Below are 61,395 nucleotides of genomic sequence, written 5' to 3'. Positions count from 1 at the left end.
GACAAGAGGTAATTTATTATAGAGCCAACTGTGAGTCACGAAAGCCAGAGAACATAGATTTAAGCCACCCCAAACGTCATGTTCCAAGATGGTGACAGTCTGATGAAGTTTTTATAGTGACAAAGAAAGTCATAAGTCTGAGTCTTAGTTAGGGTTTTACTGCTGTGAACAGACACCATGACCAAGGCAAGTCTTATAAGGACAGCATTTAATTGGGGCTGGTTTATAGGTTCAGAGGTTCAATCCATTATCATCAAGGCAGGAACATGGCAGCATCCAGACAGGCATGGCACAGGAGGAACTGAGCGTTTTACATCCTCATCTGAAGGCTGCTAGCAGAATACTCGCTTCCCGGCAGCTAGGATGAGAAATTTATAACCCACATCCACAGTGACACACCTACTCCAACGGGGCCACACCTTCTAATCCTGCCACTCCCTGGGCAGAACATATACAAACCATCACAGTCGGAGTGCTTTTTAAATGCAATGCACAGTCCCCAAAGCCTGATATCCTGATTTGCATGGCTTCAGTTTCCTGAAGTTGAACTTGGCCCAATTCTACTGCAGAGAAAAATCCCAGAAACAAATAGTACGTTTTAAATAACTTTCTTTACAGTATGTTGTTATGCACACAGAAGGTACTGTGCCATCTTGAAATGAGGGAGATCCTTTATTCTGGAGATATTTTGAGTGACCACAGTTTAAGTTACCCCAAATTCCATGTTCTAACATGGAAGCAGTTTCAGGAAGTTTTTATAGTTTCACAGAACTGGGAAAGTCATAAATCAAGGCAAGTTTAAAATACACTGGTGCACCTGGAAGGCAGATGCAAGAGTATCTCTTGAATTGGAGGCTAGCCAGGTTCCCAGAATGAGTTCCAGGACAGCCACAGCTACACAGATAAACCTTGTCCTGCAAAACCAAAAGTAAACGAATCAGTTAGTTAAATCTAATACATTGGTGGCTACATCAGAGAGTTAGTCACAGTGAGGGAGGGCAGGCTTTGCTAGAGGCCCAAGATGCTAGCTGATGATATTCTTAGCTTTCAGATTGGCAGAAGCTAGTAGTCTCTTAATAGATTCCAAAAGGTTTTGGTCTATTAGTCACAGGATGTTATTACCAACACAGTGGTGAAAAAGGAATGGAAGTTCTCGAGGGCCAGAACTAGCCCAACATAAGGTAACTAACCAGTAGACCTGCAGCATTCCAACCTCTCCAGGACTCCAGCTCTAACCGGTTAATCCGCCCTACAAGTACAGCTTCTCTTCAGGAGTTTTCATTCACACTGATATAAATTTTTCTATTTTTTTATTTGTTATTGTTTTTAATCTCTCACAGGACATTAAATAAGGGGAGGACTGCAGGGAGGCTGCAGCCTCTGCTGCAGGCCTCGGATGCGATCTGAGGCTATTTGTAGCCTTTTACTTGGTGGAAATTAGAATCTGATAAATTAATACATTTCAAAAAGTTTCAGCTGTCAGTGACAGCATGTTGGGTCAGGCAGAGGAGGGGCTAAAGATAGCTCAATAATTATAATTAGATTCTGGGCCTGCAGCATTCCAATCTCTTCACAATTGAAGTTCCCATCAATTAATCAGTTTCCAGAAGGCCCAATGGTCTCCAATGGTGTATTCCCTCCAACAAGGCCACACGTAGCTTTATCTAGAACATAGAAAGTGCATTATAATGGTATCTTAAATATCTAACAGTTATAAACAGAGGTAAAAGACAGTCTTGTTTACCTTTGTAGTGAGTATGTTAATTATTTAACAAGTATTTTACCTAGGCTGTTTTAAAATCAGATTTTTTTTTGTTTTTATTTGTGTGTTTTTGCCTGCACATAAAGACCAGAGGAGAGAATTAAATTTCCTGAGACTAGAATTGGAGATGGTTGTGATCTGCCCTGTGTGTTGGGAGCTGACTTTTAGCAGAAAGCGGCTATCAACTTTGCAGCCATCTCAAGCCATATACCCTGACAAGAGACTTGTTTTTCAACAGCCTACAACAGCTGAGCACACCCTGATAAACATCTTGTTTATCCCACATAGCTTGTTTTGCTGTTTAGTGACCTCAGCTGCATGGTGCATGTGGTAAAGTGTCTTCAGCTGTGTTCCCCTGCTTGTGCTTATAAATACCCAGGATTTCCTTGCAATGGGAAACAATAAGAAGAGAGACAGTAAACAAGACTTGGTCACATACTCTGGTTTGTCTCCATTCTTCGAATCTCTTCCCCAGAGAGATCCACCTGCCTTTGCCTCCCAAATACTGGAATTAAAACCAAGTACCACTACACCCAGCTCTTTATAAGTCTTGAGACACAGTTTTTAAATCTTTTTTTTTTTTTTTTTGGAGAGGCAATAGTGATAAAAAAAATCCTTAAAATTCTTATATATATATATATACACACATACATACAGCATATAAATACACATATACATATAACACATATATACATACACACACTCATACATACAGCACATATCTAAAAGCATAGAGATAAGTCATCCTCTTAATCTTTGGAAGAGTTTAGCATCTCAAAGGAAGACAGCCATCTGGTCAGAGAATGCACCTGGAGCAGGAGCAATCTTCTCTTAAGTTTAATTTGTATTCCGAAACAGTAGAGATCATGTTGTTGGAGCAGAATTGAGACAAGGATTAAGGAGATAGTTTGACTAGAAATATGTAATTATGTATATCTTGTCCTTTTAAAAGTTTTCTTTATTTAAAATTTAAAGCTCATGTTAATCCCCCCACAAAGAAAGCTCCAGGCCGTTTGTTTTACCAAAATGGTCCCATTATTAAACGTCTTCTCCTGCTTTGCCAGCATTTTATGCCTTTAGTCAGAATGTTGGATGTGTGGCCGAGTTACTAAACCCACTGGGACAGTTGGATTGGGATTTTTCCCATTAAATTTTTACTTTTACTATGAGCCAAAAGGAAGCTGGGCCAAGTTAACAACTTTCATTTGTACAAGACCTTACAAGTCAATTTGGTACCTAGCAAATAATACATAAGCATGTGTGGACAGTGGTACACACGTGCACAATGCACGTAGATCCTGAGAAGCCAAGATGTTAAATGTTTTCAGTTTGTTGAGATGCTGCCTCCTGCCATCCTCACCGTGAAAAGAGAACTTAACGTAACACTCTTTAGCAAGCACGTAGTCCACTATTTTGCATGTAGTCTCGCCTTAATAGAAACCTTACATTTAAGAGTTTTATATTAGCCAGGCAGTGGTGGTGCACACCTTTAATCCCAGCACTTGGGAGGCAGAGGCAGGCGGATTTCTGAGTTCGAGGCCAGCCTGGTCTACAGAGTGAGTTCCACAACAGCCAAGGCTATACAGAGAAACTCTGTCTTGAAAAACAATAACAACAAAAAAAGAGTTTTATATTAAGAATATTTTGAGAGCCTAAAGAGGTAGTTCAGTGGTTAAGAAGAATGTTGTCTACTTTTTCCTTTAGGGCCTAGAGGTCCTTGGATCTGAAATGCTTCTGTCAAGTGTAAAGTTTAAAGAAAATATGAATTAGCATCTATATGTATACATACACACATACATGTATATATGTTTATGTGTGTGTATGTGTGTGTGTGTGTGCATGTGAATGTGTGTATGTCACCAGTTGCTGTTATTTTTAACCTCTCACAAATATGGAACAGGGTTTAAATTAATCTTTTTAGATCTTAAAATCTCCACCAGAACAGGAAGCTGGCTGGCAGGGCTGCAGCTTTGCAGAAGGCAGAGGACACAGGCAGGAAAGCAAAGAAGCAGTTAAGGGACAGTTAAGAGACAATGGTTGCAGTTACTCCCCATGTGCCTCTCTGGATCTAGAATGTCCTGCTTTGGGAAAGCAGCCCTCAATGGGAGCCTCTCAGGGACTCTCTCCCACATCTGTTTCGATCTGTCAAACTCTTGGCTAGAGCTGTTCCGTGGGGATGGAACGAAGAGTTGCTCTGTTGCTTAAGCTATAATCAGTCAGTAATAAGTGACCACAGGGTTGGCTATAGTCCCATCCTAGCCTTCAGCTCTCTGCAGCTGGCCAAAATCCTTGAGAGTAGCAGGAACAGTTCCTGGCTTCAAGATAACCTTCTGAAAGCATTGGTTTTTCTGACCACAGCCCAACCCACCCACCTTGCCACTACTCCACCAACAGCATTTCTTCCGATCCTGCCCAGAGTTCTCCAGGCCCCTCTGTAATTCATCCTCTATCTCAGGCTGAATCTCAAAACATAGCCTCTTCCTGGGGTCCCTGCAGAAGCCCCAGACTGATGGTCACAGGATCACTCCTCACACAAGTTAGAATAGCCATGCATTGTAAGCCCCTGTTGGGGGCAAGGACAAAGCCTCACTTGGTTTTTCACACCAGTGCCCAGCACAGTCCCTGGCTCACAGAAGGTGTTCAGAAGGGTCAATGGGAGGAAGAGGAAGCAGGGAGAGAGGTTGGAAAGAGATGAAAATGGAAGAAATGTCCAGCACAAACCTGGCCTTGGAGGTCTTTGAGACCTGCTGACTCCCGGAGAGCGCCCAGAGCACTCACACCGTAAGTCTCAGGAGCCCTGAAGGCCCCTCACACACCTCACTCCCTTCCACATCTGGTCACTAGCCTTCCTATTACAACAGTTTTAGCCTGGTCCTCTGCAGCTTCCTGCTCAGTGTTAGTGTTCTCTGGGCCCAGTCACTCTCTGTCATGAGAACAATTGCCTCTATTTGTGTCTCAAGAGTCATGCATCTATTTGTGTGCCCATCCATCCTTTTGTAATTAAAAAAGAAAGAAAGAAAGAAAGAAAGAAAGAAAGAAAGAAAGAAAGAAAGAAAGAAAGAAAAGCCAGGCAGTGGTGGCGCATGCCTTTAATCCCAGCACTTGGGAGGTAGAGGCAGGCGGATTTCTGAGTTTGAAGCCAGCCTGGTCTACAGAGTGAGTTCCAGGACAGCCAGGGCTACACAGAGAAACCCTGTCTTGAAAAAACAAAAACAAACAAACAAAAAAACCGTGTTCTCATTTATGCATAATGTGTGTGTGCCTGCGTGAGTTTATGTGAACCACATACATGAACAAACACACCCGTGGAGGCCAGGCAAAGGTGTTGCATTCCCTGGAACTGGAGTGACAGGCAGTTGTGAGCCTCCTGTGGGAGTAAAAACTGGAACCTGATCCTCTGCAAAACAGTGAGCGCTTGTAGCCACTGAGCCACCTCCCCAGTCCCACCCACACCCTGTCTTTTTGTGGTTTGACCCTGCCCACCTGAGTATAAGTTCCTAACTAAAGGAGGGTTTTGCTGCTATGCTCTAGTCTACCCACACCTAGAACCACGCTGCCAGGCGACATGTACAACTTAGCAGAAGGGTGGATTCCTCCTTCCAGACCCCACTCGTCTCTCATTGAGAAGGTCCCCTTCTCTTTTGTTCTCAGCCATCAACTGAACAAGCTGCTGTGCCACATGTTCTTGTCATGAATGCCACCAAAGATGCATAGCAATGGGGCTAATCCGTCATGGACTTTAAAAACTCCAAAACCATGGACCAAGCTTTACTGTCTACAAGCCCATATATGTCAGGTGTTTCTCGAAGTAACAGAAAACCGGCTGACCACATGATGTTTGCAGATAAGGCCTTGGGGAAGGTGTCAGAGGGGGCCCTGGTGGGACCAGTGTCCTTGTGCAAAGGTACCCCTTCTGGGCGTTAAGCTCTCCACACTGGGGTTGTGTTTCTTGTCCACACAGGGCAGATGAGCCTCAGAAGGTTTGATCCAGGCCAGTCGTCAGACAGGATCCTGTACAGTGTACCCTAGCCAACCACCATGTGGGGCTTCTCAGCCAGTAATAACTGGAGCTACACTGTCAGGTGGAATTATTACTCTTGTCAAGAAGCAAGGCCAGTGAGCTGAGCAGACACAAGCAGTGTCTGCTCATTGTTCTCAACTGATTGAGAACAATGGTTCTTGACCTCTTCGGGGACCCAATGACCTTTACACAGGTATGGCATAGCAGAATCCTACATATCAGATGTTTACATTATGATTCATAACTAGCAAAATTATAGTTATGAAGTAGTAACAAAATAGTTGTATGGTTGGGGGGTCACAACAGGAAGAACTGTATTAAAGAGTCACAGCATCAGGAAGGTTGACAGCCACTGCTGTTGAACAATGTCCGCCCTGCTGTGATCCATTCCCTCATGCAGACCCAGTCCGTATGCCATACATGTTTAGTAATGTAGGGGACACTTATCTCTTGGTAGCTAAAAATCTTGTGCTCCTGCCTACGTGGAGCCTCTGGAATACATCTTCCTGAAACCTGGGTGGGCCTAGTGAAGAGAAAACAAACTGGGTATTATTTCTAACTACAGCTAAGAACCTCAAGATCACCCTAGTCCTAGAAACACACCTATTCCCTCCAAGGGAGAAGCTGTCTGTCAGTCTACCTAGACCTTGAATAGATGACCTTGCAGTGATGCTACATCCCCTGGGTTTCCCAGGAGATGCATATAGGAGGCCAGATGACAGCTGCCTCTCTCGCCTTTACAAGCAAAGAGAGCTCTTTCCTCCTCCATCCCTAATATAGACAGTGTAGGTGTGGATTTTCTCAGCCTAGTTCTCCTGTGACCTCGGGGAGGAGAACCGGAAAGCCAGTGATGGTTCTTTGCCTTCTTTTTTGCTCTCCATTTCCTTTTAAGTATATGGGTGTTTTGTCTGTATGTCTGTCTGTGCACACAAGTGCCCATAAAAGCCAGAAGAGGGCATCAGATCCCTAGACCAGAGCTGCCATGTACAAGGTAGGAATCAAACCCAGGTCCTCTGGAAGAGCAACCAGTGCTTGTCTGTACTGTGAACATATAATGGATCACTTTGAGTGTGAAAATCTAGCAGCCACAACACCCAAGCTGCTTTCCTATGTTGTAAGAAACCATAAACATTACCCCCACCCCACCCCACCCCACCACCACCCTGGAGCAGACTAGAGGCTCAGAAGGAAATTGGCACCTCTGCTCAGCTTCTCTAGTCTGGATGCATTCTGAGGCTAACCCGTTAGCTATGCCTGTTGGGCTTTGCCTTTGAAAGGGTGACACAGATGAACCTTATTAATCAGGGACCTTATTAATCAGGCTGCAACCAGCCTGGGGCCAGGTCTTCCAATACATTGCAACAAATATCCAAGTGGTGGTACCTGAGGGTCCTCCTAGCCCCAGCCACATTGCACAGGGAGCCTTCAGTTTCCTGGCTGCCTCAAGACAGCTACGAGTCTGGAAACTTCTCTATACCCTTCTAGTAGACTTCTATCCTGAGGTGGGTGGGAGGTAGGAGCGGGAGCTGACAAAGCAAGCAGAATTTAACATGCTATTGAATGCTCTTGATTAAATGCCAAACCAACTCCTCTAAACAGCTTCCCCTTCTCCCCACCTATTTCCTCTCTCTACTCCACAAAGTGAAGATAAACAATCCTGGTAACCTTGGGGATGTCCTTGCCTCTAGCCAGCAACACTTAAGTCATGAGTCTCCCTTGTCATCTGGCAGTAGATGTTGTTCTCAGATCAAACCGTTTATGTCCTTGAGATATCAGGAGCTCAGCTGACCGAGAGGAACTGAAGGCCACAGGAGATTGAACAAAATGCTAAAGAGTCCATTCTTCAAAACCAGTCAGGGTGTCAAGTCCCCTCTCTACCTCACCCTGTCTACTCCTCCTGGGGTGCTCGGCTTGGGAGGGGTAGTGTCACAGATTTCCTGATCCTCTACCTGGTACAGTGATCCTCAACATTCCGACTGCTTGCAATCCTTTAGTTCAGTTCCTCATGCTGTGGTGACCGGCCCCCACCCCAAACCATAAAATTATTTTTGTTGCTACTCCATAACTGTAAGTTTGCTACTGTTATGAATCGTGATATAAAAATCTATGTTCTCCAGTGGTCTGAGGCGACCCCTGTGAATGGGCCGTTTGACCTCCAGGTTGAGAACCACTTGCCTAGTGGGCTTTTACCACCTACAAGTCCATCATCCTCGAACTCCAGAACCAAGATGTCTGTCACTCCTCTGAGCCATTTGTGTGCTGATGATGTGGGCAACATATCTGGTCCTGCAATGCTGAATGAGTGAGCAAAGGTGCAGTGAAGACTTCTCACATAACAGAGGAAGAGACAAAGAGAAGCAACTGGCCTGCTCCAGGCTGTACAGTGGGAATGAGTGTAGTTTATTGCCACTAACAACAGGGCTGAAATGTGGTTGCCAGTATAGTGATACTGGGACATAGAGACTTCAAGAGGAATTCATGTCTTTGCCATTGGAAGAATGAGTGAGTTTCCAGAAACACATGAGCCAGTTCTTTGTCTTTTCCTCTTCAGCCCACGACTCTCGTGTGCTCTCCTCCATGTGACCCCACCACACTATTATTACATGAGGCCCTCACCAGGGACAACCATCAGATCTCGGAATCTCCTGCCTCCGGAACTACGAGTTAAGTAAACCTCTCTCGTTGTAAATTACCCAATCCAGGCATTCTATTACAGACACAGAAAACGAACTGAGTCAGGAGTTGAGTTGGGGTTTGAATGCAAGCCTGCCTGAACCCAGAGTCCCATGTGTTGGCATTCTGTCTAAACTCCACCCTATAATTACAGGGCAACAGCCAGGTATGCTCCTCCCCACAGTTACCTGGCAACAGCCAAGTAGACTTGGCCCACTATAAAAGGGGCTGCTTGACTCCTCCTCTCTCTTTTACTCTCTTGCTCTCTTGATCCCTCTGTCCCCTCGTCCCTTGCCCCTTCTCTTTCCCCTCTCTCCACTTGGTCATGGCTGGCCTCTACTTCTCTTCTCTTCTCTTCTCTTCTCTTCTCTTCTCTTCTCTTCTCTTCTCTTCTCTTCTCTTCTCTTCTCCTCCTCCTCCTCCTCCTCCTCCTCCTCCTCCTCCTCCTCCTCCTCTTCTTCTTCTTCTTCCTCTCTCTCTCTCTCTCTCTCTCTCTCTCTCTCTCTCTCTCTCTCTCTCTCATTCTGTCTGTCTGTCTGTCTGCCTGCCTGCCTGCCTCTGTCTCCCACTATGTCCTCATTCCCAGATAGCCTTCTGCCCTCCTCCAATAAACCTCTCACACTAGTTCCATTGAATGGTGTCATTTCTCACCCACACACTTCAGCAAGAAGCCACCAAAGGTGCCCCCACCCCTTGCCTCTTTTTTAACACCATGCACCATCCATTTTTATACCTTCCCTATAACCACATTCATGGTGATCACCACCTTCACCAAATCACTCCACATTGTGACCACTGTCATCACCTGCACTGCCAACCACCAACAACCAGCACCATCTTAAGAGCGGGCCACCATCATTACCTAGCCATCACCACCTCCTCTACCACCATCATAACCAGAATCACTGCCATTTCCCACAGAGCAACAGCCCTGTGATCAGCAACAGCTCCAACACCTATCATAGCTACCCCCACTAATACCATCACCAACTTCATCATAGCTGTGGTTCCAGGTTCCACCTCTCCTCTCAGGGTTTCTGGACTCTGCCGGTACACCAGCTTGGAGAGGACTGGGTGAAGTCTAGAATGAATGGGGTCACAGTCTGCCTCTTACCTACAGGGGTCAAGGGTGCAGATGCCCCTGAAAACCAGGCCAGGAAGGGTGAGACAGGGTCTGGGATGAATGTAGTGGTTCTGGGTCTTCTGCTTTCTCCATCCCAGGGTGTTCAGATGCTGCTGCACACCAGGCTGGAAGGGAACAGACAGAATGCTGGTCAGGCCAGGGGCAAGTTGGCGGTGGGAGGGCTTCTCCAAGAATATTAATGTTACAGCTCTTTGAGACAATCTTAGCTGGTGCATATTTCTTTAGAAACAGCTCTCTGAGATGATTTCAGCCTGTGTATATTTCTTTACTCGGGGTGGGGGGTTTGAACGCATGTTTTACTTGGGGGTGAACTAAGGGTTACATACTTTTGAGGAAGGAGGTGAGCCTCTCCAGGCTGGGCAAAGGTCGTTGGCAGAAGGCTAAACCTACTGAGATGCCTCACATGCATGAGGAGAATTCCAGGTGACTGACTACCTGTGACCATCTGGCTTCGGGTCACCAGATTATTACTGAGGCAGGCACTAAACAGAGAGGGGGTTAGCCTCACTCCTGTCAGTCTCAGGATGAGATTCTAACTCGGGTTTTGAGATTTCCAGAGTTTGGACATGTTCCGCCGCCTTGCCAGTTCTATGCCAGCACCACTGGTGGTGTGGTCCACATGCCCCACCATAACTACAGCCAGGGTTACTCCACCCACCATCACTCCATCATCAGCACATCCATCAACACTGCCATGAGTGCCACTACCAGCTTCTCCCCAGGGTCATTAGCTGTCCACCACAACCTCAGTTACCCTGCTCGTACCCCTTAAAACAATGTGATGGTTTGTATATGCTTGGACCAAGGAGTGGCACTGTTGGGAGGTGTGGCCTTTTTGGAGTAGATGTGGCCTTGTGGGCTTTTCTACCCTTGCCCTAGTTGTCTGGGAGTCAACCTTCCACTAGCAGCCTTCAGATAAAGACATAGAACTCTCAGCTCCTCCTGCACCATGCCTGCCTGGATGCTGCCATAGTCCCGCCTTGATAATAATGTACTGAACCTCTGAACCTGTAAGCCAGCCCCAATTAAATGTTGTCCTTATAAGAGTTGCCTTGTTCCTGGTGTCTGTTCACAGCAGTAAAACCCTAACTAAGACACTCAATTACCACCGTCACTGTCACTGTGTCACAAAATGCATTCCAGGAGCTTTAGGGTGCAGATAGGAAGTTTCTGCCCCTCTGGAGATGACTGTTTAGCTGCTAAATAACAATGCTCCCACTCCTTCCACTTTAAATCCTCCTCTGGTGGCTACTCCTGTGGTGCTGTGGCTGAGACAGCCACACAGCCCATGGGGGGCATAGCTGAAATAATAAACTGGGATCTGTTCCTGTGAGGAGCACATCAAACTCGTGGGAACATCAGGCTCAGAACAAATAATGAGGCTAGGCGGAGCCTCACCTCACCTAAACAATCTTCCATTATGAGTTCTGAGGTCAGAGTGACCTAGGTTTCAACCTGTCTTTGCCTCTATGTGGCTCCATAACGGAGTCATCCCCTGCGGTGGCTGTTCCCAGTGGTCAGCTTGACTATGTATGGAACGAACCACAGTCCAGAAATGGAGAGCACACTTGTGATCCGGATCTAAAGGCATAGTGGCCATGAAAAGTTTAGGCCCAGGCAAGGTGATACACGCCTTTAATCCCAGGAGGCAGAGGCAAGCAGATCTCAGAGTTCGAGGCCAGCCTGGAACAGAGCAAGTTACAAGTAAAGAACAGCTCAGGTCCAGGCGTGGTGGTACACACCTTTCATCTGGGCCATACCTTCTGCTGGAGGTCTGCATAAGGACACTGGAAGAAGGAAGGCTTCCTTCTCTGCCCGCTTGCACTTACTTGCCAGCACATCTGTTGGAACCTACTTCTTCAGGATTCCAGAAGAAGGGCTTATACAGATTATACAGAAGACGGGCTGAAAAACCCAGCCTTGTGGGACTGAGTGACTACTAAATTCTGGGCTTCCCGTTCACAGCTTCCCATGGTTGGGTTAGTTGGACTGCACACTGTAAGTCATTCCAATAAATTCCCTTAATATAGAGACATTTCGTAAGTTCTGTGACGCTAGAGAACCCTAATACAGCCCCTTACCCCTTCATCTCTGAAATTTGCTGACAGACTTATCTCACAGGGAAGTGAAGATGGTGAGCACTGCTCAGGGGCCAGCCGATCACAGCTACAAGACGGCATGGATCACTAACCCACAAAGTGCTTAGAACACGTACCATTAATCCACATATACCACTAACCCACACACACCACTAACCCGCCAAGGGCTTAGAACATGTGGATTCTCAATGCCCTGGTCTTAACCACAGTGTGGGCAAATCCCTGACCATCATAATAGAGTGACCATGGCCCAAGGAAGGAGTGTCTAAGTTAGCCAAAAGCTGGACTGAGGCAGGAGCCGCTGGTCACAGGGGCTTTGTAGAGAAAATGCTGATGGGTCTCACTATGAAGAATGAGCAGGGATTCCCCTGACTGACATGGGATGGAGAGTAAAGGTAAATTGGTTCCCTCTTTGCTACCTTTTAATTCCAACTATGATATGACTCGTGCTTGCAGGGTACCTAGCCAGGGACTGAGTTGCCAGAAGACTCTGTTGAGACCCGATCTGCCCCACGATTGGGGGCCAAAATGTCCCAGCCTGTGCTGCTGCTCGGGTCTGCGGGTCAGGGTCTAGCAAGAGACTCGAAGAATGGAGACAAGACTGTGTGATCAAGTCCGTTTCTCGTTTATTGTCTCTCTTATTGTCTCCCCCATTGAAGTCCAGGGTATTTATACACTTTGTCACATGCCTTGTAGGCGCGTGGATACCATGTGCTTTGCAGGTGTGGATATGACGTATACCTTACAGGTGTGTATAGCGTGGATAGCATGTGTACTGTGCGCCTTGCAGGCGTGGATACCACGTGTGCCTTTCAGCTGTGGGCACTAAACAGCAAAACAAGATATGTAGGATAAACAAGATGTTTATCAGAGTGTGCTCAGCTGTGCTCAGCTGTTGTAGGCTGTTGAAAAACAAGTCTCAGGGTATATGGCTCAGGATGGCTGCAAAGCTGATAGCTGCTTTCTAGCCACTTTCTGCTAAAAGTCGGCTCCCGACAGACTCATTGAATGGATACGTGGAAAGTGGTGTTATTCACGTGTGGTCTCACTGCCGCACTGCACTGTGAATCACTGATGGTAGGAACACAGCATCAGAGTGTCTGCATCCTCAACACTGGCAGTGAGCAGCACGTAGGAAGAAAGGCTGTTTGCAGGCAGCACACTGCTTTGACAGGCACAGACGCAGAGGAGGCGAATATTAGAGGTTTGGGGGTACCTTGTTACGTTCTGGAAGGACTAGAGAACCTGGCTGGGGGGGGTAGGTTAGCCACAAGGCCACTCACTGAGAGCCCCCCAGAGACCTCTGCTGCCACTGGACATTGACTGGTTAGTGTAGCCAGTGCTGTGATTTAGGCCCAGTGCTGTCTCAGGGAACCTAATGGAGCCACTTGCAGTCACTGCCATGACCCTCCCCACAACAGGTCTGTCCACACAGATCCTTCTACCTTGTCCTCTAGCTGTCCCTTGGAGACTAGTCAACTCTTCTGATGCTAGCCTGTAGCTTTGAGGAAAGCTGTGAAGATGGGGTCTGGCCTTGCTGGGTTTTGGTTGTGGCACTGCCCTTGGATTTTGGGCTTCCTCAATATTGGAAAGAAGTATAGTACAGGAGGCTGTGTCAGCACTGGGAGATTTGGAATTTGTGGCATTGAGTTAACTGTGTGCCCTACAGAACAGCCCATAGAGCATACCTGCTTGGCTGGCCCACCTCAGGGGCATGCTGTAGAGAGATGCAGCATAAAGGCCTGAAAGAGAGGACCCCCACATTAGGAAGACCTACAGTGCCAGGATGAGCTGAGTGAGAGGCCCCCGGACAGTTTCTAAACAGCTGTGTGACATGAGAGAGGGCACAGGGCAGCGAGAAAAATTTTGGATAGTGGGAAGATCTCACTCAGTATTGAAGACAGACAGCCCCAAAGACAGGCCTTTCCAAACACAGAGGGGACCCAGCTGCTTTCTCTAACACACTCCTCCCATCTACTAAGCCACCCCCCTAGGAAGCAAGACAGGAGTTTCCACTCAGAAATGAAAGGTGGAGACCACCACTCTTCAAACCAGCATGAGTCCTCCCTGGGTTTCCGGAGTATTAAGTGCCAATGGAATATCAAGAGAGATAGACCATGCAACTGCAGTCACCCCACGGAGCTCTCACCACAAACGGAGACCAAGATGACCCAGTTTAGGGTATAAGTCTGCTTTAGGCTAGGTCAAGGTCACCCAGATAGCAAGTGGAAGAACAGGATTTGGACCCAGAATCATACATCTGTTCCCAACAGCTAATTTCATTCTGGGGGCGGAACTGAGATTCAAGGGTGTGACTAGGGCAGCAGTGAGGTTTCAGGTTGGGTGGAAAAGGAGAAAAACAGGAGGCTGCTTGGGCAGCTAGGTGCCCTTCGGCTCTAGGTCCTGGCTATTCATCCTATTTGTCTGTTACCAACTTCTGAACTCCTGCCATCAAAGCCTGCTTTCCTTTTATTTAGTTATTATTATTTTTTAAATGCATATGGCTGTTTTGCCTGCAGGTATGTTTACGTACCATATAGATGACTGGTGTCCTTTGAAGCCAGAAGAGGCCATCAGATCCCATGGAACTGGAATTGCAGTCGTCCAGTGGATGCTGAGAATTGAGCCAGGGTTTTCTAGAAGAGCTGCAAGTGCTCTTGACCACTGAGCCTTCTCCCCAGCCTCCCTAAGCCCTGCTGTAATCAACCTTTGCCACCCAGACTGAGGCACAGTACATCAGATCCAAGCCGGGCGGACTGACTGAGAGTCTGAGAACAAAAGTCCTCACTTCTTTAGCTCTGTCCCCCAGCACAAGGTCTGGACCACAGGACCTGGGGTTTACGCATTGATTGGCTCTCTGTGGCTACCAGCTATCTCGAAAGTCCCCCAAGGCCTCATGGTGCAGGACCTTCTCAGAGGAGCCTTCAGCCTTGACTCCCTCCTTATCTCTACCTCATCAAAAACTGACTTCCCCTTTTTCTCTTGTCCGGGGATAATTTAATGTGTCTAAGTCACCACGTACCTCTTGTTCTTCTCTGGAACCTGATTAGAACATCAGTTTAATGTCCTTTTAATACGTTGTGCTCTGGCAGCCGTCCAAAGTAGTTTTCTACCACGGCCTTTCCCCAGTCACTCCGAGTTCTCACAGCATAGAGCTACTGTGGAATCACCTTCCAGCTGAGAAAGTGGCATTGCCCTAGATGTGAGAAGATCACACATCTTGGCTGCAGCCAAGCCCTTTTGGCTCCAAAGCCTGGACTTCTCATTCCTCGCCACCTCTAAGAAGCTAAAAGTATGTGTTCTATTCAACCAGCAAATATTTGATAATAAATCCATTTTGCAGCCTAGCATGAAGGGTAATGTTTATGATGGTTTTGTGCATTCTATACACATATGCACTCCACACACACACACACACACACACACACACACACTACAATGCACTAAGCTCCTACTAATGGATGTTTAGACTTGTCCCAGTGACCTAGCTAGTGGCTTCCCTCCAGTAATTCAGAGCTAGAGTAGATATTATTTTTATTGGTAAATTGGCATATCATAGAGTATATTAGTCAAGGTCCACTTATATTAACAGAATTTGAAAAAGAGAACTGTAAGCTGAATTGAAATTGTCAACTCAGTAATTGAAAGGTCACGAGAAGACAATGAAGTAGAACCTATACTCTAGAGCTCTGCAAGTTACAGGAAGAGACAAAGGTCACTAAAAGCAAACTCGGATGAGAGCCCCAGGGCACGGCAGCTGGCCCTTGAAAAGGGAGCTAAGTACCTGGTACTGGCATCACTGAGGCTGTGGGAAGCTTTGGAAACCTCAACCCAGCTGCTGTCAACAAGTTACTACTTCACTGAAGATGCTGGGTGATGCTCCCGGGGCAGGGGGCAGATGGCGGGGAGACCACAGAGAAGTCCCCAAGAAGTGAACAGGAAGGGGCAAATGTTTTATCCCTCATCAAACTGACTGATGAATAGTCTCTCTCTGCCACCACCACCTCCCTCTCCTCTCTCTCTCTCTCTCTCTCTCTCTCTCTCTCTCTCCCTTCAGGTCAGCGTGTAGCTCTCAGCTACTGCTCCACCACTATGGTCTCTTCGATGATGATAAAGAACCAAGCCTCTGAAACTGTAAGCAAGCCCCCAATTAAATGCTTTCTTTTATGAGTTGCCTTAGACATAGTCTTTTCACAGCAATTAACAGAGACTGAGACAAAAGCTAAGACTGGTGGCAGCTTCAGTGGTTCAGCCTCCAGTGAAGGTTGGTCAAGCAGTGGATGATTTCACAACAAGGAAGTATGGTGAAAGAAAAACATCACAGGAATGAATTAGGGGTTGGGGTCTCTTATAACTGACCCTTGGCCAACTTTCCTTATCAGTACTGGGACTGAACCTAGGTCCTCACGCACATCAGGCAAGCATTCAACCACTGAACTACACTCCCAAACCATACCTTACTCTTAAGAAAAATCAGGGGTCCCAAGACAGCTATCTTAATCCCTTCTTAGGCTGGCACTCAATGGCCTTAGGATCTTCTACAGGTCTCATCTCATTTCCTCCCACATAACCACACTGAAGACCCTGGTTCTAACATGTGAACTCTCAGGGAACATACTAAATCACAGCAGTGCACACATATAGTCACAGTTTTGTTTTCCAGATGCATTCTTCAAGCCTCAGCCTGTTCTCTCTCTCTCTCTCTCTCTCTCTCTCTCTCTCTCTCTCTCTCTCTCTCTCTCGATCTGCATCCCTTCCAAGTATCCAAACACTCTGAGGGCTCCAGAAAGAGACTGAGAAATCCTCAATTAACCATTGCAAGTATTTGTCACCATCAGGAATGGGAAATGCTCTCACTGTTCAACACCTTTCTCACTGTCATTTGTGTCAACCTCCTTCAATTCCTAAGCCAAACAGCCAGTCAGGGTAGCTTAAGCCCCAAGGAGCATTAGCATCACCTAAGAGTTGTCTAGAACCTATCCCACCTTCCCAACCCTATGTGGGTACTCACCCTCCATACACCTGTGACATATCCTGCATGTTAGTGGCCAGAATGGTATCCCTGTCAGGAGCCCCAGGCCTGACCACCATGACTCTTCTCTATTTCCTCTCATGCAGGTCATCTGCTTGATTCTCCTGAAGAATCCAGGCTCTGTCAGCTTTCCCACCCAATCAGGAAATTATGCCAACTTGCAGGATGCCTACTATTCTTCACCTACTATGTCCTAGAAATCCACAGAGCCTTTCTCCCAGGTGACAGTCTAGTGCAGAGCTCAGAAGACATTGAGGGGACCATTCTTTGCATCAGCTCTGGTCTCCTCTGTTCCAGGGTAGCACACAGACAATACATCTCCATGTATGGCCCTGGCTTCAATCAGTCTAACAGAAGTTCATTCCTGGGGTCACCAGGAGTCCAGCCAGGAAGCCACTACCATTTTTAAGATCCTTAGATGGACTCCCTGATTGTAAAGAAGCCAACTACCTAAACAACTTGCAAGAAACTGTGGGGCAGCTGGAAAGGCTGTACACCATGGAGGACCCCACCTTCATTTCTACTGGAGAAGTGAGGCAGCTGGGAAGGCCATTAATTTCACTTGTATCTGCCACTGTCTGGGTAAAGTCCTAGCATAGCGCTAAGCCTGGATGACATTTCCCATGACTGTAGCTACTGATGGTCCTAGCCTACCTGTCCATGGATGAGAGCTCCTTTGTGGCCCCTAAGCTACGCGTGTCTATTGTACTCATTCATTTGATGATCCTCGGTACAAAATCTAGAGGGTCATGTGAGACTATCTGGGCTGGGGATGTGGCTGTTCAGTGATGTGACTGAGGCCTTTCCTGAACCCCTGGAAAATTTGTACAGCACATGCTTACAGGTCCAGGGGAGCTAGCAGCTCTGCCCTTCAGCCAGACCCCTCTGTTGTCATGCAGACCCTAGTGGTAGCCATCCATTATAATGATAGTGCAACTGGCTCTCCTTCCAAGTGGACACTTTCTCCTTACATGTTGCAGAAACACAGGGATCTGCCCCCAACCCCGTCACTCTCACCTTCTTGGTTATTCTCCTGCCGAGCCTCTCTGGTGTCTCAGCCTGGGCCATGAACAGGTAATAGGATCAAATTCCCTCCTCCAGGGCCACCAATTGCAAATCTTTCTTGGAGCAGGCAGGATAGGGTCATGGGAGCTTTCCAGGTCTTTGCATCCCACAGATTCCCTGAGAGATCATCAAAGTGCCCGACTCCTTGTGAAGGGCCATGGAGGTGGCAGATCCCCTTAGTGACAAGTCTTCCACCTACGGCAACCCTTCTTGAAGCCTGCACTTACACATACATTCACACAAGCATGCACACAACCCTCTGATCTTCTGGGGAATTGCCAGGCTTCAGTTTAATGGCTATTTCTGAAGCCCTCTTGTCTGAGGCTAACTGGCCTCTGAGGCTGGGCCAGGACTGGCTTGACAGACTCCATTCCCTTCCTTGGCTCCTAGCTAGTCCTCTTGGCTCTTCTTGGGAGCTCTGTTCTAAGGCTCTCCTATCTCCCCAAATGGAAATGACAGACCAAATATCTCTCTCTCTCTCTCTCTCTCTCTCTCTCTCTCTCTCTCTCTCTCTCTCTCTCTCTCTCTCTCCCCCCCTGTCTCTCTCCCTGTGTCTCTGTCTGTCTGTCTCTGTCTCTGTCTCTGTGTCTCTCTCTGTCTCTCTCTGTCTCTCTCTGTCTCTCTGTCTCTCTGTCTCTCTCTCTCTCTCTCTCACACACACACACACACACACACACACCAAAACAAAATGAAAAATCCCACCTTTTTGTATCGGAAAAGCACTCTGGGATCACAAAGATAATAGTGTTGGTTTGCTTAAGTTCCTAGAGGCTTAGAGAGGGAACTATACAGCAAGGCCTCCCAGAAGAGCTAGAATTCTTTAGTCAATGGCCTTTGCTCCCCTCAGATAATATCTAGCCTCAAGGTCAGAAGCAGCTCTGGTTGAGACCTGTCTGTCTCAGAAAGACATGCCAACAGTGGAGTCCCACACAAGAGCACAATACTGAAAAGGTCCGCACCAAGGCCGCTTGGCTGAAAATCAGTTTCTGCTTGCTGAGACTGTGCATTTAGGAGGCCACATAGCCTCTGTCACAGTAACAAGTAGGCTTACCCTGGGGATGGGTTATCAAACATCTGGAGGCCAGTGGGGCAAGGAGGGAACCTGCAGCAGTAAGGCTAGGCATGGGAGTGAGAGCAGGGCAAGGTGAGAGCCCGAGGGGTTAGACATGGCGGAGGCCACAGCTCACACATCAGAGTGGGATTCAGAGAAGAGAGCAGCTCAGCCACCAGGTAAAAAGACTATAAAAGTCATTAGATGTGACCGCTCTAGAGTCACAGGTGATATAGAACTGGCAGTTGGGAGAGAGCCCTGGAGCCAAAGGAAAGAAGCAGTGGGTAGAGGAGTGGAGAGGTGGGGACAAAGGGTATGAGCAAGGTCCCCTCAGAGCCCCTCTAGAGAGACAGAGTGCAGGGGACAGTGGCAGGGTGGAGCAAGGGGCAGGGTTTGTTACAGCAGGGGAGCTTCTGAAGACAGGGTTCTAATGTTAGGCTGTGTCTGCCTTGAAGTCCACTTGCCCCATAGAGAAGGGGAAGGCAAACAGAAACAGGAACTGCAGGCCAGTTCCTTCTGGCACCGGGATCACACCCAGACAGTAGAGAGCTTGTGTTTCCTTTAAAGGGTCTCCCCAGGGGTTGTGTGTGAAGTCGTTTAATCAAGTGAACATTTATCAAGTGAACGTCTAATTAAGATGCCTGTCCACACAACATTCCTGCAGCCTGTCTTCTTGACAGCTAGCTCCGCAGTATTGCTAAGCCAAGGAGGCCAGAGCTCAGCACTGGCAAAGGTACCAACTGGCTCAGCCTATCTGACGAAGGTGAGCAAGTCAGCGTAGTGTGGACAGAGACATGCGCTCGAACGGAGAGGGTGAGAGTTGCACAACTCGGTAACTAGAGTTATTGAACTGTCTATGGGTGAATTTTGTGATATAAATGTTTTGTCTCGTTTTTTTTTGTTTTGTTTTGTTTTGTTTTGTTTTGTTTTTTTTAAGGTCTAGAGAGATGGCTCAGCAGTGAAGAATACCTGTTCCTGCCACCCATATGGTGACTCACAGTCAGCTGTAACTCCAGTTCCCGAGACTCTGACTCTGTCTTCTGGCCTCCACAGGCCCTGTACACATACAACACACAAACAAACAGACAAAACACCCACACAGATAAAATTTTATAACCTAAAAAAATAATGACAAGAAATTTGTTTGGTTGGTTTTTTTTTTTTTTTTTACTGAAAAGTTTTTCTGTACAATGTATGTTGACCATGCTTTCCCCTTCCCCACTCCTCCAGTGCTCTCCCCGCCTCTCTCCCCACTCAGCCCCATGACCTTACACTCTCCATTTTTTTTTTAAAGATTTCTTTATTTTATTTATATGAGTACACTGTAGCTGTCTTCAGACACACACCTTAAGAGGGCATCAGATTCCATTACAGATGGTTGTGGGCCACCATATGGTTGCTAGGAATTGAACTCAGGACCTTTGGAAGAGCAGTCAGTACTCTTAACCACTGAGCCATCTCTCCAGCCTGACCTTACTCTCCTTAAAAGCAAACAAACAACAAATGAGCAAACAAAAAAACAAACAAATACCCCCAAAGGAAAAAAAAAACACACACACACATAAAAAGAACACAGCAAGAACATAAACCAAAAGACCAATAAAACAAAACAAAACAAAAATGCCCAAACAAAGCAAATGAGCCGAGCTTGCACCCATGCGTGGAGTCTCGCCTTTCCTGCCTTGCAGCCACACCACCCAGTGAGGCTCATAAGGAGGGGAGAGTTGAGAAGTGATGTGGAAAAGACTTACTAAACCGTTAGTACTTAATAATCTCCAGCCCTGCCTCCACTCAAGGTAGGCAGCATAATTCTGGCTATAAGACCAGGGCCAGGCTAGGCTTCATTACTGTGGAGCAAAGTTCAAATACCCTGACAACTCCAGCCCATGGGACCCATGTTTGTTGAATGTTTGTTGAAAAGTAAATGTTTGTTGAAAAGATGGGAAGAAGGGTGTGGAAGAGAGATTCATTTAAATATATCTTTAAGAAAATGTATATGGAAAGGGAGGAAGCAGAGACCCCTTAGCTAGGAAGTGACAGGGTTCTGTTCCATATGCCTCTGTAAACTATCTTCTAAGTGCCGTGAGGCACAACTTGTTAAAGTCATTGGTCTCAACAAACCATGTCACATGGGAGAGAGAGGAAGGGGGAAGCAGAAAACCTGCTGGGAACCAGGCTCTGGGCAAGGACCTTGGGTGCCTTGGTCTCTTTTTGTCTCCACAGATACCACGCCAAGGACATTTATCTTACTGATGAGTACATTTGGTCTTATGGGTATGATACACTGATGTGAAAGAGACTCAGAACTTGAGCCTATGTCTTTCTAGTAAAAAATAAGATTTTGCTGGGCAGTGGTGGCGCACGCCTTTAGTCCCAGCGCTTGGGAGGCAGAGGCAGGTGGATTTCTGAGTTCAAGGCCAGCCTGGTCCACAGAGTGAGTTCAAGGACAGCCAGGGCTACACAGAGAATCCCCTTGCCCCGGGATTCTTTCTGTGTCAAGAGACATAAAACTAGCTAATATAGTTCTTTATATCAATTTTATGAGAGAGTGATGCTATTAAAATTCCCACTGTACAGAATAGGTAACTGAGGCCTGGAGAGATTGACAACCCACTCAGGGTCATAGTTCACATTGTTAGTAATAGCATTGACAGGACTTAACCCGGATTTATTTCACCCCAGAGTTTATGCCCCTATTATGCTACACACTCACTCCTGCAGATAGCTTCCTGGCTCAGGCTTGCCTACATTAGCCATCTTTTGACAGAAATTTCAGGACAATCTGCTACCATGGAAATAGCAGAAAGCCCTGAGGTGCCACAGCATGAATGTAGAATCTAGGCTTGCTCACAAACAAGGGGATGTTGGGTGTGAGCTTATTTTGTGTCTGTAACTCAGAGCTCACAGATCTGTCCTCTAGGCCTAGTGTAAAGAATTCAGAGCCTATAGAACATCTCACAGAGTCAATAAGTGGTAGTTAATGACAACAAAAATAATATTGTTAACAAGAGGGCATTCAGGGCAGGCTGAGGAGATGACTAAAGATCAAGCCGGATAAGGAGCAGTTATTACCAGCTGTGCTTACCGTGAGAAGAGTAGTAAGAGTCACCTTCATATGCACACAGTATTGTCAGGTAGGGGAGACAGACAAGACCCATTCATTGCAGCTCAGGACAGCAGAACACACAGGAAGCAGGCTATAGAAGATTCCAGCCACTGGAGATAACCCATGTTAAAGTGGGTTTCTTTGAGAGGTGGTGAGATCACTAAAGCTTTCCAGAGGTTCCTGTGAGATCCATGGGAAGAACGGGGCTGCAACAACCACTCTCAAGCTTAGGCATGCCAGAATTACCTATAGGGCTTAAAAGCCTGGCTCTGAGCCCAGGAACTTGGCTTCATCCTTCTGGGGGCGGAGCCAGAGTGTCTGTGTCTCTGGCTGGTTCCCAAGTAGTGCTGTGGACCCACAGTCCACAGCCCGAGGACCTTTGCACAGCAGCTCCTAAGTGCGGGCCATTTGATGAGCCCATAAACAATCCTTCTAGAAACTGTAGAGAACTGGAAAAACTATGAGTTGTCCCAAGTCTTTGTTCCTGGCATTATAATCTCTTTTCTTTTATGAAAAGACAATGGTAAATTTTTGTTTGCTTGGTTTTTGTCCTTCTGGTTTTCCAAGACAGGTTTCTCTGTGTAGCCCTGGCCGTCCTGTAGACCAGGCTGGTCTGGAACTCAGAGATTCACCTGCAGCTTTAGGCCCCATGTGCTGGAACTAAAGGCGTGGGCCACCACTGCCTGGAGCAGATGGTAGTCCTTTTGCTAATCTGTTTCTTAGAGTTTGGGGTAGACTTTGGGTTTTTGGTGGTTTGGTCGGTTTGGATTTTTTTTTTTTTTTTTTAAGTCTTACTACGTAGCCCTGGCTGGCATAGAACTTACCATGTACACAAGGCTGGCTTAGAACTCACAAAGATCCTCTGTCTGCCTCTTCTGTGTTAGGATTAAAGTCTTCAGCCACCATGGCCGATACAGCACTTAGTGTATTCACATGTTAAAATAAATTGGCAGCCACATGGTAGTCCATAATTACAACCAGAAAGAGAGAGAGGGAGAGAGAAAGAAAGGGGGAGGGGGAGAGAGGGAGAGAGGGAGAGAGGGAGAGAGGGAGAGAGGGAGAGAGGGAGAGAGGGAGAGAGGGAGAGAGGGAGAGAGGGAGAGAGGGAGAGAGGGAGAGAAAGAGAAAGAAAGGGGAAGGGAGGGAGAGAGGGAGAGAGGGAGAGAGGGGAGTCCCAGAAATTTGGGAAACACTGTTTTTCCGTGTATGGGCATTTGCAGGGAGCAGTTTCTCTGAGACCTTCAAGTGCCTTTTATTTTATTCTTTGTAGTACTAGGAATTGAACCCCGTGCCCTTGAAAGGGCTAAGTCAGTGCACTATCACTGAGATACACCTCTGGCCCTCCAGTGTCTTTCTAAAAATTATTACTTGCCCTTTTTTGTGGGGACAAGTGCTTACTCTGAACAAATCAGGCCTTTTATGAATGCTTCTGTATCATTATGTATTTCTATTTAATGGCTATCAAACCTGCAGCCATGCCCTCTAGGAGGCTACTTACCGAAAGAGGACGGTCTGTCCCTCATTAAAGCAGGCGGCTGCTGTCTTATTTTGTGGGTAACTATTTCGCTGTATCTACAGTTCAGGCTCAACCCATTATCTGTCACTTCACTTTGTGCAAGTCTCTCCACCCATGCCTGCAGAATGCCAGGCCACCAAGCACATTAAGTCAATGCCCTGTCATTGTACAAACCCATTTAAATCAATGGGCTGTGACCTGGGTACTGTTCTATTTGTCTCAAGAAATGAGGGCATAGGTTTGGTAAGTGCAGAGCTTTGCATCTTCTGATAGGAATTGATAATGACAGTATTGTCCTAACTTAGGAGGGGGAAAGAACATATTGATGGCCACGGAGTTGCCTGCTCCAGATTAAAGAGTAAGGATTCAAACCAGGAACCCCCAGATTTAGCCATTACTATAGCTTTGCTAATATCCTCCTAAGTGAACTGTTAGAAATATAATCACTAAGAAAGGAAAGATAGATAGCTAACAGTAGGTATGCTATCACTATATGTATGCTAGTCTTATTGATGATGTGATTCTGATTTAAGAACTAAGCTGGGAGATGGGCGTTGTAGTGCACGCCTTTAATCTTAGCACTTGAGAGGCAGAGGCAGGTAAATCTGAATTTGAGGCCAGCCTGGTGAATTAGAGGCCTACATAGTTAAGTCCAGGTTATCCAAATCTATATAAAGAGACTCTGTTTACAAAACAAAACAAAAAAACAAAAAAACAAAAACAAAACAAAACAAAACAAAAAAAACCACCACCACCACCAAAAGAGCAAAAACCCTAGCTGGAGGCCAGCTGTGATAGTACACACTTGTAATTCTAGCATTCCAGAGGTAGGGAATGAAAGATCACAAGTTCAAGGTCAGAATGAGCTATATAGTATATTTAAAGCCAGTCTAGGATACATAGCAAATGTGAGACCCTAGACTATATATGGAAGGAGACCCTGTCTCAGAAAAATAAAGGCAAAAACCAGCCCAGTTGCCTTGTGCACACTGGCATTGTGTGCAGTGCACAGATCCATGGAGATAAAGACGTAGTGTCTGCACAAATTCTCACCTGAAGGCTAGGCAAGGCAACTCAACAGGAGAAAGAGGGTCCCAAGAGCAGGCAAAAGAGTCAAAGACACCCCACTCCCATTGTCAGAAGTCCCACAAAAACATTAAGCCAACAAACTATAACATAGATTCAGAGGACTTAGTGTAGACCCATGCAGATTCTGCAGTTGCCACTTCCATCTCTGTGAGCCCTCTATGAACCCTGCTATGTTGGCCTGTGCCCCCTGCCTTCCACAGTTTCTCCTCCCCTCTTCAGGACCATTCAGGGGAGGAAGCTAATGGAGATGTCCAACCTGGGCTCGCTGCCTAATGTTTGGCTGTGCTCTCTGCCTCAGCTCCTATCAGATGGCTGTCCATTTTTTGAGGATCCATTCCACAAATAAGTGGCTCCCATTTCTTTGAGGCTGTGGTAAAACAGCACATTGTAGAAAGAAGTAAGTATCAGAGCAAAGCCATTGATTGACTCATGAGCCAGGAAGGAAGGAAAAAAACTGAGAACAGGCAAGGCCAGAGTCCCACAACACTCTCTAAGGACAAGCCATCAAAGACCAAAGGATCTCTCACAAAGCCCCACCTCTCAAAGATTCCAGCACCTCTCAATGGTATCACCTTGGAGATCATGCCTCTGATTATATTTGTCCCAAGTTTTGTCAGGGTGTTGAAGTTGAATGTACAACATGATGGGTAATCTCAATTGTCAAAATGATGAGACATGGAATCAATTAGCGCTCTCATGGGGCATACCAATGAAGGGTTATCTTAATTGGGGTGGGAAGACTCAGCTGTTGTGGGTGGTACCATTCCCAGGGCTGGGATGCTGGACAATATAAAAAGGAGACTCTAAACAGAGCACAAGCATTCAGTGCTGAGACTAAAGGTGTGTGCCACCATGCCCAGTACTTCCTTTCTTCTTCAATCTTCCCGAAACAAACCAAACAAACCAAAAACCCAAACAAACAAAAATATCCCTCTCAAGTTCAGGCCAAAGGGACTTGTACCTGGAGAGCAGAGGTGCACCAGTGGCAAATGACGGGCATTCTGGAGGGCCTGGCTCCATCCCAGCACCTGCATCCCGATCACCAAGTAACTCATAGCAGTGTCTTTCCTTCCCCTATGACGAGGCAATCTTGTTCCTTCTGAGCGAAGACACCCTCTGCAGCCCTGCAAACATTAAAGAGGACGTCTTGAAGAGCTCCAAACACGCTCTCAGTCAGTTGTCCATTTTAAGTATATTTATAAAGACTTTAAATGACAAGCCCCCTCTCCATTGATGCTACTAGTTCTTGCTGCACAGGAAAGAAGAGTCTGCCAGTACTACATGTGCACATGTGTACATACATACATGAGTGTGTGTGTGTGTGTGTTCATTCATACATGCCTCTGTATGTGTGTGTGCACACAAGCCTTTGTGTATATACATACCTCTGTGTGTATGTGTACAGGATTGTGCGTACATTCATACATGTCTCTGTATGTGTATGCTACATACACTAGTGTGCCCATGTACTCACATGTGGAGGCCAGAGCAGAACCTTACTGACTTGAGACAGGATGCCTCACTGAACCAGACAGTCCCCACTTCTAGTTAGACTATCCAGCAAGTTCTTGGGATCCACCACCTCCTCCCCTGATGCTGGGGTTACAAACATATGCAGCCATGCCCAATTACTGCCAGGAACTTCCTTAGTCCTCCTCCAGTCTCCCTCGATGCACTGTGTCCTCAGCCTCCTTCCCCATGCCCTGTCATAGATAGACGGTGACAATGGAGTTCTCCATTCAGTCCTGAGACACACTCACGATTCCAGGACTAGTTCTGCTGGTGGCGGTTTGGGGTTTTTAGCAAGTCAGTAGGTATTTGAAAATTAGAGAAAATATTAAATTCCCACCAATGGTTGATGTTACGGTTAAATGAATACTGACCTTAAATATGGAAAAAGGAGGAGGAAGATGGGGGTGGGGGGGGGAGGGGAGGAACCCAGGAAGGAAGAGAACTAATGTTACTGCTGTTCCTACTAAGGTGCTGGGGATGTAGCTCAGTGACAGAGTACACGCCTAGTACACACAGAGCCCTGCGTTTGATGTCCAGAACCAAAAAGAAAAAGAAAGGAAGAAAGAAAAGAAAAGTCAGGTCATCCCTGGAAGTTTAGTTTCAGTGAGCTGTGACAGTCTAGAGTATAATTTAGCAAGCATTCCCATGTAACTAGTCTTCAAGTCATACTTTAAGAATGCTTACACTTTATATCTGCTGAGAGGAGTCACAGGAAATGATAACCCACCTAACCAAGGGAGAAGATCCAAATGCTAGAAAGATCCAGATGGTGAGAGTCATACTCCAGCATCACTGTTTCCTTGAAGAAGACAATAAGACAAGTTACTTAACCTCTGAGTCTGAACGTCTCCATTTCCTTAGAATAACCCTGGCTTAAAGACCAAGTGATCTGAGAGACTACTCTATGTAAGAAATGCCAGGGTGCTGGTGTTTATTAAACTCTTTAATTAGGGGGGAAACTGTGTGGATTAGGCCTGTATTTATTAGAAAAAGAAACAGAGGACTGCACTTTAGGAAGACTGTTTGTGGTTGAACCATCCCAGGGATTGTCCTTAATTTCTGGCTAGCCTGCGAAGTGCTGCCCAGAGCACCTCTTCCCACACTCTGACTGACCTGTTTCCATGCTTCATCAACTCAGTAACTAATGTGCGGTTATGAGCAGATTCCTGGTTCGAAGCAGTCACTTCAACTCTAGGATAAATTAATAAACGGCTCAAGATGATTTCTTCTATGATGTCATTTCCTCTGTGTGTGTGTGTGTGTGTGTGTGTGTGTGTGTGAGAGAGAGAGAGAGAGAGAGAGAGAGAGAGAGAGAGAGAGAGAGAGAGAGAGAGACAGACAGACACCAGGGAAGTACAGGGACTCACATTGAGGAGTATGTAATTCCAAGGAGACCTAGGAGGGAGGTTTTGGGTTTTGGAGTGCCGGGACATTCTGTGTCTTCCATGGCGAATGCAGAAAGCCCACCATGTGCTAAGGTAAGCTGGCCTCCTTGCATTCACTTAAAACACAGATTAACCGGCTCAGCTCGGGGTGACTCTCCTCACTGTTTAGACCACAGCAACCCAAAGGACTAGAGTTTGTGAAGAGAGGGACAAAGGAGGAGTCAGAAGTGCAAAGAAACAAGCAGGACAGAGTGAGAATACGCTCGACAGTTAAGCAACTGCTATGAGTACTTTTTCATTCCTTTTATCTGACAGTTGCTGCCTGAAAATAAATTTTTTATCGACATTTATGGTCTTCCATCTTCTCTTCCCAAGGACAGGACCATCCCAATTAGTAATTTTCTCTGTTTCTTCTACAAAATCCTCATCACTAATTAATTTTTAAGTTAAATTTGCTGTTCGCATTACAGTATACTGGAACTTTTCTCAGAACACTTAACCTCCAAAATAAAGTATTGGTTTGAACAGCTGCTACAGACAGTCCCAGAGTAAGACAGGCTCTGAACAGGCTCTCTCCTCTGACAGCCTCTCTGGATTGTAGCTTCTAGGTACATAGCATGACACAAGCCTGCCATTTTGAATTTTCTAGAAACTACCTTTAAAACATGAAATCGGGGCTGGAGAGATGGCTCAGACAGTAAAGTGTTTGCCAAACAAGCATGAGGATCTGAGTTCAGGTCCCTAGCATCCACCCTAAAAAAGCCAGGTGTTAGGGGGAAGGAGAGATAGTCAAGAAGCCTATGGACCCTAGGACTCGGGTGGTGGCTCTCAGCTGTCTGTGACTCCCATTCCAGGAAATTCACTGCCCTCTTCTGACCTTCACAAGCTTCTGTGTTCAAATGGCACACATGAACACACATAAGCATACACATACAAAATCCATAAAAAATATTTTCAAAGCTTGGTGTGTCAGTGCAACCTGCTATTGCACTGGGAAGAAAAAAAAAAGAGTGGATCCCTGGAAGAGTGAATCGATGCTGGAATCCACTCTAGGAATTTTTTTAGGAATTACTGGCCTGCCAGTCTAGCAAGCTTCAGGTTCATTGAGAGTCACTGTTTCAAATAGGAGGGTGGACATTGTGGACTTTTGTCCACACACAAGCACACAGGCCCTCCCTTGCACACACAGGCATGTCCAAGGTCAAGGTTATTGTCTGTACATATACATGCACACCAAAAAATAAAGAAATTAACCCAAGCATTTTGACCAAAGTTAATATGAATATTATGAACATGTTTTACATTTAAAGGACATTTCAATTTGGGTAAGGTACTGATAACTCTATCAGTAGCTGTCTTAGCTGGGCAGGCCAGTTCCAGTTTGGACTCCTTCCTTTTGAAGCTTAGGGTGAACAACCTCTTACTTTGAACTTTGATTTCTATTGGATATTTGAACTCCCACATATTCTTCATTTATCCATTGGTCAACACACGGTGTGTCTACAATGCCCTAGTCATTATGCCACAGACTGGAAATACAAAAGTGTTGTAATAAGGCGTGGTTTGCCCTAAAGCTCCATCTGTAGGAGGGAGAGACACACAAAGGGACAATTATACAAAAATGGAAAGAACTATGAGCCTCTGAAGGAAGTACGTAAACTTGGCTTTAGAGGTGGTACTGGTACGTCGGGGGAATCTCTAGACTGTGTAGTTTTAGCTCGGTGAAACAATGGGAAAGAGCATTCTAGGGACAGATTCACCGAAGACAGTGAGTGCTATGAAGGGTGGCATGCTGAATGGAGTGCCCGACCGAATGTGTGTCTGGACAACGGTGGAAAGGGAGGGAATCAGGAAAGACACGTGAAGCAGAGAAAGTCCTGGAATGTGACGACAGGTTTGAAAAAGAAATCTTCAGAGCTTCCTCCTGTTCAGGGAAAGTGCAAATGTCATCGGACTTAAGCATCTGGCAAGGTCAGAGAGAGGCTGTTCCATAGCCTGGGCCTGGTTGCTCTGCAAGGCCAGGGCCATGTGCTAGGTTCTCACTCAATCTAGGGCTGCCATGCCCCCTTGAAGCTCTTTCTGTCTCCAGGCCTCCATCCACTTTGGCTTCAGCATGGAAGAATGCCATCAGCACCTCTGTGCTTTTTAAATTACTCGACAGGTGGAATTCACCATCGTGTATAAAGAAATGGGGGGTCCCAACTACCCACGACCCAGAACTACTAAGGGGTAGTTTAAATGCGTTCATGGCAAACGTCTTGAAAATTGAAAGGATCCCCCCTCCTGGCCATGTGCCTACGGAGTGACTTGACCTACCCGGGTCAAGGCCAGAGACTCTCCAGCAGGGTGGTTGTCTGGAGCGCCTCCCACCCTGGGGAGGTAACCCAATGCACGAGTGCTTGACGTCTGCCCACGGGAGGCGCCACCGGAGATCATAAGTGGTCCCGCGGCCTCCAGTGCGAGAATCCTAAGTCCCGCCAAGCCGGCCGCTGGACGACCCTATCAGCGCGCCCCCCATCCCAGGTCAGCCCCTCCTCGCGCGCCGGCTAGAAGAGGGTGGAGCAGCCTGGCTCATGCAGCCAATGAACGCAGCGGCTCCCTGGTCCGATCCCCGGCGCGGCTCACCATTGGTCGCCGCCTGGGTCTCGGCCCACCGAACCTTGGCGACCCAAGCCAATCGCGAGGCGGCGGGTCCGACTTACAGGCTCCCGGGGCGGTGGCGGCAGGCGCTGAGCCGGCGGAGCGCGGAGCGGGCGACGGTGACGGGCGGCGCGAGCCCGCACCCTCCCGCGCTGCGCGCCGCGACACCATGGAGCCCGCCGTGTCGCTGGCCGTGTGCGCGCTGCTCTTTTTGCTCTGGGTGCGAGTGAAGGGGCTGGAGTTCGTTCTCATCCACCAGCGCTGGGTGTTCGTGTGCCTCTTCCTGCTGCCGCTCTCGCTCATCTTCGACATCTACTACTACGTGCGCGCCTGGGTGGTGTTCAAGCTGAGCAGTGCGCCGCGCCTGCACGAGCAGCGCGTGCGGGACATCCAGAAACAGGTGAGCGGCGCGGGGCGCGGCTGTGCGCCGGGGTAGCGGTTCGCTGGGCGACGGGGGCGTGCGTGGGGCCGGAGGAACGGGCTTGGGAGGGGGGATCGTAAAGGACCGGGCGTGTGATGGGGGAAGGGACTGCCGGAGGATCAAACGGAATCAGCAAAAGCACCGGGGCAACAAACAGAACCCTACCCCTAGGCATATAGAGGGGCCGCTAGGTGCAGGGCATGCGCAGTGCCTGGAAAACGAGGGACCCTAAACCCTCGGGAGGTGCGCGACAGTCAGGTAACTCATCAGGCCCCCGCATTCCACAGGAGGAATGGCCTCTGGGAGATGATGCTGGGAAATGGGGTAGGGGGAAATCCAAGTGCAGAGATTGGTTGAGCAAAGGTAGGGAGGCTGAGGAGCACAGTCACGAGAGGAAAAAGGTTAGAAAGTCAGTTTGGAGGAGCGTTATGCTGGGAAAGAGGTGAAAGTTTGTTTTGCGGGCCGAGATGCCTTGGACCCCTTTACAATCGAGGATTAGAAAGAGAAGGCAGAATCAGCAGCCCCCAATCCCGTGTGGAGTCCCAGACTCTGGTGATGTGCGGTGATTTTGCACCCAGATGTAGTCGTCCCAGTGAGTAGATGAGGAGTTCATATAGGCCAGCCAGCACCTAGGCTAAGACTTCTTTCTTCCCCCATTCAGGGCTAGCATGGGCTCCCTCTGCTCCTCCTTATATTCCTCTCTAACTTAGCATCAGGCTGCAGAGAGCATCTGCCTCCTGCTGCTGCCCTCATGCCACCCTCTTGTTCTATTTACTTCATGCTGTATGCTGCAGTCGGAGCACCTCAGGTTTAGCTTGAAGGAGCAGGCAGACTGACCTCCAGATCAGAAGACCTTGCCCAGTGAGAGATGCAGAGAGTGCAGTGATCAGAAGCACTTTGCACCACCACCCTGGGTTATGCAGTTACAGTCTCTGCTGTCCTCCACCCCCAACTACACTGTGTTTCCTGGGTCTGTCTTCAGGTTCTATTTGCCTTTACCTGCTGGATGCCCAGTGAGCTCCAGAGGACAGGGACTGTTATCTGCCAGTCCCCTTGGGGCAGGAGTATATTAGTGAGTGAGTGGTTGTTAACCTAAACTAAATGGAAGGATGTGCAGGATGCAGGGAACAATGGGCCATTCACACTGTACCTGTGCCATCCATGTGTGCAGTTTAAAGTCCACGGCCTCCTGGCACCTGGTACTTGTTTTACTAAAATAAGGTTCAAACTGTGAGTCACGTGCCCAGGACAACACAACTGGTAAATAAGGCAGGCACTCAGCATTGGCTTGGGGTAAGAGTCTGAACTCTCTACTCCCTCAGCCTCGTGTCTCCATCCCATCCCATGCTCTGGTTTTGTTGCCTCATGTCTAGTTTCTTACCATAACTTCCTGAGTAGTTACCTACTTGTTGGACCCTTCCTGCCTTTCTTGAGAATTTGACAAAGAACTTTCCCCCCCAGGCTTTGCCTCTCTGCCCCAAATCCAATCAGTGTTCCAGGCTTGATAGTTTCTGCCTGTGTGATCCATCGCACTGCTAATCCACTCACTCACCCTCTGTTTACATAAAGTCTCTCCAACTGCAGGGTCAGACAGAGCTGGGTGGTCTTGGAATTCACCCTTTGTCTCCCCACTGCCAGCTCCTAGTAGTGCCTTTCTGCTAGATTGAATAAGAGAAAAGCCCCTCCCCACCCTGAGCCCTTCATCTGACAGCTCCAGGGCAGCCAACTGACCCTTGACCAGGCTCTGGTAAAACTTCACTGAAGCTAGTTTGAGTAAAAAGGTTACTAGCTTGTATTCTGAACAGCATCTACCTGCTGGATGCCCTGCGAGTTCTCAAAGACAGGGGCTGTTCTCTGACAGCTCCCCTTGGGGCCAGAGTATGTTAGTGAATGCCAGTTGCTAATGCAACTCAGTACAGCTGGCTGAGGCATAACTGAACCCAGGACCCCCTCCCCCATTTAGCTTCATCCTGCCTGCCGTGTCTTTCTTGGCTCTTCCTTCCCCTGAGCGGGCTCCATTCTCGTGGGGGTGCTGTTTTCCTGGGGAATCCCACTATCTGGCTTAGATCCAGCCAGTGTTGCCACAACCTCAGTAAAGAGAGAGTGCCCCTCCTGGAACCAGACCCAGGGGCTTGCCTGCTGCGATCACAGTCCCATTCCTAAAACTGTCACTGTGGCCAGCCGGGTACCGTCAGCCGGGGTGGAGGGGAGAGAAATCACTAGAAGCAGAAGAGGAAAGGTTGGTGCTTGGATGCCCTGACCTCAGCCAGGAATCAAACCTGCTTGTCGTCTGCAGAGACAAGACAACCTCCTCTTTTCCTCGCTGGCACATCACCCTCTGCGCCCTTCCCGATCCAGTGGGGAAGTTTTGCCGAAGTCCGTTCCTCCCGTTGGCTGGCTGCTCCTTCCCTGCCCCCTCTCCCTGCCACATTGGTACATGAGTTAGCGTGTGGGGGTGCTGACGACAGGCATCCACTTGGCACGGAATATGCTTCATAAGTGGCTCTTCTTCGTGGACTAAGCCCATCTGTCTTCCAGCTCTCTGTCTTTTTGGCCCTGTGGTTGTTCAGTCCTGGCTATGAATCTGGGTCTTGTCAGTCATAGGGGTGTATGACCTCATAACAAGCTATTTTGCCTGGGTTTCCTCATCTGCAGAAGGGGGGGAGGTCACCCAACCTCCTGAGATTAAGAGATCTAACAAGACAATGTACAGTAGGTGCCTCCTTGGGTGGTTGTACAGTAGAGATGATAATCGTGTTTATAATTGCTCTGTTACTGCTAAAAAGCCTTTCCCGGACTTGCCACTTAATATCTTTGGAGCGCTCTAACTGTTCTCTAGTTCTTTTTTGCTTTCTTCCTTGTGAGTCTCCCTAGCTCACAAGGTCAACGGAATAGCCAGTGTATTGTCACTGCACAGGGGAAAGCCCTGAGAATGAGAACATCAGCATCCTCTCCAGTGGTGCCCGGGTAAAGGCATTTTCCCCCAGCTCCCTCATCCTGAAAAAGGGCTGTGAGCCCCTATGGGAATCCCAGATGGAGCTATCTGAATCTTGTCCTCTGGTTGCAGGTACGGGAATGGAAGGAACAGGGCAGTAAGACCTTCATGTGCACAGGGCGTCCGGGCTGGCTCACTGTCTCACTGCGAGTTGGAAAGTACAAGAAGACTCATAAGAACATCATGATCAATCTGATGGACATCCTGGAGGTGGACACCAAGAAACAGGTGAGGGGGCTGGGGTCATAGCTCAGTGGTGGAGCGTTCACATTTACCTAGCATTGTGCGAGGCCCTGGGTTCAATCCCAAGTACTACTCCCCTTCCCTCTCTCCCCCCACCCCTCACCCCCCGAAAAAGGAACAAAGCCAAGCGAGCACATGCTGTACTCTGGCTCTGGAAGTATGAGTGACTCTCAGGGAAATGAGCTTAGTCAGTGATATCCCAGCGTAGACAGGTCCAAGGCCATCAGGAGAGGCCCTGCCTCCCATTGTTGTCCTCCCACAGCCACTAGGAGAAGAGCCTGCCTATAGCCAGCCGTGCAAGCTGAGAACTCCAGGGAATCCCTTGATTGCCTTAGTTCTGTAAGAAAAAAAAAAAAAATAGGGATGGAGAAATCACAGGCAAAAATGAGAGACAAAAGGACCCTGTTTATCCATCCTGGTAAGAAAGTGTGCTGGTAGGCTGCAAAGGTAGCAGGACAGGGGAACTTGGTATAGGCTTGTTGGTTGGATATCCCAAAAGTACACACGCTTCTTGCCACCGCCACCCACTGTACTCACGCGCACACGCACACGCACTTCTTAATGCTTCTGGGCCTTTTAGCTAAGATAAAGTGTAGACATTCTTCTTTTCAACACACAGCTTGAGGAAAAGGGAATTCGGCTTACCTATAATCAGAGATCTCCAGCGCAGAGATTTGTATTACACTTTGATTTTGATAGAACATTGCAATATCCAGCAACAGGAGCAGCACTGACTATACAGTGTGTCCACCTGATGACATTTCATCAGTGTGAGACCTTGGCCAAAGTACTTGTGTCATAGCAAAGCAAAACAGCATTGTTGATATTACCTGGCGCAGTAAACCACACATATTTAAAGAGTGCAGTTGGGTAATAAATTTTGACATGAGCTTTGACATGATTTCACCACTGAAACCATTATCAAAATACAGAACATACCCCTCAGCCTTAAAAGTTTACTCATCCTTGTATTTCTTTCCCTAAACCCCTCCCTGCCCAGTCCACCCATAGCCTCTGGTTAGCAGTGTTCTGCTTCTGTCGTTATAACTGAGTGTTGACTTTGGATACTATTGAACAATTTTTTTGCTGTCGTTGTTTTATTTTTTGTTTTTCAAGACAGGGTTTCTCTGTGTAGCCCTGGAAGTCCTGGAACTCACTCTGTAGACTAGGCTGGCCTCGAACTCAGAAATCCACCTGCCTCAGCCTCCCAAGCGCTGCGACTAAAGGCATGTGGGCCACAACCATCCAGCTGGATACTATTGAAAGAAAACATTTACTGTGTACTTCTTTGGTCTGGGTTCTCTAATGAGTATTCTAAGATGCATCCATATTAATGTCCCTGGTACAAACCGTCTTGCTGCTACATAGTATCCTTTGCATGATCATCAGCCTGCTTAGTCGTTTACCTGCTGATGGATGTCCCTGCCATTTCCACTTTCAAGCTGTGACAAAATAAGTGGTCAGCTACCTTTTTGAACAGGCTTTCTATAGACATGTAAGGTGTTTCTTTGGGGCTGGAGAGCTGGCTGGGCTCTTTCAGAGAACCTGTGTTCAGTTCCCATCATTCATGCCAGGCAGCTCACAATGCTTACGACTCCAGCTCTGGTGTGGGGGTGGGGGGGGGGGAGTGGATACCCACACACATACACATAGTTTAAAACACATGAAAATAAAGTAGAGGCTGGAGAGATGACTCATCAGTTAAAGCATGTGTACTGTGCGTGTATGGGACCCAAGTTTGGTCCCTGGCACCTACATCAAGGGGTTCACTACCACCTGTAACTCTAGCTCTGGATATAAAGTTTCTGGCTTCCCAGGGCACCTGCATACATGTCCCCACCCACACACATACATACACATAGTTTAAAATAAGAAATCTAAAAATATAAAATAAAAGTAAATTTTTAAAAGTCTTTCCTTGGGCAAATGCCTAGGAATAGATTGGCCAAGTCCCATGACAGGCAGATGTTTACTTATGTTTAAGGAAACGGTCAGGTTGTTTTCCTAAGGAGTAGCTTCACTTTACAGTGCCATGGGTAGTGTATGCATGCTGGTGCATATTGCTGAGTCTGTTGTAGCTGGTCTTGATTTTACCCATTCTCAGGGTGAGTTAGGATGGCGTCTCCTTGTAGTGACTGAAGACCCTGGCCACCCTTCTGTACTAGCCACTGGCATGTTGTCTTTGGTGAGGCCTGTTTATATCTTTTGCTAATTTTTTGAAATCCAAAATCATTCCATATTGTCTCCTAGCCCATGACTTGTCTTTTGAAAACCAGAATTTTACCACCCATGCGGGGAGTGTGGGGGTCAGAAGACGGTTTCGGGAATAAGTAAGTTCTCTCCTTCCATCTTACAGGGTCGGGATCAAACTCAGTCGTCAGGCTTGGTGACAAGTTTCTATCTACTGAGCCATGTTACCCTCCCCAAAATATTTCTTGGTTTCCCTTTTGCTATGTGTTTTGACCTTAGGTTATTACAAGGATGTTTACTTTCCAAATATTTGTCAACATCTTTCTATCCTGGACTTCTAATTTAATTTAGCTGTTGCCAGAAAATTGAATGCTTTCAACTTTTTGTTTTGTTTTGTTTTGTTTTTTCGAGACAGGGTTTCTCTGTGTAGCCCTGGCTGTCCTGGAACTCACTCTGTAGACCAGGCTGGCCTCGAACTCAGAAATCCACCTGCCTCTGCCTCCTAAGTGCTGGGATTAAAGGCGTGCACCACCACTGCCTGGCTAAGATGTCCTTTTTATTAACTCTTTTACTCTTTTTTTTTTTTTTTTTTTTTTTTTTCATTTTGAAAATATGTATCATCCCTCTACCTGCTGCCTCTCCTTAGCCTCTCAGCTGCTGGGATGATGGGCGTGACCACCTCCTGGCAGAGATCACCTTTTTAAGAAGCCTTAGTTATTTATGGTCTTTGTTCTGAAATCTATTCAGTCTGATAGTGACAATGCTAGTCTATTAGACTAGCCATAGCATGATTTGTATTTTTTTTTTTTAATATTTACTGTTGAACTAACAAAGTGTGTTTGTCTTACAGGCAACACCCAGTTGGGTCTTGCTTTTTTTATTAAGTCTGGCAGCCTGTCTTTTTTTTTTTTTTTTTTTAATTTATTTGTGTTATATATGTGAGTACACTGTAGCTGTCTTCAGACACACCAGAAGATGAGATCGTATCCTGTTACAGGTGGTTGTGAGCCACCATGTGGTTGCTGGGAATTGAACTCAGGACCCCTGGAAGAGCAGTCAGTGCTCTTAACCGCTGAGCCATCTCTCCAGCCCCTCTGTCATTTAATTGAGATTGTGAGACCATTTGCATCTGCTGTCCTTACTTGATGTGGTAGCTTCAGTCTGTCACATGTTGTTTATTTATGTGCATTTGTTCCTTCTTCCTTTCTTTTCCCCATGTTCTCATCTCAGTGAGTCTGTGCTAGCATCTTTCTGGCTTGCTGTGCTAGCGTCCTTTCTGACATCCTTCTGTAGCTCTGCCTGGGGGGTTCCAGTATCCATTTTTCCTCAAAGCAGTGATGTTACCTCACTTCACACATGGTGTAAAGATCTTATGATGTTATATTTCCATTTCCTTCCTCCCACCCTTTCTACTATTGTGTATATTTTTCTTAGCTCCACACTGTATTAATATCATTATTTTAATGACCAGTTGCCTTGTAAAGGAATTTAAATATAAGAACATCTGTCTGTAGAGTTACTGTCTTTTCATTCTGTTCTAGAGATTTATGTCTGTTCATTGTTTTCCTTTTGCTCAAAGGACCTCTTAACATTTCTTGTATACATGACAGTTTATATAAGTATGTATTCTTTCAGTACTTTAAAGAAGTTATCCCACTACCTTTTTTTGCATCGTTTCTAGCAAGAACTCTGTCAGGGGTTTTTGTTTTAATGTATTCTTTTTTATGTGTCTGTCTATGCACACATGTGTGTGCCTCTCCAAAGAGGCCAGAAAAGGGCATCAGATAGATCCTGGAGTTCCAGGTGGTTGTAAGCTGCCCAGCATGGATGCTGGAAATTAAACTCACAGTTGGGCTTAATGGCTCAAGCCACGACAGAGGCAGGTGGATGGATCTCTGAGGTCGAGGCCAGCCTGGTCTGCAGAGTGAGTTCCAGGACAGTCAGGGCTACACAGGGAAAGAAAGGAATGTATAGGAAGATGAGGAGGGAAGGGTGGAGGGTGGGAGGGAGGGAGGGAGGGAGGAATGATAGCAGCCCTCTTAATAGGTTTTCCTCCTCTCTTTTCAGCTGTTAAGATGTTCTCTTAATCACTAGGTTTGGGTGATTTTATTATGAAGGTTTTTGGTACTGTTTTCTTCATAATTCTTGGGTTTCAATTTTATATAAGTTTTTCACTGATTGTGGAAACTTTGAGGGCTTTCTTTTCTTTCCGCCTCCTTTTCCCTCTCCTTCTTTGGGGACTGCTGTTACAGGAGTATTGGGCCGCTTCAACTTGTTCAAGTTATTTCTCCTGTCTTACTCTAGATGGTTTCTATTACCATAAATGTAAGTCCACTGTATCTTTCATTTCAGACACTGGGTCTCGCTAATATTTTTGTTTACTTAATATGTATGTATATATGTATGTATGGTGTGCATATGCTGTAGCACACATGTGAAGGTCAGAGAACCATTTTCAAAAGTCTGAATTTCTGGAGCTTGACCTCAGGTCTTCTGATTGCAAGGCAAGTTCTTTATTCTCTGAGCCCTCTTGCTGGCCCTGAAGTTTAGCTATTTGAATAAGAATAAGGAAAATCCAGTTGATATCTCTGATTGCTAATTCTATTGTCTGTCAGTTCTAGGTCTGTCTTACATGATGGATTTTTCTCATCATTATGGGCTGTATTTTCCAGCCTCTTTGCATGCCTGTAACTTTTGACTGAACTTTTAGGACATTCTAACCTTTTCCTAGTGGGTGTTGGCTATTGCATTCCTGCATGTCTTGCAGCTAAATTTCTTGGAAACAATTTGATCCTGTTGGGTCTTGATTTTCTTGAAATAGCCCAGAGTATCATTTAATCTGGGTTAATTGTTCCCTGTTACTGAGGCAAGCCATTCTCAGGACCTGTTCAAGACCACGGGAATCATTTTTTCCAGGGCAGCTTATGGGAGTAGGTACTATGTCCTACCCTGAATGACGTCCTGGCTTCTTTACCTGTAATCTTCCCTTCGGGTTCTGTTCCCTGGTCTCAGCCTCAGGCAGTAGCTGAATTCCTACATACCAGTCCATGCCTGGGTGAATATCCTGAAATACCCTTTGCAGTTCTTCCAAGTATATTCCTCTCTGGGCAGAACTATATCCTCATACACTGAGCTGCCAACTTTTCTGATTGGTCCTCTGGAGCCCTGGTCTTCTGCAAAACATACAGGCTCCGCCCAGGTTCCCCCCCTCCCCCCGGGGGGCAGATGAGGGTAATCTCAGAGCTCTCCTTGTTTCTCCCTCTCTCAGGTATTGTAAACCGTGTGGCCTGTGTCTACATTCTTAAAAACTCCTGTTCCAAGTACCTTACTTTGCTCTGGTCCCTAGTGCTCTGTCTCAGCATGAAGTAGATATGCATATGATTGCTCATTAGTGCGTCAGCGAAAAACCAGTTTTACAAAGAGCCTTGATGATAAAAGATGACATTCATAATTTAATGCTGATTTTTGTTTATTTATTTTTATTTTATGTGTGTGAATGTTTTGACTCCATGTATGTTTGTGTGCCGTGCCCGGAGACGCCAGAGAAGGGTGTTAGATCCCCCGAAACTGGATGGTTATGAGCCTCCGTGTTGGTGCTGGGAACTGAACTCAGGTCCTCTGCAAGAAGCATGTGCTCTTAACTGCTGGACCATTTCACCAGCCCCTTGTGCTAAATATTTTAAGATCTATTTGTGTGGTCTGCATATGTGTGTGCCTATTTGCTTGTATGTTGATGTACATACATGTGTTGATGTTTGTGCATATTTGTAGAGGTCAGAGGTTAAGTTGAATGTCTTCTTTAACTGTTCACCATATATATTGAGGCAAGGTTTCTCACTTGAGTCCAGAGCTTGTCAGTTTGCCAGGTCTAGCTAGCCAACTTGCTCTAAGGATCCCCTGTCTCTGCCTCTTGTGCGCTGGGCAGGTTGTCGCACCCAGGCATTTGCATGAGTGCTAGGAGTCTGAACTTCTATCCTAGTACCTGTGGTATCCCCTGAATGGTCCCCCAGTCTTTAATGCTAATTCCTTTTCATGTATATGGGTGTTTTGCCTACATACATGTTTGTGTATCACTTGCATGCTTGGTGCCTGTAGAGGCCAGAAGAGAGCATCTCGCCTTTTGAACTGGAGTTACAGAGAGTTGTGAGCTGCCATGTGGATGCTGGGATCAAACCCAAGTCTTTAGGAAGAGCAAACTCAACTGCTGAGCCGTCTTTCCAACCCACCTCCAGTGCTAAATATTCAGTGTGTGTATGTGTGGGTTTGTACTTGTGTGTATGGATGTTGTCTCAAAGCATACGAAAGAGCAGCACAGACATGGGAAAAGCAAGGCAGATATGCTTTGTGACTGTCATTGGTAAGTGAAGAGCTAACCAGGGATGATTGATGTCTTCTTCCTCTTCTTTGCTATGAATGCCAAATTAATATTTCTCCTGTAATCTAGGAAAGATTAACTGAACGTTTGTTATGTTTGATTCAGTTTGTTGTTGTTTCGTTTTTACAAACAAAACAAGATAAGATCTTGTTATATAGCCCTAGTTCAACTCAAACTTGTGGCAGTTCTCCTGCCTCAGCTTCCCAAGTGCTGGTATGCCAAGTGTGTGTAACCACGCCCAGCTGTTATGAGATCTCGAGAGAATGGCATTCAACAGTAATGGACTCAGAACCAGAGATCATATTCTCTGTAATTACAGGCAGGACAGTGTTTTGGAAAGGTCCATAGAGACTGTGGAGGACTCTCTGGTCCGAGTGCTTGGGAAGGCTGAGAGGGTACTTTGTGTGCAGGCATTCCTGTTTCCCTCAGACCTAGCCTCTCTTCTGTCTACAGATTGTGCGAGTGGAGCCCTTGGTGTCTATGGGTCAGGTGACAGCTTTGCTGAATTCCATTGGCTGGACCCTGCCTGTGTTGCCCGAACTCGATGACCTCACAGTGGGTGAGTACACCACCGTCATGGCAGGATCACAGCAAAGGAATATGGGCCCCCTTCCATACAGCAGGTCTCCTTCATGATGGCTACTTTCCTGTTTGGACCAGAAATGGTTGTGCTCCATTTCTGAGTGGTTCAGATATTCTGATCCCATCTGCTTCCTCGTGACTGTCCCTTACCCCAGTTAGATCACTCTCAAACACAGAATGAATTTGGTCCCTCTCCCTGGGGTCTGTGACCACCAACGTTCTTGTCCAAGGCCAGCACCTTCCTGTAGGTCATAGCTCCTGCACCCACTAACCTCTCTTCATTAGACTTCCTCTTAAAGTGGCTTCATACACAGATTTTTTTTTTTTCTTTTTGAGACAGGGTTTCTCTGTATTTCCTGGCTGGAATTCTATCTGTAAACCAGGCTGGCCTTAAACTCACAGAGATCCCCCTGCCTTGCTGGGATCAAAGGCATCAGCCACTACTGCCGGGCCACACACAGATTTTTTTTTTTTTAAACCTCTAAGGCTGGTCAGAGGTGAGGGTGGTGACCATCCTTGAGACCTCCCGCTCCTGCTCCTCAAACTGATGATGGGAAGTTCCCTATTTTAGCAGTCCCATTTCCGCCAGCCCCACCCAGCACGCCACAGCTTTCTCTGCTGACATACGTGTCTCTGCAGGAGGCCTGATCATGGGCACAGGCATCGAGTCATCGTCCCACAAGTACGGCCTGTTCCAACACATCTGCACTGCCTACGAGCTGATTCTAGCAGATGGCAGCTTTGTGCGCTGCACACCGGTAAGTTCACAGACGGGGACATTAGGGGCTGACTGTGGAGTCGGGGAGGAAGCTCTCCTTGGACTGCTTCATTTTCAGTACATCTATTATTGGGCTGTACAGCCCCTTAAAAGAGCTGAGGCACTGTTAAAAACACTTCATACGTATATGGTGTTTACGTTCTTCATCAATCTATGAAGTGAGTACTAAGATTCCCCGAGTCAGATTGGAAGCTAAAGCACAGAGAGGCTAATAACCTGCCCAGGGTCACACAGATAGTAAATCGTACACCAATAAGACTTAAACCTGGGTGACTGGGTTCAGGGTGGGTACATCACCTCCGGCCCGGCCGGGTGCAGGGGTCCGGGTCAAGGGCATAGAGTGGTTGTGGGGTGGTGGGCTGTGAGAGGCAGCTGGGCGCCTGGTCAAGCACAGGCCTCAAATCCCGGACCCTAATGGGATGGAAGGTGTTCAGCTCTGCTTCTAGGCTCCTGGTTCCTTTCACTCGGCTTCAGCCCTTCACAGCCCCTCCCACACATCACAGCCACCAGAAGAGAGCCCAACAAAGGATGACTAGCTCAGGAGTTCCGGTCTGGGATAAAGGGACCTCAGTCAGCCAAGAACTAAGTCACACTAAGTCAATACATCTTCCACAGTCTCATCTGAACTCTGAGCCCTGTCTCTTCATTATCAGGAGAAGAAAGGGAGACAGGCTTCTCTAAGGCCGGTTTCTCCTTTGACAGCCTTGTGAACTGGAGGAGGAATGTGCTGGGGGTTGGGGGGAATTCTGGCACAGAGCAGGGGTGGAGTTTTGGCAGTTTGGGCTGCTGTGCTCAGGACAGTGAGAAGGGATGAGCCCAGGGACTGGGTTGGTTGACAGAGCCCTGCTGTGCCAGAGATTTCCACTGCTTTCCTCAGAACATCCTTGTCTAGGCCGGTCTCACCGCTCCCATTCTGCCTGCCACCACCAATGCAGTGTGTGTTAGTAGCACTGGCGTACCAGTAGCCTTTTGGTAAACCAGCCCAAGGCTGGAATTTGGGTTGGTTGGTTGGTTGGTTGGTTGATTGGTTGGATAGGGCCTCTTTTAGACATAAAGAATATAACTTAGAATGGCCGACAGCCACTGCTTCAGAGTTGGGAGATCCTACCTGAGCCCAGCTGGTGCAGCAGACTTTCCAGGGAGCCTTGACTGAGACAGTCAACTGGTGCTCCTAACAAATGTGCCCAGTGTCCTGCCAGACTCTGATATAGGGTAAAGTGGACCACGAAAGGTATTGTTACTTTTAGCGCCAGCCCAGAAGGGCCATTTGCACATTTTCATGCCTACTGGCTACCCTGACTCTAGTAAGGATCCAGCTCATGTACCCTGCACTGTGCCCCTCCTTGCCCACTTAACTCAGGCAGTTCCGGTCATGACCATACTGGGTGGTTCAGGGCCTAGGCCTCAGCAGCAGGAAGTGGGTACTATTTAGGTGAGCATCCCTGATACAGGGAGCAGTAGGAGGTTAAACATGAAGTAGGAATTGCTGAGGGAAACGAGTACAGGTGATAGCAACAGGCAGGAATCTAGTCTAGGCCCCATGCCCTCTCAGTGACCATCAGAGGACAAGCTCTCAGCCTGTGTCAATCCTCTCTCACAGTCTGAAAACTCAGACCTGTTCTATGCCGTACCCTGGTCCTGTGGGACCCTGGGCTTCCTGGTGGCTGCCGAGATCCGTATCATCCCTGCCAAGAAGTATGTCAAGCTGCGGTTTGAGCCAGTGCGGGGCTTAGAGGCCATCTGTGAAAAATTCACCCAGGAGTCCCAGCGGCTGGAGAACCACTTCGTGGAAGGGTTGCTGTACTCTCTAGATGAGGCTGTCATTATGACAGGGGTCATGACGGATGACGTGGAGCCCAGCAAGGTAGGCCAGGGGAAGGAAGGTGGGCGGGGGACTGCTTCATGTGGCGTGATCCACCAGGGTGCAGGTAACAGGCTCCCTCAGAGATGTGAGGAGCCACAAGAGGCCTGTCTCCACTGCTACCACCTGCCAGTCATGTGCTTCCCTTTTAGACAAAACCTGTTGTCTAATGACAGCCCATGTCATAGATGAAGAAACTGATGCTCCAAGGGTTAATTTAAATTTCTACAAGGTGGCAGAGCCAAGATTGAGTAATTGCTTTGGTATATCCTCCAGACCAAATGGGCACACCCTCAGCTTTCACCAGACACTGGAGAAGGTTTTATTAGCATATTTTAATTACACATAACAAGTGTGTAATGTTTTCATCTTTATTTATTTCTTTTCAGACAGGGTTACCTACTAGCTCAGGCTGTTCTGGAACTCATTGTGTAATCCAGGCTAACCCCCAACTTAGAGCTATCTTTTAGTCTCTTAAGTGTGAGTTCTGGAATTATAGGTGTGAATCACTATGTAATATTTTTTGGTTTTGTTCTTCTTCTTTTTTTTTTTTTTGTTATTTTGTTATTTTGTTTTTGTTTTAGACAGGATCTCACTGTGTAGTTCTATGGTCTAAATCTTACTATGTAAACTAGGCTGTCCTCAAACTCAGAACCACCTGCCTCTGCCTACCAAGTACTGGGATTATAGGCGTGTGCCATTCAGCAACCAAGTAATTTTTAATAGCAGGGTTCTTTTTTCCTCCATTCAGACAGGATGCGTGCTTATGGTAAGAGACCTGGAAGTATAAACAAATAAAAGGCCCCACCCACACATGTGACCCGAAATTATTCCTCATTTATTTCCCCCTCATGCGTACATAAAACCTTTTTCAGGTTGTTAAATTATGAATTAGAATGTCCGTGTTGAACATATAAGGAACCTGAGGTGCATCCCTTCACTCCCGGGGTCATCACTTCCACATTTTTTCTCTACATTTATCAGTGTCTGTGGTTGTGCATGTCCTGGTTTCATCCTGTACAGGCCTCTTCGTTGTGTGTGAGTGCTTGGCCTGACCCATCATCCACTGATAAGCACTTACTTTTCACTGAAGATTTAAGACTCTTCTCGTCCTTTCCTACCAACATGTTGATGAATGAAATGGAATCCCGAGCCAAGGTGTGAGCACCCCGAAATGTGGGTGGGAGAGAGAGAGCACAAGGTCCTCAGTGGGGCAGCTGTGTGCATGCCTGCATCTGGCAACAGGTGGCTGGAGGCCTTCCCCTGCACCTCTTGCCAGCTGTAGAGAGAGTATCACACTTTGATTTTTGCCAATCTGATAAGGTTAAAAATAGTCCCTCTCTGTTTTGTAGCTCTCTTGTTACCTGTAAGGGTGAACCTAGCTTTATAGGGTTTTCTAGCTTGGCTGCCCATACTGTGACTGTCTCTTCAAATTTGCCTTGTTCAAGTGGGTAAGCATTGTCCTGTGCTATGTTGCCCGAGTCAACTTAATGCCTTCAGAACAGTGCATTTAGCAAATGCCCGATCTGTCCATAGTTGACAATTTAAGTTGCTCCCGGTTTTATTTTTATTTTAATTAGGGAAGTGTTGAGAAAACTTGCTCTTCAGCAAAGTGTTGGCATCTCTTAAGGCTGGTGTATACTTACATACTTAAAATGTTTTAAAATTGGGGCCCTCAAGATGGCTCAGGAAATGTAGATACTTTTCACCAAGACTGACCACCTGAATTTGATCCCTGGACCTACATGACAGAGGGAAAGAACTAACTCCCACAAGTTGTTCTCTGTTACACACAAACACACACACACTAAATAAAGTTTGTTTTCATTTAATTGAAATGGAGGGGTAGAGATTTAGCCCAGTGGCTGTGTGCTTACCTAATATGTATGAGACTCTGGCTTCAGTAAAATATAATATTTTGAAAAAGACTCAAAAATCATGGGGAACAATCCCTTCTTTATATTAGGAAATGGGACCCAGTGAGAGCTAGAGACTCCTGGAGATGTCCAGCAAGCATAGCGGGTTTACTAGGCATTGTGAGCCTCCCACCTCTAATCACCTATGAGGCATCTGGTCTAGAGGAGTTGCAGCTTCTCCAGGGCATTTCCTTAGAGGCTGTCCACAGCATAAAGCTGAGGGAGAATGCCACCCACCATGCCAAAATAACTTCACTGTGGTCTGAAATTAGATGCCATCGTCGTGATGATTGCTTAAAAGGATTTGCTCGGCTCCTAAGGTATTTAGATTCCTGTATTTCCTGAGGTGGGAACAAAGGTTCCCAAGACCTTCTCGGGAGCTCTTCCAACCCAGTGGTAGAAAAGACCAGAGGCCATGCAGTCTTGCCATTTGTCCTAGCAGATAAGACTAGGACACCTAGTGCAAGTGGAGTTAGGACAGGAGAGTGGTAAGTGCTGTCAGATGGGCCAAGCATCCCAGTTTAGAAGCTAGCCAAGCACCGTGAAAAGTGAAGGACCCTCTGGTGGCACCATCCAGGGTGAGGCTCCTATGAGGATGGACAGAGCCAGGCTGGAGGTGACTTTCTGTGGATATGTTAAAGCCAGCTTGAGCCTCCAGTCGTCTAGCCTTCCCGGCTGCTCAGTGTCTTGAGTGATGGTTAGCTGGCGTATTTCCCATTTCTGGGCTTCTCTGTCATAGTGCTTCCTGACGATCTTGGACCCAGACACCCCAAGTTTTGACTTAATTACACAGTGGATACCACTGCCAGGCAAGCAGCCTGGCCCCTACTGCCTCAGATCAAGTTGCACAGTCTGCTGCTGGTTTCGGTCCCCTTCTGTCACCTCTGTCCACAGGGACGCCAACTGGGGCAGAGAGATTCTTCCACAAAACTGTCTTGCACCTGTGCAAAACTGCGGCTCCCACTCTCCTCAGGCTCAAGAAGTCACAAGTGCTGGCTGCAGAGGGAAAGGCTGAAGGCCATCAGGAAGCCAAGGAGCATATGTTGTAGGTCACACCCATGCTAGGTGTGCCCTGTGTTAACGTGTTTGACCTACACAGCCATTCCAGTCAGCAGTGTCTCCATCTTACCATACAGAAAATGAGACACACGGGCTAAAGGATCAGCCTCGTGGCTTGTACATGGGAAAAGCAGACTGGCATATAGAACAGTGTTGTGTGTTTTGTCTTTATTGTTTTGTTTTGGTTTTGACATAGAGTTAAAGCCCTGAAAATATGTATGTATGTGTGTGTATGAATGTATGTATTTTATTGTTAATTCACACATAGAAAACAAGGTTAGGGAGTAGTCTGTACCAGTTCACACTGCTAGAGTATGGCTAGGCAATATTTGGCCCAGCCTCTCAGGTTTAGAAGCTGCTCTCTTCCCAAGAGAACCTGCCCAGAATTCAGTTCAGAGGAGTGGGGGCTGAGGTCTGAGCAGTTAGGGTCCTCTTGGCACCAGGCAGATCAAGGCCTGTAAGGCAATAGTTCAGTGTGCCACTTAGACATTAGAGGATACGGAGTCCGCGGTCAGGACATTAACCACCTATGACATTCCCTCCAGGAGAGGGACAATATAGGGAAAGTGCTGAGCCCAGAGGGCTGGTGCCAGGCAGGGGAAAGCAGGAAAGTGCTGTGCTTGGCTGTAGCTGTAGCAAGGGAGATCCACACTGGCTCAGCAAGGGCATCGGGGAGCTAACCTGTGCAGAACCCTGAATTATCACTGACACCGAGAGCATTGACTGTTGTAATCAGGACGTGATCCGTTAAACCCCGCAGACTGCCAGTGCACAGCACTGAAGTTCACTGAGTGCCTGCTCTCTGCGGGAGAGAGAGTGCCTGCTGTGCCCAACCCGCCTGGCTTTGAAGACTCTCCAAGGCCACAATTGACATGTCAGAGCTTCTCAAAGGCCAAGCACATTAGACAGCGGCTGGATCACTGTTGCTCCCTGGTGGCTCCCTGGTGGCTCCTCTGTGGCCTGATCACAATGCCCTCTTGTCATTTCAGCTGAACAGCATTGGCAGTTACTACAAGCCGTGGTTCTTCAAGCATGTGGAGAACTACCTGAAGACAGACCGCGAGGGCCTTGAATACATTCCCCTGAGGCACTACTACCACCGACACACGCGCAGCATCTTCTGGGAGCTCCAGGTGAGGCTTGGCTCTCTTGGGCCCTGGCTCTCGGGACAGCAGGCCATTCACATTGTGGCCACAGTTCTCTGTCTCTCTGGTAAAAGAAAGGGTCTTGTCCTTGTGGTCCAGCAGAGCACTTTTGCTGTATTTGAGGCGGAGGACAGCCTGCTACAGTGAGAAGTTTGCTTCCACCAGTGACACTGAGAGTGGGCCTTCCTTTGGGAAAGATAGACCTTTATCTTCCTGGAAGCGTTACCATTGCTGAGCCAAGGGACTCCAGCTCTGTGTGGGGCTAGAGCACGAGGGGGAAAGGTTGTACAAAAGGAGGAGGGGGAAGAGTCAAGTTGAGCCTTGAGGTGAGCATAAGTTTGTCATTACGTTGTAAGGATGAGTGGACAGGTCGGAATTTTAGGAGATGATGCATGAGGTGGCACCTGGACTTGAGGAGGACAGGCCACAGAACCTCCAGGAGAGTCTCTGGGCAGAGGAACAGCCAGTGGCTGGCCAAGAGAATTATCTAGTGTCTGGTACGTAGTTCAGGGAGCTCAGTACACACATGAAGCTGTGTGCCTTCACCTTCACAGGGCCCAGGATGTTTTCTTTGTACCATAGGGAAACCTCGTGCTCACTGAGCAAGTAAGCATTTTGTACATTCTTTAGGGGACACACACAGGAAGCGCAGTTGTTGGAGAATGGTAATCGTATGTCTAACTGTGGAGGTCCTGCCACAATGTCCCCCACCATTTCCCAGTCTTCCTGTCCTGGCCAGTACTTAGTTCTGATTTGTAAGCCATCATTATTACAGTCATCCTCAGATGTGCAGTGGTGCCCCAGAGGGGTTTGATTGTAGCTCCTTATTGATCCCTTCATGTTGAACAATGTGTTAGGTGCTTGTGGGCCATTTGTGGGGTCTTTGGTTGGTTTTTATTTTTTAGTTCGATCATTCATTCTTGGTGTGTGTGTGTGTGTGTGTGTGTGTGTGTGTGTGTGTGTGTGTGTAACATGTACTATGATTATGATGTACATGTGGAGGTCAGAGGACAACTTATAAAAATCAGTTTTCTTCCTCTCCCTTGTGGGTCCCAGGGATTAAACTCGAGTCATCGGGCTTGGCAGCAAGCGCCTTTATCCACCGAGCCATCTCAAGAGCGCCTTTGTTCATTTTTCCTGGTCTGTTTGTGTTTTGTTGTTGTCCTGTATGTGTTTTTCACATACTTACAAGTCTTCATACAAGATACTAAGCCATCAGCAGATTCATGATTTATAAATATTTCTCTCATCCTGCACATTGCTTTTCATGGTTTTGGCAATGTGTGATGATGTATGTACATGATTTCCGTGTAACTGAATCCCAACTTTTACCCACTGTCTCAGTGTCATGCTTAGGGATGTATTAACAAATGCAAGCTCACAAAGATCCTCTCTCCACTCCTCTTCCCCCACCCCCCACACCCCCAGTCTATGCCTGCCTCCGGGAGCTTCAAGGCTGTGACTCTTTCACTGGGTTGAACATTTGGCACCTCCTATGCAAGGCAGGAGTCAGCTGCAGTCTCTTGCACCACTCTGTCCAGGTGTCCCTGCAAGCTGCATATGTCTGAAACACAGCAAGGTTGCCCAGCTAGAGCCGAGGTACAGAATGAGGTCACACGTCAGCCGGAGGCTGGATCACATGGCTCCTTGTAGGTCAAGTGAGAACCTAATGCTTTATCGTAAGTGTGATAGGAAGTCAGTGGGGGCTTGGAGCAGGAAGGTGATGTGTCCTAGTTTTTATTTTTAAAGAATATCTTTGGTATCTGGGTGGAGACTTGGGTAGGTTGGGGGCTGAGAGATCATGGGAGAGGAGATGAAAGATTTCTGTCTTGTGGGAGGCAACAGAGAAGCAGCCTGAGGCCCGGGAAGGACTAATTGTTGAGCTGACCTGCAGGATTGCCAGACAGATTGGCATGAGATCAAGGCTGGAGGCCCAAGAACTAGGTGAAAGAGGTCCCCTAATTATGACATGAAGCTGGGGGTGGGTGGAGGTGGCACACAGTGAAGAACACTGGAAATTCTGCCTGGAACATATCTTTTGAAAGTACTTCATTGGGAATGCAAGTGGGGCCCTGAATTGGTAGCCAGTCAGCTGTGTGTTTGAGGACCAGAGGGTCTCACCTGGGATAAAGACCATGTGCTTAAATATGGACCAGTGGCAGAGACATGTTTTTGAGTGTGTAGGGGGAAATGTTTGGGTTTGGTTGTTTTGTGTTTGAGATAAGATCTCCTGTAGCCCAGGATGGTTCTTATGTAGCCGAGACTAACCTAGGTCTTCTTACATCCACTCCCCAGGTGATGAACTTATAGGCCTGTTGAACTACACCTGGCCTTTTCTTCTTTCTGGCAAGTGATATTTAAAGCCAAGATAGTAGGCACATAAAAACTCCCAGCCCTGGGTGCCCTACAGCCCTGGAGAGAAGGAGCCAGTGGAAGAGAAGGTGCCCTTAACCATAGCCCTGTAGAGACCTCCAGGAAAGTGTTGAGTGCTAAGTGAGACGAAGGGAGAGAGTCAGCTTTGAATAGCAGGTGGAAGACTGGGCTGGTGAAAACCAATCTCAGATGCTACTTCTAACGGGACACACAGACTCAGGGGACAGGAGCCAGAACTGAGGATGGAGCTAAAAAAGACTCTTGTTTCTGTGATTGTTTTCAGGAGAGATGACATTGTGGTTATGTGTCCTTCAGCAGATGAGGGGAATGACAGTGTGGGGTGGGGCTTGGCTCAGCCGAGAAGGTGGCCTCTTGGGAGCATTTGTAGGAGGGAACAGGTGCTTGAAGTTTGGGACAGCTGGGCAGTGGGAAGTTGAGGGTGTTCCCTTCTGTTTGTCTATAATTTTTCAATGAAATCAGAAGTAGGAATTTCAGCCAGGGCATGGCCACAGCTTAAAAGGCGTGACGTGCAAATTGTCCCTTAGACAATAGGAAGTTTATTGTCTGGGAATGACCATGGGATTCAGCCTCCTGAGGCTGGTGACCATGAGTTCATGGCAAGGCAGTGTGTGGCTGTGGGTTTTCACACTGTGAAAGTGACACCAGGTGGGTAGAGCGGGCCACCTCTAGGGGAGGTTGGACAGTAGGAACTGTGGAGTGCATAAATATAGACACTGGCTGTCTGAGGCTCCGGAACATTCTTAAAGGACCAGCTAGCTGATATTTTAAGCTCTTTTACTCCAGCAACTGAGCTCTGCTGCCGAGATTATCCCGTGTGGTACAACTGGCTCTGGGAAAAGATCTCCTGGGACTGGTTTGGCTCTGAAGTTGGATCACCATGGTGACAGTGTTGCCTAAGATATGACCTAAGAGCAGTAACTCAGCTCAGTGAAAGATTTCTGAAAGTGATAAGATTGCTGGAAGATAAAGGCAGATCAAGCTCAGGAGCTGGGGGTACCGAAGTGTGGGTAGATGGTATCTGTGAGTATTAAAATCACCAAGTATGAGTGCAAACAAAGGCAGAGCTGTAGCGTACCAGGGTGCTGTGAGGAGATACAGTGGCGCATGCCTCAGTGATAATGTGAGGTGAGGGGTAGCCATGAGTATGGGTGAGAGGATGGTGCTATAGTCTCGTTGAGGGGTGCCAGGAAGTAGGGCAAGAGGATTGCAGTGCTTCAGGCTCCAGTGAGGAGTCCATGAGAGCTGGTGGGGGCGGGAGGGCGTGATGGGTGGAGGAAGCCCTTGCTCATGACTCCACGGGCTCCTTAAGCAAAGTGGTGGCCTCCCACATGACAGATCACCCGAGAGAGACTGCAGTGTGCCTGCCATGTCATGGCTTCCAGTAACTCCTGCCACACCCCACGTGTTAGCACCATTTGTCATTTAGTTGAACCTGCTCCAGCTGGGGGGTGCCGAGCCCCCACCTCATCAGGAGATAGATTTTAAACTGCTTCAGTCTGTGCTCAAAACGGGGCTTGCCATATCTTTGTGCTGTTAAGTGAACACTATCCTAAGCTGCTTTTATTTACAGGAAGGAACTGGAAGAACGGGCATTTAAACCTGTGTGTGCTCACCTGGAGTTTACACTGGGGACTTAGAAATGCCAGGCAGTAGGGAAACAGGACTGGGCAGCAGGAGAGGCTGTGCTGTTGGTCACACGGAAGGTTTCAGCTGGCCCACAGGAGCTCCAAGTAGGGTTGACCTTCAGAATAGTATGCCCTCTGAGATCCGTAGACTTTGCCCACACCTCTGCCCCTAGACTAGGCCTTTCTTCTCTCCTCCTTGCCTGATGAAGCAACTCCCTTCTGCCATGGGTGGTTTCCCAAGAAGGGACCCAGTTCTGAGTGTCCCTGGGGAAGTGGATGGAACACATAGCTGCATATAAAGTCTATAGTCATAGACTTTAAGGAAGCTGAGACCTTTCTGATAAGAGACACACAAACAATTTCAGAATTTACGCTTTCCCTCCAAGACACCACCCTCCCATTGGCCGCCTTCTTCACCTTGCTCCCTGTAGAAAAGGGCTTTTGAAAGAATCAGGTAAACCTGCATTCTGGGTGACGTCAGCCCATCCCTCACCTGGGCCTAGCCTGACTGGCCCAGACATCTCCCAGCTTCCCTGACCTGGGTCACTGAGCAACACCAAAGTCCAGGGCCAGCTAGGTAACCTGTGGGGCCCACACACAAAGCAGGCCTAGAGTGCCACAGAACGTACTAAAATATAACGTCTTTTCCTCTGTCCTGTCCTAAATGTTTGCATGGTAGGTACAAAATGAATTCTAGGTTATTAGCGTGCATTTTAAGTATAGATCTGAGAGCACTTAACTCCTCCGACTTGTATATTTTTGTTCCTAAAAATGCAGCACTAGGCCAGGCGGTGGTGGCACACGCCTTTAGTCCCAGCACTCGGGAGGCAGCGGCAGGCAGATCTGGATTCAAGGCTAGCCTGGTCTGAGAGTGAGTTCCAGGACAGCCAGAGCTACACAGAGAAACCCTGTCTCAAACCAACCAACCAACCAACAAACAAAACTTAAAAAGGAAAGAGGAAGAAGAATGCTGGGGCTCGGGCTCGGTATTAGGGTGCTTGTATGAGGCCTACGTTCAATCCCTGTCGTGGTGGGGTTGGCAGACGGACAGACCACTGTCTCGTTAGTACTTTTTGCTCTAGAGAGCTGGTTCTGTGATTAAAGCATTTGCTGTTCAGGCATGAGGGCCTGAATTTGAATCCCCAGAACCCACTTAAAGCTAAGCACTAAGGCACATGTCTATAATCCCAGAGCTTCTAATGAGAGATGAGGCAGGAGAATCTCTAGAAGCTTCCATCTAGTTAGCCTGGCACAACAACAAAAGAGACCTTATCGCATACAAGGTAGAAGGCAAGGACAATACCCGGAGTTGTCCTCTGACCTCCATATGTGACCTCTACAGACATGCATATGCATGCATACATGTATACATATGTACGTACGTACGTACATACATACATACATATGTACATAGACATACAAAGACTCTTTATTTTACTTTTGGTACATGAACATTTTTACCGTTTTCTTTCTGTTAGGTACGAGAGGGCTGAGGATGCAGGCCTGTCTCATCCGTCCCTTAGGGGTTGCCTTTTCATTGCAGTTGTTAGCCAGTGTGTGGTCGGTGGGTGGGGTTAACATAGGTAAGAAAGAAGATCCTGGAATCTTTGGTCATCCCTGGGGCTCTGCAGCCAGCCCATCAGAACAGAGGTGGCCAGTAGCAGGCCAGATACAAGCCACAGTTGAGTTGGTAAGAGCCGGAGAGGGAGGTAACGGTAGGGAGATTACTGGAATGAGTGACTTCAGCATATTGGCAGGACAGGATGGGACCATAAGGTCACTAAGGGGCCAAAGGATGTGTAGGGGGGTGGCAGAAAGAAGAGCAGTGTTTAAACACTGGCTTTCTGTGGCTGACAGTTTCATCTGATACAGACCAGTGGACCTGAGAACCAGGAAGAGGCATCTCATGGTGTCTCGTTGTTAACCTTGGAAACATGAGAGACCTAGGACAGCACATTTCAGCACAATGTTTAATCTAGAGTTGTCCAGGAACTTAACATCAAGATGTACATGCTGGTGGGCTGAGACATGTGCCGAGGATCTTCATTGATAATCTTTGAATGATCTAAGTGTTCATAAATATAGGGAGGCTTTAAAAAAAAATGGTTCTACATCTGTGCGGGCTGTGGGGATGGATGGAGAGGTGGCTTGTGGGATATTCAGTCCCTTCAGCTACTCTTCTGTCCTCCTAACCAGATAGAAGCCATAGGCACATAAAGATGAACAGACATGGCCACGGTGGCTAGCTCTGTGGCATCGATGTGTTCTGATGCACAGCGCACAACAATGGGAGCCGAACTGCTGGTTAAACTCTGCCTGCTGTGTGGGTCCAGCAGATGGACAGCAGATAGGTGCCCTCATAGGAGAGCCCTGACTCCAGGGATGCATGAGTGGTGCTACTGGGCTTTAGCAGTTGGCACATAATGCTGCTTTGGGCTGCCATTCTGGGGAAACCTTCAGGAACTCCCTCTGACTATTACATCTCCACTGCAGTCTAGAGTCCTGTACCCTACACTCCGGAGAGAGTGAGTGTCTTAGTTAGAGTTTCCATCTCTATGAAGAGACACCATGACCAAGGCGACTCTTATAAAGGACATTTATTTAATTGGGGCTGGCTTACAGGTTCAGAGATTCAGTTCATTATCATCTAGGTGGAAGAATGGCAGCTTCCAGGCAGGCATGTCACTGGAGAAGGAGCTGAGATTTCTACATCTTCATCCAAAGAAAACCAGGAGTAGATTCTCCCACGTGGCTAGGAGGGCCTCAAAGCCCACCCCCACAGTGACACACTTCCTCCAATAAGGCCACACCTATCCCAACAAGGCCACACCTCCTAATAACACCACTCTCTGGGCCTAGCATATTCAAGACACCACAGTGAGCATCTCAGGACAGGAGCCACGTCTTGAATGTCTTGTTTCTGACACCCACCCTTAGTGTCAAGGCCAGAGGCTGTGGTACCCTCTGCACGTTGGTGACTTAGGAAGGTAGCCAGACCTAGAGCTGGGAGAAATGTGAGCTAGGGAGCTAAGGGTGTGGTGAGGAAGCAGCGGCAAGGCCCAAGGCATTAGAGTCATCTGCCCATCAGGATCTCCAGGAAGACCAAGGGAAGCAGGTGGTTGGCTGTGTGCAAACAAGCTGATACACTCTGCGGAGCTAGGCTCTGGCCACCAGGTGAGAGCCGTCCTTGCTGCAGACCTTAGAAAAACTGCTCAAGCTCTCTAAGAATTCCTCTTCTCCCTGGACAACATTCACTTGGCAAATATTTATGGGATGCCAACTGCTTTGACTCACTCTTGAGAGTGGGAATGGTAGTCACCTTATTAGTGTGTTCCTGGCACTTGTCACAATATGTCTCACGTGTCACTTTTCACAGATAAAGAAGCTGAGCTAGCCCAAGGCCCTTATAGTTGGTAAATGAGCGAGATGGGACACAAACCCAGATCCATCTGGTAAAGTCCTAGGTCTCCTCCTCCTGTGAAGAGGGGCTTGCACCCTGGAGTTACTTGTCCCTAGTGGATTGAGGACCTGGCCCTGCCTCCTTCTTCCCATCCCCTATCTCTGTCTTTTAGGACATCATCCCTTTTGGCAACAACCCCATCTTCCGCTACCTCTTTGGCTGGATGGTGCCTCCCAAGATCTCCCTCTTGAAGCTGACCCAGGGCGAGACTCTGCGCAAGCTGTATGAACAGCACCATGTGGTGCAGGACATGCTGGTGCCCATGAAATGCCTGTCTCAGGCCCTGCATACCTTCCAAAACGACATCCATGTAAGCTGAGTGACCAAGCAGGCATGGTCCCATGGAACCCAGGCCTTCTCCCTAAAGCTGTGTCATCCACCCATCTTTGTGTTTCTGCCCTCTGGACCTCAGTTTCTCCAACTATACAATTAAGGTCTTGCCCACTCAGGGACTGTAGTGCCCTGATAAGCTGCTTTAGAGTGGCCCATAATACGGGAATATCTGGCAGGGCTGGAGTGGAAGCTGAAGCTGGGGGCATCTGGGAGCCTCTGGTGGGTTGTAAAGTCATAGTTCCCCTTTGTAGGGTGTGGGTGAGCTAGTCCTGTGTGTGCTACCCGCTGGGAAAAGACAGACCAGCCTGTTTCTCTGACCTCTCAGGTCTACCCCATCTGGCTGTGTCCGTTCATCCTGCCTAGCCAGCCAGGACTTGTGCATCCCAAGGGAGATGAGGCCGAGCTCTACGTGGACATCGGGGCGTATGGGGAGCCGCGCGTGAAGCACTTCGAGGCCAGGTCCTGCATGAGGCAGCTGGAGAAGTTTGTACGGAGTGTGCACGGGTGAGTGGCTTAGGGTTTGGGGACACGGGGACCTCGCACCCACCCTGTCCATCCTCACAGCCACACTCCTTCCCTCCCCCTCCCATGCAGGTTCCAGATGTTATACGCGGATTGCTATATGAACCGTGAGGAATTCTGGGAGATGTTCGATGGCTCCTTGTACCACAAGCTGCGCAAGCAGCTTGGCTGCCAGGATGCCTTCCCTGAGGTGTATGACAAGATCTGCAAGGCTGCGAGGCACTGAGCAGGGCACCTGGGGAGCCAGATGCATGGGAATGGACTTGCTCTCCCTCGCTCCAGCTTCTCTGCTTTCCCAGATTTCAGAAAGAAACCCCTCCCGAAATCCCTGAGACGGGCAGCCCAGTGGCCTCCAGGGCAGCTCGGTCAAGTGGAAGCACATGGGATTTGGAGTCAGACAGACCTGTGTCCCAGTCCCAGATCAGCCACTCCTCAGCCGTGTGACTGACTTTGGGCTAGTCACCTGGCCCCTGTGTGCCCCGTGTTTATCCGTGAAAGGAGGAAAAGATACCTACGTGCTGGATGTCATCCACACAAAGGGCCCGCTGTGTGGGAGGGGCTTCCTAAGTGATAGCCAGCACCTCTGCTTCCATGCGACCTCACACCTGGCTCGTCCTTTGGATTCGACAGCTGAGGCCAGACAGTCTCCCCACAGGTCACCTGTGCACGGGTTTGGCTAGTACCATGAAGGGGTTGCCTTGGAGTTCCACCTGCATAGCCTGCATCAGCTCCAAGAGGGCAAAGGAGGGTCAACCTTCCCCTGGGCCTCAGGGGCAGGGGGATATCTGATTGGCAGGCAGGCCCAGAATGTGCTGTGCCAAAGCCAGGTCTATTCCAAAGTATTCTCTGCTCTACTTCCTGTGTGCTCAGGCTACCCCAGCCATCGCTGAGCCCACTCAGGACTGCTTCTGGAAGACATCTCAAGATGAGAAGCCTAGCCTTCCCGGGCTTTTCTTTCTTGACTCCCACCGCCTAGGCCTCTAGAGTCCACTGAGTCACAATGGGGTCACATGCTCATGACTGTGTCACAGGGGTGGTTCCCACACCAAGTGAGAAAAGGGCATCTGCCCTGTCGCTACTGTGAGGACCCTCCCTGGGGTTAGAAAGAAAGCATCCAGGGTCACTCATCCCCCCTCCCTTGTTTTGTTCCCCCTCCCCTGGCTCTAGTTAATTTCAGTGCCTTACAAATCCTAAGCTCAGAGAAAGCTCCATTTCCGTTCCCGAGGGAGGGGCCTCCAAGGTCCTTCTGCCTTGTTAACGAAGCGTGGTTGGTTGTACAACCCCCACCTTCAGAACTGCCTGGCCCAGCTGAAAACCCAGAGTCTGAGGGGAAATCTGGAAGTTCTGGAAGGAAAGCCAGAACTCAAGAGCTGAGCTGGCTGCTGTCTCCCCGCCCCCGACATCCCACCCCTCCTCCCCAAAATAAGCTGCAGTTTTCTCGCCTGTCACATCGGAACATAAGAGCTCCTGAAGCCTTTCTATATTAAGACAATACTACGTTGGGAAAACCTTGTGCTAGAAGTTGGGGGAGCATAAATGACCAGGCGGCGGTTAGGGACTGTCCATCACTGGTCTTTCCCTCCACCACCAGGCCAGCTCCCATCTTACTGTCCTCCATCTGACTGGGGCCAGAACCCTTAGGGTTATGTTTTAACTGAAAGATGCTGAGGGCGTGGGATACTGCACAGTGTTACTGTATCCTGTGAAGGCTGGTGCACTCAGGGCAGTGGGAAGGCAGAATCACCTCATCCATTTGGCCTGTGAAGGAAGTAACCTCACTTTGCTGTCTAGGCAGCATGCATTCCTGGCATGGGCTCTCCTAGTGGTCCATGCGTGTCCTTGCGCTCGCTCGAAGACTGATGACCCTGCTACCTGCAGATGAGTGGTCAATGCGAGCTAAGTTAGTGTGGTGTATAAGGCGCCCCGTCATTCCTCCCATCAGGCCTCTATCCCAAAGCAACTGGGGCTGTGGCAGTGATGCCAGCAACCTGTGTCACCCAAAAGAATCAAAATCCAGCCCTCCACAGACACTTCCCAGGACCACCTGGGAAATGAAGGGATTTTCAGTCACATTAGCCTCAGGTTAGTGTTTGGCTCCAGTAATATCTTGCCTGAAAAGTAGTTGTCTTCCAAGCATGGTGTATGGGGTCCCCAGCTTTGTCCTCTAGCCTGTCCTGCCATTGTTCAACTGCAGTGGCTTGATGGAGTCACTTTGTTGCTATGGGACAGTGCATGTGGGAAGTCAGTGCAAGCCTCTCCCCTCCATGGCTCTGGTTTCTTGGCTGCATGGTTCTCTGTAAATTCAGTTGCAGCCACTGTCTTTGGCTAGAAAGCTGGGCTGTTACTGAAAGGGAAGAGGGGGATGGGTGTGGCAGTGTGTGCTGTGTGATTTTTTTTTTTTTTTTAATTTGGTCATGGGGATCAAGGAGAAGGCTCTTGTAGCTCCAGGCACTGTGCCTACTCTCCAGAACACGTCCCTGTGGCTCCGGGGCCACCACTTCTGTAAAATAAAGTATGGCCTGGACGCTAGTCTTTGTCTTTCTTTCCCCCCACCCCCCCCCCACTCCAGGATCAGTGTGGAGTCAGATAAGGGGACAGCAAGAGCCGGTGCCACTCAGCTCCAGTGTCCCTTGCACCTATGCGCCTAGTAGGACCCCAAGCTCATTAGTTTACAAGCTGGACGTCAATGGAATAGTTTGGTCTGTTGATGTTCTACTGTAGCAAACTATAGTTTTTTTGTTTTTTGTTTTTTGTTTTTTTAATCCAGAAAAAAACAAAAAGTCTCGATCAAAAGAGAACAGACTGGCAGCCCAGGGAGAACTGAGGATCCCATTCTAATACAAAGTCAGGAAAAGATGCCAGGTGTCCTTCAACCTACTCCACTCAAGGCTTCTGCTGACTGGCCAAGACCCACCCACCCACATAAAGTAAGAAGCTTGTCAGTCTCACATTGCAAGTGACCGAGTAAAGCTTATTTCAATGCCTGGGTACCACATGACAAGTTGACACAAATAACCATTTCTTGACACACTATGCTTCAAAACACACTCTTGAATGCAAGGTCAGCAGGAAAAGTGGCCCCACATTCTAGGCCCAGGACAGTCACCTCTCAGAGGTCTGTCTGCCCTGAATCCCTGGAAGCCCCCAGCACTCAACGACCCATCTATCCTCAGTTTGGTTAGATCCCCTTTCTTCTCGGGCCAAATCTGGGGGTGGGGGTGTTCTAGGAAGACAAGATCAGCAGGGCCTGAGATACAGAAGAGGAACTCCCAGAAGCAAGCTGCATACAGCACCTTCAGAGTTAAGGACTATGCCAGGGTCTGAAGTGGGAGCCGCGCTAGCTTAGGTTTGGATGGTTATTTAGCAACTCATGATGATGAGAACCAAAGATCCAAACTCCGAATGAAGGATGAAAGGGGCTCTAGGCATGGTGCATGCTGCTCGTCCTGCCTACTCAGGATACTGAAGAGAACAGTCACTCAAGTGCATGAGTTCGAGGCCACCCTGAGCAACATAACAAGTCTGTTTTGAAGCAGAAACAACAATCGTCTTAAGGCTAAGGATATGGTTTAGTGGTGGTGTCTTAGGGTTTCAAGGGCTGGGATGGAACACTGGCCAAAAGCAACTTGGGGAGGTAGGGGTCCATTTTATTCACACTTTCATCACTGAAAATAGAGCAGGATCTCATGGAAGCAGGAGCTGATGTAAAGGCCTCAGCAGAGGGTAGCGCCTGACTTTGGCGGGAGGGCCAAGACAAGGTGAGTTGGTTTGAATAGGAATGGTCCCCATAGAGTTATGTATGTGAATGCTTGACCCATAGAGAGTGGTGATGTTAGGAGGTTTGGCCTGTTGGAGTATGTGTGGTATTGTTGTTGAAGTGTGTCTTGAGTTCTCTTCCTGCCACTTGTGGATCAGTATTTAGGACTCTCAGCTCCTCCAGCACCATGTCTTCCTGCACACCGCCATGCCTCCCACCATGGTGATAATCTATAACTGTAAGCCAGCCCCAATTAAAGGTTTTCCTTTATAAGAGTTGCAGTACTTGTGGTGTCTCTGCACAACAGTAAAACCACAACTAAGACACAGGGTTTCTCTGTGTGGCCCTGGCTGTCCTAGAACTCACAGAGATCCACCTGTCTCTAACACCCAAGTCCTGAGATTAAATCATGTACCACCAGGCCAGGCTTCAAGCCTGCTTTCTTATGAAACCCAAGACTACGAGAGGTGGCACCATCCACAATGGGCTGGACCCTTCCACATCACTCACTAAGAAAATGCTTACATGCTTGGCTACAGCCCGATCTTACGGAAGCATTTTTCTCAGTTGAGGCTCCCTCTTCTCAGATGATTCTAGCACATGTCAAGTTGAAACAAAAACTAGCCAGCATGGGGAGAGCAGTGACTTTGCATGTACAAAGCCTTAGATTTCAGCCCCGCTGATGCTGTGAACCCCTAAAGGAAGCACTGTAGAGTATTCAAAGTGATAGACCCATCATCCGCAGTTGGTAAGAAAAAAGAAAAGGTGCCTGGGCATCCTCAGTGAGTACGCTCCTGTCTGAACTTGAGTTTGTCATACTGGTCACGGCCAGCCCTACCGAAGCACTGCCAGTGCCTACCTGTCCCTGCGCACTATCTGGTAACCAGGATTTAAACCAGGACTGCTTTCGTACGATGCCCACTCATTGTGTCGGGGGTGGTCCACATTGTGGGGTCTGATAGCACGACTTGGCAGGGGCACTCCCCACCTGCCCAGGACTTCCCACAACCTGGTGGGATCCCACACCTGAGTGATGGGAATTGCTGAGCAACTAGAGAGGTGCTAGAGCCTGATGTAACTTTTGTGCGACGTGTGTGTGTGTGTGTGTGTGTGTGTGTGTGTGTGTGTGTGTGTGTGTGTGTTTCTGGCATTCATTCCACCCAGGTCCTCCTTTAGGGCAAGTCCAGCATGTACTCAACATGGAGTTCAGTGGGCAGAGCCAGGAGCCAGCCTCATGGTCACCTCCACACCACCCCCTTCTCCATAGGTTGCTGGAGGCCTCAGCAGGGCTGAGGTTACAAACCTTGGCTCTCAGTGTTCGCTCAAGGCCCTGTTCAGGTAGAAACCAAAAGGCATAGGAAGCCTCGAGCCTGCTTCACAACCCAAAAGAGGCTTTTTACAATCAGACAGGTGCAACTATTGTCAGGAAGTGGAAAGTGGTCTCCAAGCCGAGGTATCCAAGCCAGACTAGACCCATGGATGTCAGAAGAAAAAAATGTATCAGTGTTCATCTTGGCATGTCTTTCCTTCGAAGCCAACCCCAACCCTGAGCTAAGGACTTGCATACAAGAAGATAAAGAAAACACCACAAAGAAAGTGGGAGGTGACGTGGCTGGGGGTGAGTATTTGGCAGCTTACCCATGG

At 47.9% G+C, this 61,395-nt stretch overlaps 1 protein-coding gene and 1 long non-coding RNA gene across 2 annotated transcripts; one reads left to right on the top strand and one right to left on the bottom strand.

Annotated features, from left to right (window-relative positions):
• Positions 1 to 8: 8 nt before the first annotated feature.
• On the bottom strand, positions 9 to 14,960 carry LOC143442391 (uncharacterized). The gene is made up of 3 exons (XR_013110536.1): positions 14,233 to 14,960; positions 9,571 to 9,704; positions 9 to 1,664 (listed from the first exon to the last, which is right to left on the bottom strand). It is a non-coding gene; the product is annotated as an uncharacterized LOC143442391 (long non-coding RNA).
• A 15,183-nt stretch (positions 14,961 to 30,143) lies between these two features.
• Positions 30,144 to 58,523, top strand: Dhcr24 (24-dehydrocholesterol reductase). The gene is made up of 9 exons (XM_034502527.2): positions 30,144 to 30,495; positions 33,584 to 33,739; positions 40,773 to 40,878; positions 41,541 to 41,659; positions 43,280 to 43,543; positions 47,505 to 47,648; positions 55,252 to 55,449; positions 55,798 to 55,976; positions 56,067 to 58,523. The coding sequence occupies exons 1-9, from the start codon at positions 30,265 to 30,267 to the stop codon at positions 56,218 to 56,220; spliced, it is 1,551 nt and encodes a 516-aa protein (XP_034358418.1). The 5' UTR covers positions 30,144 to 30,264; the 3' UTR covers positions 56,221 to 58,523.
• The last annotated feature ends 2,872 nt before the right edge of the window (positions 58,524 to 61,395 follow it).

Source organism: Arvicanthis niloticus, chromosome 5, assembly GCF_011762505.2.
Source record: "Arvicanthis niloticus isolate mArvNil1 chromosome 5, mArvNil1.pat.X, whole genome shotgun sequence".
Classification (NCBI taxonomy): Eukaryota; Metazoa; Chordata; class Mammalia; order Rodentia; family Muridae; genus Arvicanthis; species Arvicanthis niloticus.
This window is presented reverse-complemented; position numbering and strand designations above follow the sequence as displayed.

Excerpts from the sequence above, each read along its gene's own strand:
- Dhcr24 (XM_034502527.2), top strand. The coding sequence starts at position 30,265 with ATGGAGCCCGCCGTGTCGCTGGCCGTGTGCGCGCTGCTCTTTTTGCTC. Across the intron at positions 40,879-41,540 it reads ACTCGATGACCTCACAGTGG|GAGGCCTGATCATGGGCACA; the intron begins GTGAGTACACCA and ends GTGTCTCTGCAG. Across the intron at positions 55,450-55,797 it reads CCTTCCAAAACGACATCCAT|GTCTACCCCATCTGGCTGTG; the intron begins GTAAGCTGAGTG and ends CTGACCTCTCAG.